At 36.2% G+C, this 60,948-nt stretch overlaps 1 protein-coding gene, 1 long non-coding RNA gene and 1 other non-coding gene across 4 annotated transcripts; 2 read left to right on the plus strand and 1 right to left on the minus strand.

Annotated features, from left to right (window-relative positions):
* The first annotated feature begins 15,566 nt into the window (after positions 1 to 15,566).
* LOC121410675 lies at positions 15,567 to 21,250 on the plus strand. 2 transcript variants are annotated; one of them, XR_005969366.1, is made up of 5 exons: positions 15,567 to 15,665; positions 17,402 to 17,763; positions 18,684 to 18,844; positions 19,219 to 19,295; positions 20,628 to 21,250. It is a non-coding gene; the product is annotated as an uncharacterized LOC121410675 (long non-coding RNA). The 2 variants fall into 2 exon arrangements; XR_005969369.1 differs by lacking the exon at positions 15,567 to 15,665 and adding an exon at positions 16,077 to 16,277.
* Positions 21,251 to 32,503: 11,253 nt separating this feature from the next.
* Positions 32,504 to 37,031, minus strand: LOC121406635 (glutenin, high molecular weight subunit PW212-like). The gene is made up of 2 exons (XM_041597642.1): positions 36,936 to 37,031; positions 32,504 to 33,430 (listed from the first exon to the last, which is right to left on the minus strand). The coding sequence occupies exons 1-2, from the start codon at positions 37,029 to 37,031 to the stop codon at positions 32,504 to 32,506; spliced, it is 1,023 nt and encodes a 340-aa protein (XP_041453576.1).
* A 3,824-nt stretch (positions 37,032 to 40,855) lies between these two features.
* On the plus strand, positions 40,856 to 40,931 carry TRNAA-AGC. Its single transcript has one exon. It is a non-coding gene; the product is annotated as a tRNA-Ala (tRNA).
* The last annotated feature ends 20,017 nt before the right edge of the window (positions 40,932 to 60,948 follow it).

Genomic DNA, 60,948 nt, shown 5'->3' on the forward strand with positions numbered 1-60,948 from the left:
ACCTCGAAATAAGGAAAGTATGTGAATAAAAATGGCGGCATGCTTTGCCGGGGACCGCGCTCGGGCTATTATGTTATCTTCGGACCGAGGTCAAGAAACAGATGTTTTGATACTTACTTGGGGCAGTAATTGATTGACAAAAACCATGGGATAGGTCCATGGAAAAACTGGTGCATAATGTTCTCAAACAGAGGTTTTCGTCATGTTTTTTTCCTTTTGAATTTTCCTTATTTTTTATCCTTTCCTCTCAACTAATTTCTTGTTTTCTTATTTTTTTTCTCTCTTCTTTCTTCTGCTCACCTTCCCTTCCCTTCCGCGTGCGACGGGCTTCTACAGAAGCCGACATTTGTTTGGCTTAATTCGATGAAGTTTTTCAGCTTTTTCGTAATTGTTATGTACTAAAACCTTTACCACTATTTCCTTTATAAACCTATTTCGATAATCAAATGAAACAAATATATACAGCTGCGTGGGGAAAAATCCCCAAAAGAGGAAATCATTTCAACTTTACCCGAATTTTTCTTTGGAGTCAGACGGGGAGGATAAATTTTGTGACGCGCACGTACGCGTGCGCATCTGACCAAATGCCTATCTTGAGTATGTGAAACAAAAATTAGCATTTTAGAACTATTATTTCATGAATTAGAGCCAACTTATGATTTTACGCATAAATTCGCATAATTAATGAGCAGTGAAATTTTTCGCAGGATTTGATATCACAGTCTTGTAGATAATGCTATGGGTAACGCGCATTCCAATTTTCGTCGCGATCGACAGCCGAAATCATAAGGGGGGCTGATTCAGCCCCCCCCCCCCTTCAGTCTTCTTAGGCGTCGAAATAGCCAAGTCTATTTAGGGTTAAGCCTTTTAGTATCCCTAAATTAGACCTCAAAATAGCCAATCTGGAATAAAATTATTGGAAATGGTTTTTCAACTGATTTGAGTAGGTATGGGTGTCAACATTTACCAAAAAAAAGTTAGGAGGAATACGGGTTGGGGAAAGTGGTTTTTTTCAAGGTCAAAGGTCAATGACCTTTTTATATATACCGTATAATGATATCTCTGAGATGGAAAGGCGCAGGTTGGTGATAATGGTGTCAAAATGCATAAATTTTTACCAGAATATCAAATAAAATAAAATTAAGTACCTAGCATGCACATTCACCAATGAAATTCAAGGTCAAAGCCTTTCAAAGGTCAATGACCTTTTTACATTATATACCATACTGTATAATGGTATCTCTGAGATGATAAGGTACAGGCTAGTGATCATGGTGTCAAAATGTACAGATTCTTACAAGAAGGTAAAATAGAATGAATGTGAGTACCTAGAATGGACATTCACCAATAAAATTCAAGGTCAAAGCTTTCAAAAGGTCAATGACCTTTTTACATTATATATATCATACTGTATAATGGTATCTCTGAGATGAAAAGGCACAGGTTGGTGATCATGGTATCAAAATGCACAGATTCTGATCAGAAGATCAAATAAAATAAAATTAAGGACATAGAATGCATATTCACCCATAAAATTTAAGGCCAAAGGTCAATGACCTTTTATACATTATATACCATATTATATACTGGTATCTTGAAGATAAAACGGCGCAGGTTGGTGTTCTTGGTGTCAGAATACACAGATTCTTACAGGAAGATCAAATAAAATGAAATTAAGTATCGACAATGCACATTCACCAATAAAATTCAAAGACAAAGGTCAATGTCCTTTTTGACATTAGATAATAATAATGGTATCTCTGAGATAAAACACCGCAGGTTAGTGATCTTGGTGCCAAAATGCAAAGATTTGTACAAGAATCTTCTGAAAATGGGTAGGATAGGTCTAACTCTCATGTCACAGCTAGCATCATCTGAGAGCATTTCCAAACAGCAGAGGGATGATGATGAAGTGAAGGCCATCATTAGAGCTGCATGTATATCAACTTCAACAAAGATGAATTCCCGTATTATTATTAATTACCTCTCATTGCGAGCTGCCAGAATCTCTTGAGATGCTAATGTTGCAGGACAAAACTTTATATCTGCTCTCTGCCGTACGTCACCATGGTCACCCATGATGCTATTTCTACTAGGTGTCAGTTTGTACAAGGATCATTATTTGGTCCAGAAGAACTGAGTGTTATCATGCACAAATTAGGCATATGATATGATAATGAAATTCAAAAGGAGATAATAGCTTAAAAGTACACATCCATTGACCTAACAAAACTCCTACAGCACCAAGTCCAGTTCTTGAGAATCAAGCTATGCAACATATCAGCAAAAAAATAGACCCTGGTCTGATATCCCTTGACAGAACGTTATTAGGCTTTCATTGAATGGGCCAGATCAAAGTCCTGAAAATGTCAGAAGGTTTTCAAAAGTTTAATTACTTTCTGCTGAAGTTGAGACACTTAACTTCATTTACTATGACAAAAGCTGCAGCTCTAATGATTGCCTTATTTTAATTCTTCATCATTGCCCCTGGCTATATGAAAATGTTCTTAAATGATGCATGCCATTAGGGTTAGGCCTATCCTTTCCATTTACAGATTAAGTTATAGTTTATAGTATTGATTGTAGCAATTGCGGTTAGTGACCTATTGCTACAGAAAAATTAGTACCTTGATTTAGATTTATAAAATGCATATGAAAATGCTGCTACTTTAGACTACTTCACCATTTTAGATTATATCATACATGATTTTTTTACACTTTTGGCAATGCATGACTACAATAAATCTTAAAAAGTGTTATTTGATATCGATTTCACCTCGAACTTGTATTTTGACGTCATCATTGGTCAAGTAATCAACTATTAAATTTGTGTTCATTTTCCATGCAAGTCAGTCTTTTTCCCATCTGAATCACTATATACAATGAAGTTATCGACCCATTTACTTATATTCCCTGACGTTATTGATATAGTTGATTGACTTCTAACCCTTAAATATATTTTCCATGGCCGCCATTATTTATCCTTATTTCAGAATGAATTAAACATCCAAGTTTTCATTACAAATAGGTATCTTTCTTTCTATAATTCACAAATAAAATGTGAATATGATAATTATGAATTACTATCTTTTTTTGGGGGGGGGGAATCATGCATGGATGTATAAATATTTATTAACTTTTGACCTTTGACTCTGGATATCAAAGGTGAAGGTTAATTCTTTATGATTTTTTTGTGTCTTTTCATCTTCTTGCAAAAATTGCTTTTTGACACCAAATCACCAACCTGCGACTTTTCATCTCAGAGATACCATTATACCGTATATAATGTAAAAAGGTCATTGACCTTTGAAAGACTTTGACCTTGAATTTCATTGGTAAATGAGCATTGTAGGTACCTTATTATTTGATTTTATTTGATCTTCTTGTAAGAATCTGTGAATTTTTGACACCAAGATCACCAACCTGCGCCTTTTCATCTCAGATACCATTGTACCGTATATGGTATATAATGTAAAAGGGTCATTGACCTTTGAAAGGCTTTGGCCTTGAATTTCATTGGTGAATAAGCATTGTGGGTACTTGATTTGATCTTCGTGTAAAAATCTGTGCATTTTGACACCAAGATCACCAACCTGTGCCTTTTCATCTCATCTCAGATATACCATTATACTGTATATGGTATATATTTTTAAAAAGGTCGATGACCTTTGAAAGGCTTTGACCTTGAATGTTTTTAGTTTAATGTGCATTCTGGGGACTTAATTTTATTTTATTTGATCTTCCTGTAAGAACCTCTGCATTTTGACACCAAGATCACCAACCTGTGCCTTTTCATCTCAGAGATACCACTATACCGTATATGGTATATAGTGTAAAAAAGGTCATTGACCTTTGAAAGGCTTTGACCTTGAATATCATCGGTGAATGAGCATTTTAGGTACTTGATTTGATTTTATTTGATCTTCTTGTAAGAATCTGTGCATTTTGACACCATGATCACCAACTTGTAGTATTTTATCTGGGAGATACCATGATACAGTATATTTAAAAAGGTCATTGACCTTTGACCTTGAAAAAAAGCACTTTCCCCAACCCGTATTCTTCCTAACTTTTTTTTGGTAAATGTTGACACCCATACCTACTCAAATCAGTCAAAAAACCATTTCCAATAATTTTATTCCAGATGGTTACTAATTATGGGATACTATTTTTATATTTTGAATACAAAGGCTTACAAAATGGAAAAAAAATGTTTACCGAAAAATTATTGTGGGAAAAGTGGACTTTTCCCACTTTCTAGGGAAATCCATCTTTGTGTACAAAGTTCTACAGTAAAAAAAGACTTGTCTAGGCTCCGTGAATGAAAATACAATGTGAAAATGATAAAAAATATCATCACAGAGTCCTCTACTACAGTGAGGACCATTGGCAGATATAAGGTGCCCCAAGATTGCACACATCCAATCTGCGCGATTCTGATAATAGAAGATACGCAACGACTCAAAGCAAAAAAAGTGAACTTTACACCTATAATAGCCTGCTGTACTTACTTACCTACTGCCTCCGGGCATGTAGGGCAACAGCGAAGGACCAACACTCCTGGCGGCCGGAGGTTCTGGGCATTCTTCTGGAAACTCCCTCGGGCAAGGTCATATTCACCGGCTTCATCCCCTTCTCAAGTGTGACACCAGGACAGGTAATTTTGGTTCTCCATCTCTTTCTGCTGAAATGTCATAAACAGATCTATTCATCAAAAATCTGACTAAAAATGATGGAAAATAATGAATTTAGTGCATTGGCAAGAGTTTCATATGCATCCCCACTGAAATTGAAAATAAGAACATGAAGAAGGATCAGAATAATATATCTAGCCTAATATAGAACATATATGATGGGAAAGTGGAAATGCATATTAAAATATGGTTTATTCCGTCAAATTTCGAGCATGTATATAGTGTGTGTAATTGTCCATACACATCAGTTTATTTAGTCAGTAAAGGGTCGGAATCAAGGCTAGTCGAACTATCGGCTGATAGTCATTAAAATATCCCGTCCGGTATCAGTGCTGCTTCTCGCTAGCATAGCAGGAACAGGTGACGTGACTGCAGTTAAAACGAGGTGAGTTCAAGTCCCAACTAAGGTGCCTGCTTGTTTTCTTATCGAAATCTTCACATCGTGTGTAATTTAATAGGCCTGTGTAAAGTAAATGAGGGGGCAAACATCGCGCATCAGGCACTACCACTTATCAATCTGTTCAATCTGAAAATGACCATGACTGGCCGAGATTTTTTTCCAAGGACAAAGATTAAAAAGATCAATTATTGCTCTCGATTTTTTTGAGACTTTTTGCACACTTACTCTTAGTCATAAGAATAAGGAACATCATCAATTGAAAGATTTTGTAAAACAAAAAGGAATTCACGTTAAATCTTAACTCAAATCTTTAGGTGTGCAGACTTGGGGTTGGCGTTGGGGATCACCAGTCGGCCGCCAGTGCAGTGGTCAGCAGCAGCGAGCGGGTGCTCGGGCCGGGACGAGCACCCGGTATTGGGATTGCCACTGTAATGTCATTTTCATTGACGAAGCTAGCTGCAAGCCGCGGCATTTAACCAAATACGAAAAGAAAATCATAAAAAAATGGCTATCTAACTTACTGTTTAGCCTACTGCAAATGTCTTCAAAGTCGGTGTCCATATCTGATCCGTATTCTTTTAAAGAATCATTAACGGCCTTCTTCGTCGTACTTCTCGATCGCGCTCAATAAACTGCAACGCAACGGTATTCTTTTCAAATGTTGGCAGTACAATCTGTTGGTGTCTGGCAGTTGGTGTAACAATATTGGTCTAAAAAGTTGTGCGAAATTTGAAAAGTAAAAAGTCAGCAGCGACGCGGTCAAAAAATTTCGAGCGGCAGATTTATAGCGAAATAAGCCCCTCCTCTTTCTTCTTAGGGTTAAGAAATGTTGACATTAAACGGGTTAAAACTTTCGAAGGATAACTTGCTTGCAATTCCCACGCTATATAGCACAATGACATGAGCTTTAACTAGAGTAACGTACATATATGTAGGAAAACACAGAGAGAATTGGTGCACATGCATAGCTGATTGTGCTAGTACTAGATTCCAGGCTTATATACTTTATCGGTTTGGACGATCTAACATGTCTAATGTCAATGACAAGTTTAGAGTGTAATTTTGCGATGCCTAAACACGAATCTCACCTCAAAAATTTGCCAGATCTTTTGCCAAAATATCTATTCAATCTAACAGGTAGATCAGTGCCGGTTATAAAACTACTAAACATTAAGTATGAGAATAGTAATATATTATTACCGGCGATAGTGAAATTGAAAAAAATAATAAAATATAAGGCCTAACTTAACCACATTTACGGCCTATTACTATTGTAATATTTAAAGTATTTAAACAGATTGTCTTGCTAATTTGTGGAAGTTAAAAATCAAGATGATGATTAGATCTAGAATTATCTGATCTGAACATTAGACCATAACTAACCTAAAAATCCTACAGAGTTTTTCCAAATGCCTTATTTTGGCAGCCATACTCGAAAGGCTTTCTGCCTATTCGGAAAGCTATGCATTTGAAAAGTTTCATATTATTCTTGTTAAAAATACAAAAATTGAAGTGACATAAAGTAAACTGTAAACAGTTGCTGGATACTATTAGCATTGATATGTTCCTCACACTGACACTGCTGTCGCAGTTCCATGTAAAAATTGAACATTGACATTGCATGCACATTAATGAATGGCACATGCAAATATTTATTTGTAGGATCCTTAGGGTCACTACACCATATATTTTACGTCTACTGTGTATGTGCCATTTCGGTGATGTGTACTTGTAGACTTTGCAATATCTTGGCATGATTGCGGTTAACATTTTATTTTTTCTCTCTTTCTTTTCTTTTCAAGCCGCTTTAACAATTAGTGGTTTGCGACTGCTTACAATCGTTGTGATTCTGTGCAACATAAATTGTGATCAAATGATCGCAAACGATCGAACGAGAAATTGTGAAAGCCCTTTACGAAGCCCTGGTAGAAGCACCAACACCATCTTGATACAATCATCCAGACTCTCGTCAGCTGTATCACTATAGGGGGACTAAAAGAACAATATTCATGCTGATATAATGGTGAGTACAAATTTATCCCTTTTAGAAGGGAGTTTTATTATTATTGTGTTAAATAATTATAATTTTGTAACCACTCTCATAAAAAGCTTGTCTGATGCTCCTACAAGGTTCATGCTGTTGTCAATCCAAACATAATAGATAGGCATAAGTGAAACATCAACACCTTTACATGTGTATTTATGATCACATCAGAATTGATCTTCGTAGTTGGCATCTTATAATTTCTTATTCAAACTGATGTAATTATCTCATTACCATTTAAACACAATTGTAAAAAAGAGCATTCAATTAAAATCATGATTAAGTGATTTTTTTTTTAAACATATTTACTCTAAATGTCATTTCCTATACAGAGATTATTTGGAGGTGCAGATCTCCCCTCCTCCTCCCTCCCCGACTTGACTTTACATGTTAATATTTGAATTTTGAAGTATAAGATATCTAACAAACCCCCCTTTTTTATCATTTTTTTTTAACTTTGCAGAATTGATATTCAAACAATTTACATGTAGTTTCTAATGAATATTAAATAGTTGATGTACGAAAGGTTTTTATGTTCGTCTTCTTCTGTTATTTTTGCAGATGCTGTGGACATGGTGGAGGTTGAAATGGAAGATGTTCTGAATCTGCACCCAGTCATCGGGTTTTGTAACTCCTTTTATATCGATATTGGAACCTGCTCCCTACCAGTATGACATCGAACAAATCCTTTTATACTCCTACTTGCCACACAGCAGTCCGTGGTTTGGCGCAATCTAAACTGAAATATTGTAATGCTCTTCGTGCTTTAATTAGGGCAATCTGGACCAACTGCAGATTGTACAGAATGCTTCATCTATTGTGCCATTTTTCATACGCCCACTTCTCTGGATGAAAGTCAAGGAAAGGGTATACATGGACATCACTGTCCGTCTACTGATGTTCAAAGTCAATGACAGAAGTCCAAATTACACAAGAGGAATGCCTTGTGCGTCTTTTTCATTCTAGGCGCACTTGCCTACTTGATTTTGTGATAATTACTTGACCATGCACCTACAAATTAGCTACTGGTGATGCAACTTTCTCCACTACTGCTTCAAGTCCATGGAATAACCTCCGTCCTCTCTTCCAATTGACAAGAAGCTTGGATCATTTAAAGGTTCTATGACACCAATTCCATCTTAATCTAGATACATATTTATGACTAAGTAGTGTTACTTAAAAAATACGAATTTGCCATTGGTTCCTGGTTACGACTAACCGGTGTTCAATTATTCCATGTAAATGAACTTCAACAGGAACACCCGCTAAAATTTTCGAAAGAGGCGACCGATCGACCTGTCAATCATTGTGACGTCATCAAAGGAAGGTTTTTTTTTCCAGCTGTGCAGCCGGACCCTTAGTTATTTTACACGTTCCTCGTGTAGTTGCTGTTTGGACTGAGCTCATCTTCAACGGATTTTTAAAGATTGTTATGAGGTTTTGATCATGGCTGCAGCATCGTCATCAGCTGCGTCTGATTCTTCAGACTTGAAGATTCAGGCTCTGAATATTATTCCAGCAACTCAATATATATTTACTTTTAATCCACACGTGAAACCACAATAGGCACTTCACGCTCCAAACGTCAACAACACTCAGCAGTTTCCTTCCCTCACGTCATAATGGTCACGTAGTATGCGAAACCAAATCGGGCTGAATTTTTGTGGGCGGGGGTTGTTACACCCACAAATGTAATAATCGCCCGAAAATGTAATAACGCCCACTTTCTTTCATCCCGTTCAACCCGATTTCAATTTTTTTTCCGAAAATGCACTGTTCTTGCGTAATGACTATTGACGTGCGTTTCCCGATCCAAATCGAAATATTCATGAAAAAGCGGAGTTGTTCTCGCTCCAATTAGGAGGGGTGGTCATATAGCGTTGTATCAGACAAAATTATGTGCATACACTGTAAGAAAATTTATCCTAAATATATTACAAATTCCTTTAGCAGAGTTTCAAGAACACCTGTGATCTTACCAGATTGCGTAATCTTACAGGAAATTGCTATTTGGTGTATGGAATCTTTCAGTGCCGTCGGCAGCTATAGTTGCCCATAACCACGTCGTGCCATGTGCAGCTGTAGCTGCCCAAAGAACTTTTTTTACAGCCAAAATATCAACACCATATTTTGTGTTTCCATGTTGTTATACTGGCAAAGAATTCACAATTGATTTTATCATATAAAAAGATGCTCGCCCATTCTTCGTGAGCTATCAATCTTCTTTTTTTTTTGGCAGGCCAGTATGGTAGTATTCTTGTGTCAAGGCTTTGTTTTTGCCTGCAAATGTGCGCGGTGAAGGGGATAATTTATGGGGGGATGTGAGCGGGGGGGGGGGGGCGTTTCTGTTTTACACCCTGGCGAAGGCATTTTTCGCAGAAATAGCTAAAAAGCGACTCGTGAAGAGTCTACGATTGTTTTATCGTCAGCTGGGCGCGCGATGCAAAAGTCCGCACCGAAGAGAACATGTTCAAATCATATAAAGTTCTATGTTCAAATGCAGCTGTATTCAGGTTCAACATGAATTTTTTTTCTTGATCATTTGCCTTTTCCGAATTGCAGGTAACTTGCACCATGGACCCATTACAACGTAGTGGTATAGTTCAGTTGTTATTTGCCCCCTCACTATCATGGAAGAGATGATATTCACCGTTGTATGACACTGCATTCTATGAGTAGGATGTAAAATAGTTAAAGTTTATTTTTTGATAAAAGAAAAACAATCATTATATAGCCTATAGGGTATACGTAAAACAATGTTTGTTGATCATTGCATTATTAATGTTAGATTAAGATTCATACAAACTTGACGAATACAGTATGTTCTAACAATATTTATTCGTATTTTATCTATTCACTTGTTGGCAATAATTTTTTATGTTATTTGTTCTTTTTTTTTAACTTTGTAAAGTTACTTTGTACCTTAATTTGACGATGGTATTTGGGGCCGTGTACAGTATTAGTGATAAAATATATATAAAACTCAATAAATAAAGTAAAATTCGCAGAGCAAAATGCTGAAAATTTGATCAAAATCGGATAACAAATAACGAAGTTATTTGATTATAAAGAATTGCATCATTCCGGTGAAACAATTGTAGGCATGTCTTCATGAATATATACACAACAAAAAAATAAGTCCCCCCTTAAACAAACATCAATAATTTCCGAACCAATGCGAGTTTTTAGTATATTTTTACATGAGCGTGTAGGTAATTTTATAAGCTACTCTCTGAGTAAAAGTTGTGGGGGGGACTTATTTTGCGACATGCTTCAGTGAGCACCGTCAGAAGGCAAAAATGTCACTTTTCAAAAGTCACAAGCCAAATATCATGACTTTGATTCAATTTTACTGGAACTAATTCCACATTCTTATCATGAAAAATAGTCAGAAGGCTTTTAAAAGGTACTTTCTAAAGTACGATACAACTTTTTTGGCTAAATTTCACGGTTGAATAAACACAAGTCCAAATTTGCAATAATTGGATTTTTACCCATTTATATCAGTAAGAATGAAAGAATATGATGACAGTTATTTTTGGGAAGAGTATCTTCAACAGTATTCATCGTTTCACGGTTCAATGAACATTTATTCAAAACAAAAATACGATTTTCAAATATCATAGGCAAGTATTGTTTCATTTTGGTAACTGAAAATGATCTTTTCTCAACTTTTTCGTTATGTTCACGACCATTTAACATGCTTCAATGATTCAAAGGCGTTTAATTAAACATTCACGCTTGAATGAACATGTGGAATATGATGTTCTCTTTTTTACGTTATTGGAAAAAATGCAATTCGTAACTATGGATATCTGTTAAAAACCTCCTTGCATAGTTCATTTGATTTGATTTTTATGAAAATCCCGATGTTTAATGCATCAGTGAGCACACAATATTTGAATATTATGCAAATGAATAGAAAGTTCAAAGCCTTGGCCCCACTCTGTGCCGTGTTGAATGGTTATTTTGGTGTGCGCGCCTTTTGGATAGTGTTACTCTGAAGCCATGTGCGAGGTTTCATGAAACAACTGTTGGCAGAAGTAGCAAAAACCGTCCATGAAACAAACCCTCATTTCATATTTGTGAAAATTTTGACTTCTTCTCTCATAGACTTGTGCACATTATGGGTGCATATGTTTAAGAATAAGTAACCCCCTTATTCAATATGGTGGAACTTTTTTTCAAGGCTGTCTTTAGCAATGTCATTTGGCGGTAATGTTTATCAACCTATGGGCAGAATTCTGTGCAAAAATGAAATCGATATGTTTATTCATGGATGAATGAGCACGCATCGAAGTGGGAAAATTGGTATTTTCAATGTCACAGACTCATTTTAAAGGCTAATAAAGTGAGTATTGAGGGCAAATTCGGTTTCAAATGCTTTTGTTTTATCATCCATCATTTCTATCACCACACACTTTCCGAACTTAAAACATTTTCATGGTTGAGCGAGCACATTCGAAAACTTAGGAATGAATACTCTTTATACGGCATAAATGTATTCTTTTCGTAACAATTTCTCATGATCAGTTTAATTTATGGGAAAATTAGTGGTGGACCCAGAATTTTAAAATGGGGGAGGGGCCTATAATCGGGGGAGCCACCAACATTTTCATATTTTAACATGATGTAGCAAGTTGTAAAGGATACTACCATAACCCCCTATGATGATACGTCATAATACAGGGGCCGCAGAACGGTTTTCAAAGTTGGGGAGGGGGGGGGGGAGCTGAGCCAAAAGTGGGAGGGTGGGGGCTGACCATGCAAAAAATCACAATCGTATGGTCATTTTTACATTTTTGTACATGTTTTTTGAAAAAAGTGGGGAGGGGGGCTGAACCCCCTCCTCCGCTTCCGCAGCCCCTGCAATACAATGTGCTCACTCAACCATGAACATACGATATCAAAATTGTGTGTGGAGTGGCTAAATGATGGATAGTAAACCAGTATAACACCATAAAATTCACTTAAAAAACAACTTTTGTCCAACATTGTATTTGCACAATCTGAAACACGACTCTTGTGACTTTCAAAAATGGTCACTTTTAATTCAATCTTTGATTACTCATGCATGACTCAACCGATCAATCTCATATTTTCCCAGGAGTTGCCTAATGAGTGTTAAAAACCACCTACGAAATATCATATCTCAAAATAATTCCGTTCAAAAGTTACAACAATTTGATTTAGGGGGGACTTACTTTTTTTGTTGTGTATATTTATTAAATGGGCTGATGATGTCATATTTTGTATTTTATTTTATGACATTATGTTTATTCAATTGTTTTTTCTACCAAAAACCAAAACAATTGGATTGACAACTAATTAAGTGCATTATTTATTTATTGCAGCAACTTATTTCATCATAATGGAGACAAATCATTTACAGATTTATGAAAAAATGAAAAAAAATATAATTTCATGTATAATAACATAAGAAAAAGGAAAGTGGGGATGTGACATCATCAACCCATCTTGATGATGTGCATGCATTAAACTGTTTTCACAAAATATTAATAAACTTTTAAAACTTGTCCGATTCTGATAAAATTGTCAGCCTTTTGCTTTATGAATTTTACTCTATTTATTAAGATAGAAATATTTTCAGCCTGGACGATCCCATTAAGGGGAAACTAACTGGACAAATTATAAGTACAGTATTATCATATTTTTATCATGGTTAGTAGTAGTACAGTATCCTTTATTTTCATTAGCATCAGTTTGAAACTGTTATTACAAATTGCATAGTTTGATGTCAATATCGTCATCATTATTATCACTATCATTATCATCATTATCATTTTTATTATTGTTAGCGTCGTTGTTATGAACAGTATTATAGTAGTTACTAGTATACTGCTATTAATTATTTAAGTATTACCGTTCGTCTTCTTCTTGTTCTAGCTTCTCCTCCGGCACGCGTGGTGTAAATCCGTGTTAATGTGTTGGGGGTGACTGAAATGCTTTGGCATTTTTTTTTGCAATCATGCCTTTTTTAAATCACTGCATGAGTGAGCGCGCTCAGTTACCAGGTACACTGACCTAAAATTTTAAGGACAATGTCATTAAAGGGATATGCATCTCACTGATCATATAATGCGAGCGCGAAGCGCGAGCTTAATTTTTTTAAAACTTACACCTGAAAAGGGACATTATAAAATCTGTGTAATCATGATAGGTACCTATCTCACTAAACAGAAACAATGCGAGCGGGAAGCGCGAGCTGAAGTTTTCGTATATTTTGACCCCGAACAGCGATATTTTAAGGAATATATTTCAGGAATCCATTAAGAGTATGCATATCTCACCATAGTCATCTAATGCGAGTGCAAAGCGCTTGCAGATTTTATTACAATTACAGCTGAACATATGAAACACTTTTGTAGTCATTCCAATCATGATTATCATACCATCTCACTAATCAAATATTGCGAGCGCGAAGCGCGAGCTGAAAATCTAGATAATTCAGACCTGAAGTGGGGCATTCTAAGGTTTCTTTGTAGGAATTAACTAGGACCATACGTATTTCATTAACAAAATGATGCGAGCGCGAAACGCGAGCTGAACATTTTTTATGTTCAGATCAGAAGAAGGGACATTTTTAGGACTGATTTTAGGAATTCATGAAGAGCAGACATATCTCACCAATCCATTAATGCGAACGTAATCACGGACAGGAAATGTTTTATATGTTTTATATGTTTTTAAAGTGCCAGGAAATATATTTGGTTTATATTGACTTGACAACGATATGTTTTAGTACAACGGGATTATATATCTCGTAAACAGAAAATGCGAGCACCAGGAACAATGAAGACGTAGGCCCTGGGCAAATTATGTTTCATGAAGTTATGAAAAAAATGTTTCTTATTTAATGCAACATAACATAATTATAATATAATATAACATTATAATGAATAATATTTTCATTTTTTTCCCACTACATTTCTCTTCCTTTCTCCCTATTTCCTCCTTTCCGCAGTTTCCCCGGGTTTTTTTTTGGTCAGACGATTGGGGGGGACGTTCAAATATCCCTCCAACATTATTGTCTTTTTTAATCCATGATGGTTTAATGGTTTTATTAGAGATTATATAGAAAATTGACATTCCATCTTAACCCCTTCCCAAAGACCCCAACATTGATGAATGGGAAGAAACGGGGGTTTCTCTTCAATGTTATAATAAGGACATCAGTATTTCTTTTGGAAATGGTGAACTGGCTCTTTATTTGCATTGTATGATTCAATATAATTGTTTTATTTGTTAGGCGGTGTTTCAGGAAGAATTTTCACCAATAAAACAATTATCTCTTTGACTTTTTTTTTATTTCTTTCGTAAAAAGTGGGGGGATGATTGTACAGGCCATCCCCCCCCCTACCTCTAAAAGTGTGAGGGGATATATCCCCCCACCCCCGAGATTTACGGCCTTCTTATCAGTCTTCTTCTCGGCTCATTCTTCTTCTCATTCTCCTTCTTCTTCTCATTTTTCTTCTTCTTCTTCTCATTCTTCTTCTCAGTCGTTTTCTCATTCTTCTTCTTCTCAGTCTTCTTCTCTATAGTCTTCTTCTCATTCTTCTCCTTCTCAGTCTTCTTCTTCTTATTCTTCTGCATTCTTCTTATTCTCAGTCTCATTCTTCTTTTTCTCATTCTTCTTCTCATTCTTCTTCTCATTCTTCTCATCATTCTTCTCCTCAGTCTTCTTCTTCTCAGTCTTCTTCTTCTTCTTGTTTTCTTCTTTTTCTTCTGCTTTTTTTTCTTATCATCATCGTCACTATTATTATTATTATGTATTATTATTATTATCATCAGAAGTAGTAGTAATAGTAGTAGTAGTAGTAGTAGTAGTGGTGGTAGTAGTAGTAGTAGAAGTAGTAGTAGTAGTAGTAGCATAGTATCATTGTTGGAATTAGTCGTATAGTAGTAGTAGTAGCAGTAGCAGCAGCAGCAGTATAGTTGCAACAGTAGTAGTATCGCTGGTAACTGGTATATTTTATTTCATCATAACATATTAAAAAATAATTTTTAAACAATTATGAGTCGAAACAAGGCTGCACCTCTTTCTACATTCTATTTCGTTTGGTACTATTGTTCTTGTCTTATTATTCTGCTTACTAAATAAATTTTGGCTATATTGCCCCAATTCTAAGTTTCTCACCTCCCTGATGAGTACACAAACGGCACTGCAAGACACACCCACAGATAAAAGTGAGTCATGTGACTCATTTATGTATAATATTTGTGAGTCAGGCGAAACTTGACTCACTAACAAAATTAAATGAGTCTTAGTTGACTCATCTGTAATTAACAAGTGAGTCAATAACGAAATGACTCACTTGCAGAATGCTCCGACTGACTCACATAGTTGTAAAAAATGATTCAAGATCGGCGATTGACTCATTTACAAAAAAAAATGAGTCAAGAATAAAGCCGTGCGCGCATGCGCTACTTGCACGCTATGACGTCAACCATCGCGCGAACATTCCCGTTTGACGTCGCCATTGCTGAATTGGATCAAGAGAATACTGTGAGTAAAATCGTTTTAATCCTGCAGTTTTGAGAATAATTTTGTTCATTTCACCTGTAGGCCGCTGAGAAATTAATTTGCTGAAGAGAATGAGAGGAAATTTGGTGGACAAGAATAATTGATTCTCAATTTAGGTGATGATTTGTGGAACTTTGAGAGGATTACGTGCGGGATTTCGTGCACCAGACGGATGCGTGTATGTGTGTGTGCTATATGGCTGTACTTGTAGGGCTGTAGTGTAGCTCCGCTGCGCGTCTGTTTAATTGAGTGTAGATATGTATTGTTGTGTGTTCGGACAGGTTGGGTGTCAGGACTTTAGCAAGTCAAAGAAATTTACAGGCGAAGTTTCATCAATTTTTAGTACAAAATGTAGGAAATATTATAGAGAATTACAAAATAGAAGATGATTACAACTATTGAATTCATATTTTTAGGGTAAGCTAATCAAAAGACAAAAAAGAAGGCTTCAAAAATATAAAATGTCCGGACACCTGACCCTACATCCTACGAAACAGATTACCACATCTAACAGTTAGGCCTATAATCTGGATCTGGATGTGTACGATGCAGGGCCCTCCTGGGCATGAACGCATCGGATGAGCCTGAGATCGGGTGAGCTTGAGGGAGGGCGAAGGGATGATTAGAAGGTCTTTTCGATGGCATTCTTGAATGAGTTTGTCGATGGCGAGTTTATTCAATGTAAATCAGGTGGTTCCATATGATTGATGATGGTACCGGTACTGAGAAGAACAAGTTCCTGTATTTTTCAATTCTTGCTCTTATTGGATGATAGGTCTGGCACTTACTATTATTTGTCACTTGCCTATCGATATAATCTGAGTTCAAAATGACTCTCACATATCGATCCCTTTTTTTTTGTCAGGTAGATCAAATCTAGACCACTCATTCTATGAACAAGGTTATGATATAACCTTGTTCTCTGTTAGTGTTACTGCCCCCTGTGTGGTGAAATAAGGTTGGCAATGTTTGGCCTATTTTCTCCTTTTCTTTGGGACTAATGTTTAATTTTTTGACAATGTTAGGTTCCATTACAGCTATTTATCACATACATGTAACTTGTCTCTTAATTAAATTTGATTCTTTAAATTAATTTTTCTTAATTAAAAATAGAGATTGAAAAACTACAATTGTCTTGCCTTTATTTTTCCACTAATAGAGGGCGTACACAAAAATATGCCCAAAATTTAAGTTTTCAAGTGCTCTGGTGAATACGAAAATTACCCCCAAACTACTAACGAAAAATGAATTGCAACTGTACAGAAATTAGTATTATGGTCACAAAAGTGATATTTTAATGATTTTTTAAATTGTGTGCTGTGTACAGCATTGGCATTCCATATAGTCCTAGATTCCCCACAGGCAGGCATGTAATGAACCCTTGGGTGAGTCTGGACTACATGCATTTCCTTCTCACAGAAAAATGTAGAGGTGTACTGTAGGACCTATTCCTGGTCTACTGAGGTGTTTTTAATTTGATAAGTGCCCCTTTCCCAACAATAATTAAGATGAATATTTTTATTAGATAATGTTGAGATGTGAGCCCCCATCTTGAATGGATGTGGTGTTTGTTTTTATTAACTTGGAAATGCAGTCACTATCTGAAGCATATGTCACATTTATCCCATCAAAATAACATTAAGAATATTTCCAATTCATTTTTTTCTTTTTTGCACATTTTATTTGTTTTTTATAATTTTATTATTATTTTTTTACAGGGCTACTGGAAGAAGTCACTACGCAACAGATTCAGGAATTGCAGGAAATGTCATGAACGTGATAATCCATTAGGACAAATGGAAGCAAAGAAAGGGGACTACACCCAAACCAGACAAAGCTGCAGGCAAACACATGTATGGCATAAAGAAAGTACCTTCCTGCATCCCCAGAAAGTGAGGATGAAGAAACGATCAATGCTCACATCAAGATGCTTCAGAATGAATCCAGAAAAACAAGACAGGACAGCTTGATGATAGACAATCTACTAACTTATGCCCATAGGCGCAAGGGTATCATCAACAGCAACTGGACTGAATCCTACTTGAAGGATATGTACCCTTACCTTTTCCATGAAGATGAGGTAAGTTCAAATCACCGTTAATACAGATCAAGAAACTTCAAGAATCTATCATTAGATTTAGGTGTAACAACCTTGGGTCTATTCTTGCAATAAGCAAGTCCATGCTTAACCCTAAACAGGCCGGGGGGTTGAATCAACCCCGCCCCCCCCCCCGGCCACAGAACAGCCAAAAAAAAACCCGGCCTAGTTAGGGTTAACTAGAATTGGAGCTATAAGTTTTATAGAAATGGGTATGTTCACATTTCTAGGATCATGCAATCACATTCTGTATTTTAACCTAGTTTATTAGTATCCATCTTTGAAATAATCAAGAAATGGTGTGAAAACATAATATTTAGAAAGTTTGAAATTTTAATCTTTATCTGATCTCAATCATATCATGTCTGTTGATCGAGAAGAATCTAAAGGTCCTACCATTTCACACTCAATGCAGTAAGTAGCGTGTACAGGCTTAAAATTATGATAGTTAAAGGAGATCAAAATTTGCAAAGTACTAAAATTTACAAGAGCAAAATATTTACTCTTCGTTCTTAATTAATAGAATTTTTGTTCTTGCTGACAAGTAAGGGACAATTTCACTGAGCATCTCATATGCAAAAACTTATCTTTGTGAATGGGTTAAGTGATAGGCCCATTTCAAGAACTGTATGTAATTGTTCACCAATAAATTTCCATATGAATTCAATACATTGATTATTGTATATATAGAATGAAAGTGATTCCAACTCGTGGAGACAAAGAAAGACTGGAGTCAGTTGGGTCATTTTATCAAGAGTGTAGAGATTTGCACATAGTCTTCAAAGTTATTCTTGATTGAGCCATTTTTTACACACCTATTCTTTTTCTTTTTTTTCACGCAGAGAAACATAAGACTGCCCTGTTTAAATTCCCTCTTTATTCTTTTCATTTGATGTTGAAAGAGTTTGAGAGACTGTCAGAGGACCCAACTAAGCAGAAGTTGGAAGCAGGACATTTGAATATGCTGATCCATTACTAGAGATATGCAAGACTCCCAAGCAAGGTTTGGAGCTCAAAAACCTGATCTTGGCTGCAGCAGCAGAAAATGAAGACACCAGGAAAAGTATGTTATTGAGATGTTTGATAAGGAGTGGGTTTGCAATAATTTTATTCTTGGGAGGAAAACTTTGAAAATGGTTAAAGAGTTACTGTACTTGCCCCCCCCCCCCGAGTTTTACCAGCCCCAAATCCATATACCCCATTTTAATTTCAAGAGAGAGAAAGACAATAATTACATGGCTCCAAAGTGTACTCTCCTATTTATACCTGATGTGCAATTCAAATGGTTAAAGAAGGATGACCCAGGCCAGTTGGTCAAAATGTATATTGTATACTGTATATTTTTAATATTTCTGAATGGACAACCACAAAAATACTGATATTCTGGAGTTCGAGTTACATTGCTTGAGTTTAGTCTTCATTTTTTTTTCTTTGCAGTGATCAAATCATGTGGAGCACTTCTGTTGATTCCTACTATTTTTGGAGAGAAGGCATTGCTTTGTCAGCATAGCCAGGTAAGTTTGATGCTTAAAATTCATTTAAGGTTTATACAAATATCAGCAGAATTTTGAGTGAGTGAGTGAAGCTGTCGCAGGCATGTCCATTTAGATAGCTCAACTGACAGGCCATATGAGACCTGGCACCACATAACTCTTAAAAAGTCAGAAGAAATAGATATTGGATTTAATCTCTCTTTTAACACAGGAAATTCTAATAAGTTTTGAAATGATGTATTACTCACTATCACAGTGAGATCCTAACCTTCGAAAGATTAAGAAAAGAACATTGCCTACCATAGAATTCTACTTATGAGAATAAGGGATTAGATTTTGCCCATTTGATTAAGTATTTTGATTGCTAACTTTTGTTTAGCATCAATGTAAAGAAGATTACACATCAGTATAATTTTCGTGATAATTGATTTATTGAATCTCAAATTATCTCCAGAGTTGATTCATAAATTGAGAACATCCTCCTGAAGCCTATAAACCAATATCACACCAGGGTTTAATTCATAGGGGTTTAAAGTGAAGAGTAGGTCCTATATCTTAATTTTCACCCCCCCCCCCAAAAAAAAAAAAAAATGAATAAAATATTAATTCATTGCTAATATTATTCTAATTGAAAGTTACAATAATAGTACTTCAGATTTAAAAGGCACTTAGAAATTTTTGAAGTGGCTTAAGAAAAGTATAGGTGAATTCGACTTCACCTCACTGTAACTTGTGGCGGCCATAACTGGGGGGCTTCCAAAAAACAACAAAAGCACTTTCAATGGAGTATGTCATGAGCCAGGTGTGTTGCCATGTCAGTGTTTTTGTTGGGGTGGACTTGTCCTTTAATGAACTTTGACCATCAAAGTCAGCACTGCTGCTATATTGAACTGAGTAATGCAGGCGAGACTGCCAGAGGCGTTCCACTTGTATATAAATGATTTGATGGCTATACAAACTGTTCAACTTGATGTTTTGGTGTTTCCAAGAAAGTAGTACATTTCTCAACTCTGAGTCCAATTTATTATTCATTTCCATCCATGTAATTTGATAGAGCTTGGATGATAATTCATAGTGAACACTTACTCAACCATGGCTAAGAAACTCTTTATTACAGTTACAATTTTGTAAGTCTTGCGGTTCTTTAGGCTACAATTTGTAAAGTATCAAAGTAAATACTATGGTGTTTCATTTAATATCATACTAGTACATCTTGGACTACAGTACAGTTAGCAGTATATGTATTAGCATAACCTTGAAATTATCATTTTCACTAGGATCAACCAATTTGCCTTGTGTACATTACCAGAAATAAACTAATCAGCATTTCTCACTTATGTTTCCCTTTTTTAGGATAAAAAACGGACCAATCGCCAAAATCATCTACAAAAGTAAGCCCGACAGTGCAGGTCTGACTCTGAGCAGTGATCATGAAAAATTCACGGAAATTCTGCAATCATCCTATATTACAGCAGAGAATGAAGTCATCTGCGAGAAAACCACCTACCTCATGTCAGCAGTCTCTCTGCTTATGTCGGCCCATTATGTATTCAACTGATCATACACCCCCAAGATGGGTAACACCCTCACATTCATTCAGAAGATTCTGATGAACATAGATTCCACATCTCATCCAAGGTCGTAAGAAGCCTGTATGACTTAAATGCTGTCCGAAATGCTGATGCCAGTAGTTCTTCAGTTTAATAGAAATTAATTACTTGGGTGATGCTACTGCAACTCAGCTGATCACACTTTCTCTACGTGCAATCACCTTAGGTGTTGTATCTGTCTTTTATGTGCAAAATAGATTGAAATAGATACGACAGGTTGACCGTGAATTTAGACATCAAGTATGTGCATTATTTCGCTTTGCTTCAGTACAATTTCAGTGGCCCTTGAATTGGAAATCTTTTCATATCCCAAGAATTACGTATAAATGCTTAATGAAATTTTTGTCACAGATAAAATAGGATTTTGCACACACAAAAAAGAAAAGATATTTGGACCCAAAATTTTTACAGATCAGATGGTCAACAATTTTTTTTTTTTGGGGGGGGGAATTGAAGACTAAGCTATTAATATTCTACTTTTTGATTTTTGTACACATTTTGTTACTGTACATGTAAATAAGTTTAACACCACAAATTTGAAGAATTACAACATTTTAAAGGTTCTCTATGGAATTTTAGTTAGTTTGTAAGTTTCAAGCAACTTGGTGTTTAATTCCAAGAATTATACAAAGGCACTTTTCAAGATTATGGCTTCCAACATCAGTACATGATGGAAACAATTCTCAATGTTTACATTTATTGAGATGGTAAGCACATGCAACTGATTTGAAACTAATTTTATAAATTTGACAAAGCACTGCCATTAATTTTAAGCCAATCTGCACACTTCCAAGCATGTCAAAGGTATTGCTTAATAGCCCAATCACCACAATTATCATTGCCTTTAAAAAAAATTGCACAAATATATTTAAATAGAAAAGGTCAGTATCTGCTTGAAGATACAGCTGCTATAGGAGGCAGATTTTGCGGAAAATACCAGGGCTTCACAGTGAGAGAAATGGTATTAAGAATGGGGGATTCTGCGAAGTGCTTTAAAAATTAATTGAGAATCCAAATTGCACATTTTGAAATTGTCTTTTGTACTATTAGTAGTAAAATATTTTTGTGGGTTTTCCTACAGCAAAAATTGACATTTGGGGAATTCCCGTGTCATGCATGGGGATTCTTAAATTTAAATTGTGTTTGTACGTATGCTTAAGTTTGAAAAATTGACGTTTTGTGACAGCTTTATCTTTGTTTAGTCGGTTAAACCATGTTGCCAATCAGTTATAAAATCTATCACTCTCTCTTGATAGTTTTATTTTTTATTTGATGAGAGGTAGCAGTGCACTTATTTACATGTTTGGTGACTGGATTCTATGCTTGAGAATAGATTTTATTATAGAAAGAAATGCACAGCAACCATAATTATTTTTCAAGTAAACTCTTAAACATTTATCCCATGAAACACATTTCTGTCTGTTGTGGTTACATCACGGATGCATAATGGTCACTTTTGTTTTGGTAATATTGATGGTGACTCCGGAGATTTATTGTTGAGAGGAAATAAATCAGATGGCATGTACAATGCATTTATACATTCTAGTTCTTTTGCTTTAACTGATTGTGATGTGTCTGTTAAGTTAGCATTAGGCTATTGATCTGTTGGTTGTAGGTCCATCATAATCGGCACATCTAAAGCATGCAATGAGACTTCCTGATCCATTCAATTTTGCTGATGATCATGTTTACTTGGAAAATGTTATTAATCATTTTTGGGAAAGCCCCTATGATGACAACAGACCATTTATTTTATTTGGCATCATTTTACACCCTTTTCTTTTGGTTTAATTATCACATATGTATTTGACTCATTTTCAGTTAAGTCGCCTTGACTCACTTCTTCATACATGAAGTGAGTCAAGAGGCTTGATCTACGAACAGAAGTAATGACTCATTTAAGTAAAACCATCTGAGTCATGTGACTCACCTAGGCAAAAAGTGAGTCACCCTGACTCATCATTGATGAGTCACTGGTTTGTCCGTATAACGACACACTAGAAGGATCACATGAGTCACCGTGACTCATTCCAAACGAGTCTGAGTCTTACTGACTCACTTCAAACGAGTCAATGTGACTCATTTAAAGTGAGTCTTGCGATTATATGAGTCACCACGACTCATTAAAAATGAGTCTGCGTCTTAATGACTCACTTTAAATGAGTCAGGTGACTCATTTGAAGTGAGTCTTTAGATTATGTGAGTCACCATGACTCATTACAAATGAGTCTGCAAGGCAAAGATGAGTCACTATGATGCATTAAAAATGAGTCTTCTATGATCAGACTCATCTTTAATGAGTCATGGTGACTCACATATTCGTAAAAGTGTTTCGCTATACGGACAAACTGGTGACTCGCCAAAGTGAGTCAAGGTGACTCACTTTTTTTTGTGGGTGCATGTTTGGATTTAAAGCTCTGTGTATGTGGCCGTGTAGCCACTGAACTCTGTGCTATCAGTGGCTGTGTAGATTGCATGCGGTTGTGTGTGGAGGAGAAACTCGCCAGTGTCGGACTCTCAATAACCAGCGACGTGTGTAGACTCTTCACTAGTCGCTTTTTAGCTATTTTTGCGGAGAATGCCTTCGCCAGGGTGTAAAACGGAAACGCGCGAGCGGGGGAGAGGTCCTTTACTTTCCTTAAAGCATTCTCACAATCTTGTTCTCGTATTTGAGTAAAAAAAAAAGGGTGTAATTTCTTGTCGCACTGCAATCGCCACACTCATCAGGTAAATAAGATCAGGTAAATAACGGTTCATATTCGTTTGTCTTCTTATAACCGAAAATATTATTTTTTAAAAATGATTGACATCGTTAAGCTTGTCAATATCATCTTCAAACTTCTCACAAAAATATGAATCGTTCAATGTTCTCCTCGAATAAAATAGGAAGAACCAAAAAAGTCATAATTAAAACGGCCTACATAAACGCCGTATTCGTCTCAAGATTTTTCTTTTTAAGGTTGATGTTTTTCCTTTGCTAATTCCAACCATTCGTCTTAGAAATGTAAACGGAGTATATACAGTAATAACAGATGTTTTGATGAAAAGAAAAAAAATGGAAAGGGCGGGCCGCGTCTTTTTTTTCCCCTACCGTGACTGCGTAAAATTGCAGAACTTCACTCAGGAAGCGACTAGTGCGAGAGGCTGTTATCGCTATAGAGAATATGATTTACGCAGTACACCCGCACTACGCATGCGCGTGGACTTAATTCGTTGATCGCGTCGGCTTGCAATGCATGTGATATGGGCTAGCTGCGTACACATAATGTAAGCTAGACGCAAAGTTCCCGGAACGCCGAAGGGGCCCGCACTCGTCGAAAACTCTATCGGTGGCGTGCGCCTGTAATCCAAGCTGTGGGGAAGTTACAAATTGATGCAGAGGTTCGAAGTTCGAGCTCTGGTCACGTCTTTCGGATGGTGACGTTAAAGGTCGGTCCCAGACGTAAATAATCATATCTGATTGTTACACGTCTGACAAAACTCAAATACACACACACAAACTCCGAAAGCTTTCATAAGAAAATATAAGGTTGCGATTTGGCTTGATGACGTAAGCCACTTTCCCGAGTGCGATTTTTGGCGAGTTCTAGCCTAAATAATATTTCTTCAAAGCCACAAAAAATGGGCGTGATTTGATGACGTCAGTGGTTTGTATAAAGCAACTTATAAGCCTTTGACTTTTTATAAATCATTATTCTATGTGCGATTTGGAGACCTAGTCCATAGTCGGATGGGACAAGGGCAGGTTGAGAGACAGGGCCATCTTTCATTGCTAGGTTGAATACTAGTGCCGACGGATTGAATACTAGTGCCAAAAACCGTTGCCGTATAATTCGATCGCCCGCGCACACAGTCGACTGAAGAAAAAAATAATGGAAAAAGAATAACCAGCATTTGCTCTTGGAAATAAGACGGGTCTGAAATTCAGGTGAATTCTACATTTCTATATATTTGAGGAAACTCTCCACACGGGTTGAATACTAGTGCCCTTACGGTACTGGGCAATAACTGTGCAGTCCCTCACGCATGCATGCATGCAAACTAGTTTTAGGTTTTCGCAAAAATCAAAGAGAAGTGAGAAATGAAAGTAATCTGGTGTGTTTGTAAGTAAACTGATTTTTTTTTAATTATAAATTTGTAAATAATTGTTAACGATGTAGCACAAACATTACAAAATCAACGGCGATTTCGTACTCGCTGGCACCTGTACACCTCTATGCTAGCAAAGAAATATTCGGGAAAAAGCAACCATGGCATCGGGACACTGACTTCAACCATGCCCGGTGATCCAACAGGGAAGTACACCTGTATGCCGCGCCGTTACAGGAAAAATTGGCATGCAAATTTTTTTTTTAATATTACAAATAAAATTTGAATAAAATAAGAATAATGTAACAACTTATCACTTAGACATAACCCGAATAGTTGCAAAGTTATGTCAATAATATATTCAGAATTTATTGAAGAAATTTTATATGTCCTTTACGCTTTAAAAGGCTTTATAAAAATAATATTCATCGATGTAATGTAACTATTGGCATGAATGACACTCCGAAATCTCCATCATTTCAAATCATGCACATGAATGTTCGGATCTCCTTCTCTGTAGTGCTTAGTGTCTGTGCCATCGATAGACCACCTCCATCGGCAAACACCGATGCTATTTTTTTTAATGGAATTCCAGGACAAGCAAATAATTTTTTGTTCTTCAATTTGCACATTGAAGTCAATAGGTGAGAGGGTGCATTCCCCTTAGGTAATGCATCCTCTCACCTCCAAACAACCAGGAACATAGTCATCCCCTGATATTGCTAGAAAGTGAAAGGTCATAATATATCTCTTGTGGAGATAAGTTTAATATAATCACATTTTTGATGTTCGAATGTCTCTGTAAAATGGAGTTCTTAATTTTGTGGGTTACAAATTTATCTCCATGTACTCATTATTAGTGTACACTGATCTTCAGAATTGTAATTAATAAGCTTTCATATTTTTTTACGCTACACTCAGTTTTATGCTAACACCTTTCTGCCGGGAACATTTACCTATAAAGTTAAAGCCTCTCTGCAGGGCAATTGACGAACTGTACACGTGTCATGTAAAGTGCTAATTCAGTTTTCTTATATACACAACATAAAAAATGACACCATCTACGAACAAGACAAAACAGATTTCTAATTGGCATTTGATTAAACTTATCTCCACAAGAGATATATTATGACCTTTCACTTTCTAGCAATATCAGGATGGAACTTCACTAATGCAATTCAACTGTCTATACATGTACCTTTGGCCCAATAATCATTCTCAGGAAATTTCAGTCATTTCAATGCCCATTCATCTCAAAATTGTTGTGTTACAATATTGAGCAAGAACCAAGACACAAACTAATGTGGTGGACTCAAAGCACTATATCGGAAACTTCAAAGAATATCTTCTTATCAGTCCACCAATCTACTCTCTGCTATACCATTACCCAACCCTGGTTCCGACACCTCTGGATGAGTACAGTGCATGCAGTGGCAGTATAATAGTATCCATGGTACGTGGTGTGGTCGAAATACGAAGTACAAATTACTCAGCTCAGCTCAGCTCAGCGCGTGAGTATGATACTACGACGTACATGTAGTTAGTAACCTATCATGTCTATAGGTAGCTAAAGTTAGACGCGGATTTGAAGAAAAATAACTATATCAAAAGTCACTCATACTTTGTGGTAGAGAATTATGAGAGGTTTATATAGTTTTGGATGGAATTGTTCATGTATTGAAGTGCAGCTGACACCGCGATAGTTGGTTGATGGACGCCCGAACATGTCGAAGCTTCGGGCGAAAAGCAGTACCAGTAATTAACCCTAATAAGCCCAAGGGCAATTAGGAGGGGGGCACAGTTTGCCCCCACTACCATAAATCTGTTCGCCACTGGTAGAGTTTTCGTCCGATTCCATCCAAATTTGGTGACTTTTCCTAAAATCTTATTGCAGATAATATCCAAACATAATTTTGTGTTTTAGGACAATCCCGGTTTTTTTTTTTTAAGTTTTTCTTCATAATACAGGCATAAAATGCAACCAAATAATTCTCTTTTTTCAGATTTAAGATGGAAATAAGCATTCTGTATGCTTCTGTCATAATATTTTTGTGGAAAAAAAAAGTTCTTTTGTTTTTCTTTGTTTCTATACCAATGTTTGGCAAAAATCACAAAATATGGACAAATTATTTAACTCCCCAAATTGCAGTTAAAAAGTAACTCTCAATAAATTTGAAGATCATTGCAACATGACCAATTCATTTTCACGCGCATGCGTAGTGCGGGTGTACTGCGTATATCATATTCTCTATAGCAATAATAGCCTCTCGCACTAGTCGCTTCCTGAGTGAAGTTCTGCAATTTTACGCAGTAACGGTAGGGGAAAAAAGACGCGGGCGGGCGTGACAGCTGCCAATTAACAAAACCGATCAGACCGACCTGTTGATTACTGCATGATTGACATCACTATCAAGGGGATTTTAAAACGACTTTAGAGAGTAGAAATAACAATGATAACGACGATAACGGGTTGAATGTTATATTTCTTTATTTCACGCTTATTATTGCACATTACGTTATCTGAACAATGAACAAATTATTTTTTTTTTACCACGGGTAGTGGTACGAGCTGGGGAGCTAGGCCCTGGGTGGATGCAGGATTTTTCTGTTGGGGTGTAAATTGTTTTATCTGTGGGGGGGTGCATCTTTTTTTTTACCAGGGTCACCCATTGAAAAAAAAAATGTAAAAAGAAATAGATATTGGAACCTTTGAAAGCATTCAATAGTCTAATCGAAATATGTGCGCGAGCGGAAGCGGGAGGGGGTGGGAGACAGGTCCCCCCTAAATGTGAGGGTTTTTTCTTGAGAACCTTCCTCTTTTTTGGGGTTAATTTTTTTCCTGTGTCCCCCTAAAATTCAGATGGTTCCCGGAATCTGTTGTGGTCCCCCCCCCTAATATTTAGCTTGGTAACCTTTTTTTCCTTCCTCCTTTTTTTTTCGCTTGTCAACAAATGTTGGTGGTCCCTGATTGATGGCTATTCAAATTTTGTTCCTGTCTCCATCCCATAATTTTAGGTGGGACCTGTTACACCTACAAATGTAATAATCGCCCACAAATGTAATAGCGCCCACAAATGTAATAACACTTTTTTGGATAGAACTTGGCCGTCGTAGCGTGTCCGTTTAGTGAGCTCTCGCAGAAAACCACACTTTTTAATGGATTAGTAGCTGTTTCATCCGGAAATATCAATCTTTTTCATCTTGGCAATTTACTATAGATATTGACATTCATTTTGGGGTAATCTTTTCTGGCATTTTCTCGTTTTTCATGTCCAAAACATACAATTTGAGAAGTAAAGGCTTGTTTGCCGAAAGCATGGATTCAACGAACCAACGCCCATGTTCTTCGCACGACCGGAGTATATGCAACAGATCGTGGGCAGCGGTGAGAAACCGCCCGAGGTTTCGAACCTCACTCTCGTTGACCTGCACAAGACACTCACCGAGTTCTCAACAATAGTGTGTCAGAAACTGGACGATATTCAGACTAATATTGCTGCAATCACGAAAAAGTAAACGACTTAGAAAAAGCAGCAGAAGACAGCAACGCTCACATACTGAATCTAGAGAAGAAAACAATTCCCGAACTCGAACAGAAGATGCAGAAAGAAATGAAGGAAATTAATGACAAAATGATGCTGGTAGAGATTTACCAACGAAAGAGTAATCTGCTGTTCTACGAAGTCAAACAGAAAAAAAAGAAAATGTGTACGAAGTCTTAAAGGAAACGCTTGTCTACATTGGATTAACGAGAGAAGAGGCGGATTCGGTAGCTTTCGTAAATGCCCACCGCTTGCCCCAGAGGAGACAGCTAGACGGAGGGCATTCCCCAACCAATAATTGCCAAGATGGTATACATGCACCAACGCAACAGAATTCTGCCAACCTTCGAATCCAGACGTCCCCCTAGAGTAGAGGGACAAGAAGCTAGAAGGATCTCTGTTCGTACAGACTTGCCCTCAGTCCTGAAAGATCGTCGCAACATCCTCGCGAAAACTGCGTACAACTTGAAGAAACACAAGAAATTGCCAACAAAGATTGTCGTAGAGGGGATTAAAGTCGTTCTTTACTGCAAGGAAAAGGAGTCCAGGGTGTGGCAAGTATACACTGATTGATATGTCTGAGAGCAGTGAGGAGATTGAGAGGTCTTAACAGCTTTATATTTTGTCGACATGTATCAAAATCATTAATCTTTTATAAGTGACCAACTTGTATGTCCATCGAACAAACAATAAAATATACTACATGTTAGTCTACATACTCATATTATGTTTCTTTTTATAAGCAATGCCGTTGATACTGAAGAGAAGTAATGATTTGAAAAAAATATAAACCCAAGTGTTTCTCATCGTTGACACGCGTGTGCAAGAAATTACCTCAACGGCCAAAGGAGAGAGAGAATAATTCATGTTATTAAAAACACCAAAATGTGTTTACTGCTTTCATCTCTGTTTCGCTTCATGTTGTTTTAAACATCAACAGATTTGTCTCAGGAAAAGATCTTTTTGAGTCTAGAAAATTTCTATGACGAGATGAATGAAAAATGCAATGTACTTTCTTATCTCTGCATTTGTTTTGCGACAACCACAAGTATCATGTCATCGTGAAAGAGAAGGAAATGTTTAATGAATGGAATATTGAAAGAAACTAATCTACGAGCTCATAGAAAACATCTGTATTTCAATGAAAACGTATCCTGAAGAGAGCGAATGACTTTTATGTGAATGAAATATACGCCTTTTTTAGTAACGTTTTTAAATGGAAAATCACTAATGTGTCACGCCATTTGAGAATGATGGATTTCATGAAAGATAAACAAGGGAAAGTGGGGGAAAGGAACTGAGTTTAGAGTAGAAACCTTTCTTCTTTGTTTTTCTTAAATTAATCATACAAAGAACGTGAAGAAGAAGGATGAACAACTTTCATGTCACTGAAATTCTAATTTTCTATTTGCTTTCTTATCTTTTAAAATGAGAGATTCGAATGAATTAAAAAAAATGAGAATAATTATCATTTTTACGCAAGGAGCTAGACATCGAATTGACAGGATTAAAGATATCTCAAAATGAACGTTAAGTACAAGTTCCCTTTCCCGGCTTTTTTTCACAAAGCACATATATAGATGTTTAGCATCGACCTTTTCAAACAAAAGAGGAAAAATATAAATAATTATTTTGATTGTAATCTAGATGCAGAAGTAAGACGAAAAGGAAAATGGAAAAACTGAATTTTATTTGTATCTAATTAAAGTTCCTGTTTTTTCAGTTTTATAGAACCTAAAAAGTGCAAGGAATGTCGACAAATTTATAGAAAGTACAATTCTTTCCTTCTTATTTCTTGCTTGATATGATCCTCTTAACTTTTGCCGTGTTAATTATATGGAAAATAAGAAAGAAAGGGTGAAAAGTAAACCCTCTTTCATATGTCTTGCTCTAATACTGCATTTCTCTGATACACACAGAGAAATGTTTACTTAATATTTCATTATGTAAACTTTCTTTTGTAAAATTTTGCTTAATATATGTAAAAATCGTTGCAAATTAATTTCATTAGGTAAAATTTAACAAGTATTTGTAAAAATTACATTTCACATGTCTTGTAAAATGTAAAATTTTAATGTTTACTTAATATTTCATTATGTAAACTTCCTTTTGCGAATGTTTTGCTTAATAAATATGTAACAAGTGTTACAATGTAATTTCATTAGGTAATATTTAAGAAATATTTGTAAAAATTACATTTCACATGTCTTGTAAAATGTAAAATTTTAAAGTTTACTTAATATTTCATTATGTAAACTTCCTTTTGTAAATGTTTTGCTTAAAAAATATGTAACAAGTGTCACAATGTAATTTCATTAGGTAATATTTAGAAAAATTTGTAAAAATTACATTTCACATGTCTTGTAAAATGTAAATCATAATGTTTACTTAATATTTTATTATGTAAACTTCTTTTTGTGAATGTTTTGCTTAATAAATATGTAACAAATGTTACAATGCAATTTCATTAAGTAATATTTAAGAAATATTTGTAAAAATTACATTTCACATGTCTTGTAAAAAAAAGTATATTTCAGTATGCTTCCTTTTGTAAATGTTTTAGTTGTTTCAATGTAATTTCATTATGTAATAACGGTAAGAATTACATTCTTCATGCCTTGCCAAAATGTAAAATTCTGATGTTTACTGAATATTTCATTATTTAAACTTCCTTTTGCAAGGTTTTTGGTTAAGTGTTGCACATAATTATATAAAATTTAATTATGTAGGCCTAATATCAATGAATAATAACATTTATTTTGGGGGCAGCCAGTGTAGCCACTTCAATAAACTATTAGTGAGCCATAACATAGACTGGCAGAAGGTCCCATTTATTTTTTGTAATATTTCTTTATGCACTTCTCAGTTTTTGTATTTTTTGGCTATTATGTAAAAAATTATGAAAGGCCTAATTCTTCTGTAAGGATTACATATTTGCATTCTGTAATCTAAATTTCGTTAAGCACAACGAACTTCAGTTGTCAAATCATCAAATTGCAAAATGTTGTAAGTCCATGTGTAAATCACTTGACATTTTAGACTATATTATGCTTCACGGTGCATCGAGGTGGATAGGCCCTAAATTTATGTGTGCTTATTAATCAAATCATAAAAACAACAGGGGAAAAAGGTGTTAGCTTTCCCAACCCCCCCCCCCCCTAAACAAAAGTAACGCGATGTTTTACCCCGGTGTTTCACATTTTCTTTTTACATTTCTTTCTACCGTTTGAAAAATGGCGACGGTCATCATGCGATTGAGCACATGTACTGACGGTACATGTGCAGAGACCACACAGTGCAGCGCGCGTGGCCACGTACGTGCAATACGTACGAGAGCTAGCTACCCATAGAGATGTCTATGTAGCTACCGTTTACCGGCGGCCGGCGCGCGGCGGGGGCCAGCGCCACGTTTCGGTACCCAGACTAGACCCAGCGCTCGCAAGATCTTGAAGTTAAGAGTGACTGACCAGAATCAGAATGGCGACCTGGCAAATCTTACTAAAAGAATGGGACCATGAAGTCCTCATTGAAACTTTCGAAGGTGAGTTTCGTTTTTTTTCTTTGTAGCGTTTTACCTTGGTCTTTATAAATGTTAAACTTGAATGGCTGAAAATCAATTGGCCGACTCACAATCTACCGTTGTTCGTAGATTGTAGCCTAGGCCTACGACGTCATTGAAGTTAACGGTACCGTTCGCCCGTGACAACCTGCCCTGCGCTGCCGGCACCGAGGGCCAACCTTTCCTTAGCCAGGCAGCTTTCGGGCCTAGGGCTATAGGCGCATGCCATTGATGACCAGGGGGGGGGGGGGGGGGGGGGAATTGGGCGGATAACCAATAATGTCAATACAAATTGGTATGTCTAAAACTAAATTAGCCATCACCATTTATGCACTTCATACAGTTTGATTCTAGGATTCTACTAGATCTAGATTATAGATCTAGGCCTAGGTCATTTGGGTCAATAAACATAAAATATGTTGATATTTTTTAAATGTTATAACTAAAACAATATATGGACCATGCTGTGGCTGTTGTGAGGATTGACCAGGCTGGGGCTGTTGTGAGGATTGACCAGGCTGAGGCTGCTGTGAGGATTGACCAGGCTGGGGCTGCTGTGAGGATTGACCAGGCTCTGGCTCTTGTGAGGATTGACCAGGCTGTGGCTGCTGTGAGGATTGACCAGGCTGTGGCTGCTGTGTGGATTGGACAGGCTGGTTCCTGTAAGGATTGACCAGGCTGGGGCTGTTGTGGTTGGCAAGGCAGGGTATTCTTTTGGGATGGGCAAAACCGGGGCTCCGGTAAGGATTGGCAAGGCTGTGGCTGTTGTGAGGATTGACCAGGCGTTGTCTGTTTTGAGGATTGACCACGCTGGGGCTGCTGTGAGGACGAGCCATGCTGTGGCTGTTCTGAGGATTGACCAGGCTGGGGCTGTTGTGAGGATTGACCACGCTGTGGCTGTTGTGAGGATCGACCAGGCTGGGGCCGTTGTGAGGATTGACCAGGCTGAGGCTGCTGTGAGGATCGACCAGGCTGGGGCCGTTGTGAGGATTGACCAGGCTGAGGCTGCTGTGAGGATTGACCAGGCTGGGGCTGCTGTGAGGATTGACCAGGCTGTGGCTGCTGTGAGGATTGACCAGGCTCTGGCTCTTGTGAGGATTGACCAGGCTGTGGCTCTTGTGAGGATTGACCAGGCTGTGGGTGCTGTGTGGATTGGACAGGCTGGGGTTCCTGTAAGGATGGGCCAGCCTGTGGCTGTTGTGGTTGGCAAGGCAGGGTATTCTTTGGGGATGGGCAAAACCAGGGCTCCGGTAAGGATTGGCAAGGCTGGGGCTGTTTTGAGGAGTGGCAAGGCTGGCACTCCTTTGAGGATGTGCAAGGCTGTGGCTGCTGCGAGGATTTGCCATGCTGGGGCTCCTGTAAGGGACAGAATACATGACATAAAATACAAATAAATACATGTATTGCATGAGTGAAATTTTCATAATTTCCAAATATGACATAATTATGATCGTGTGTCATGAGTTGGGGGCAAAATGCGTTACATGTTAAAAAAGTTGGAGAAATACGCATTGTCACAATCAAATGTCTCTAGTTGTTTTATAGTAAATCAGACCTGTATAAAAATATATATATATATTGAAAGCTTATATTGTAAGGAAGATGATTAACATTCTTTTTACCCGTACAGGGTGTGTAATAAAAGCTATACACAGTGTTGCAAGGAAAAATGGTTTAAAAAGTGCCACCATTTCTATGGTCAGTAATTTATTATTCCTTTCACCAATTGAAATGAATCAACTTAGATTGTGTTAATAAGACCCTATGCTTTAAAAAATTATAAACTTGTAACACAAAATAATTTTGTCCAACCGAGCTACAAGGTGTCCAAAAAAGGAAAAAAAATCTGGTGAAAAAACATCTAAAAATTAATTGATAGATTAATTAATCCATTAATTAATCAATTTTTTTTATATAAGAATTGTTTAATACTAAAGAAAAAATGTGTCCTTTCATTTGAGATTACCGCAAACCAGTATTAAGATACATCTTTATGGGATATTTTGTTGCATGAAGTATGTTTTAATTAATTAATTAATAAAAATTAATTAACTGAATTTTGAACAATCTGCTTCTTGTTTATTTCAAGCCCTTTAAATTCTGAAAAGAATGATATATCAACCAACATATAAGACTGATTGTATGCATAAATATAATGCAAGAAAGAATAAGAAAGGAACAAAAATGCAAAATCCCTATGCTTTAACACATGCCTCCACCGTAGGCTCCTCCGCCCCCTACCCTACTCGATTCCAATTATTTTTGTACTAAAACTATTAGCAGGACAAAGATGGAACTTCAGACATGTAGCCTAATAAATTATCTACAATATGAAACATTGCACAGCTCACGACTGTACACGGTTTTCATGCTATGTCAAAAAATATGGCATTTTTTCCTGAAAAATGTAACGCCTCCGCCCTTTTACTATACGGGTCAATCCATCTGGATTCACCCAGTGGTTGCACCCGACCGTCTCAGAATTCGTTGTAATTTGGTATACATAAAACTCACCATGGCCCAAGCACAAAACAAAAAAAAATTAGTCCAATCGGTCCGTCGGTTCTCGCGCTACTGCCCGCCCTTTTCTCCTTGTTTTGACAACAAGTGGAATGCCTCTGGCCGTCTCACCTGCACCACGCAGTTCAATATAGCAGCAGTGCTGACTTTGAATACTACTCTAACTCGCACAATATGTTCAGTGATACATGGTTACTCTAATGTCCACTTTTTATGAACTAGACCAATAAACTTACAGAGATATGATGGTTATTCAACAAAAAAACCCAACATGGCCAAAGTTCATTGACCTTACATGACCTGTGACCTTGATCATGTGACCTGAAACTCGCACAGGATGTTCAGTGATACTTGATTACTCTTATGTACAAGTTTCATGAATCAGATCCATAAACTTTCAAAGTTATGATGGTAATTCAACAGATACACCCAGTTCGGCCAAAGTTCATTGACCTTTGACCTTGGTCATGTGACCTGAAACGTGCACAGGATGTTCAGAGATACTTGATTACTATAATATCCAAGTTTAATGAACTAGACCAATAAACTTTCACAGTTATGATGGTAATTCAACAGATACCCCCAATTCGGCCAAAGTTCATTGACCCTAAATGACCTTTGACCTTAATCATGAGACCTGAAACTTGCACAAAATGCTCAGTGATGCTTGATTACTATTATGTCCAAGTTTCATGAATCAGATCCATAAACTTTCAAAGTTATGATGTGAATTCAACAGATATCCGCAATTCGGCCAAAGTTCATTGACCCTAAATGACCTTTGACCTTGGTCATGTGACGTGAAACTCGTGCAGGATGTTCAGTGATACTTGATCAACCTTATGTCCAAGTTTCATGAACTAGGTCCATATATTTTCCAAGTTATGATGACATTTCAAAAACTTAACCTCAGGTTAAGATTTCGATGTTGATCCCTCCAACATGGTCTAAGTTCATTGACCCTAAATGACCTTTGACCTTGGTCATGTGACATGAAACTCTAATAGGATGTTCAGTAATACTTGATTAACCTTATGGCCAAGTTTTATTAACTAGGTCCATATACTTTCTAAGTTATGACGTCATTTCAAAAACTTAACCTCAGGTTAAGATTTGATGTTGACGCCGCCGCCGCTGTCAGAAAAGCGGCGCCTATAGTCTCACTCTGCTTCGCAGGTGAGACAAAAATGGGCGTGACCTTCAACTTTCAATGGCCACTGCGTCGTTACGTGTTGACCAATTTTCATGAAACTGGTACCATTTGATAGGAAATTCAGAGAGGAATCCAAAACATGCATCGAATAATGTAATGGAACAATTTATAAGGTTATGACCTTTGAACTTAACTTTGACCTTGCTCCACTACATTATTCCATGCATGTTTTGGATTCCTCTCTGAATTTCCTATCAAATGGTACCAGTTTCATGAAAATTGGTCAACACGTAACAACGCAGTGGTCATTGAAAGTTGAAGGTCACGCCCATTTTTGTCAAAACAAGGAGAAAAGGGCGGGCCGTAGCGCGAGAACCGACGGTCCGATTGGACTAATTTTTTTTTGCTTTGTGCTTGGGCCATGGTGAATTTTATGTATACAAAATTACAACGAATTCTGAGACGGTCGGGTGTAAATTGCACATTCATTGGGTGAATTGGCATGGAATGACCCATACCCCAATATGTGACACACGACCTTATGCTTTCTGGCATAATTTTGATCTTCCTAGCATCTACCATTTATTTACTGACAATATGAGAAAATTTAGCATGTTTTTATTGAACCTAGGCATAATTTTGCAATGGTCAAATGATTTCAATGATGATAAAATAGCCATTGTTTCATAATTTCTTCCAGCTTTTATTGTCTTTTTTTTTTGCTTTTTGATTGTCATTGGGCTAAATATAATGTACAACCTCCATTTTATTTTTCTTCTCAGAAAATTTTGCATGATCTGGCATAATTTTTTGGACCCCTCTGGCAAAATTCAAAAGATTTTATTTGGCAACAATGGTATAATAAAACATAATGCCTGAATTTTCTCACAATAAAGGCAGTTCTGGCCCATACTCATGTTTACAATCATCTAGGTATACCAAATACAGGTAGCTGGAAATGTCACTAATTTAATGAAACATTTTACATATTCTCTAGAAAATTGAAACAAAAATACATTTTAATTCCATATTGTTTACATGTGTTTGAAATAAGATGAAATGATAGGATATGAAGAGTCAAATGGCTTAAGTCAACTTTAACATGCTACTTGAATTGAGTTCAGATCATGCTACACAAATGAAGTACACTATAGGCCAATGACAAATTTATACAGTAAAGCTAGGTACCTGCTTCCATGGCTCTTCTCCCTTCTTGATTCCATAATCATATAGGAGCTCAGTACCAGATAGAATATTCCTGTTAAGAGAATACCAAATAAACATACAACTTTACCTGGCTGCTTACTTGCTTTTTTCACAAACCTTATGTTAAGTATAACGTTTTTTTTTTTAATAAAATTTTTCTTGAATTTAACATGAATCTCGTATGTTTGACACTAGATGAATATGACCGTGTCGCAAATATGCCTCTGATTAATTAAATAAATATCTACATGTACAGGTAAAAATAATCCAATATACTTTACACTGTGCAGTTGAAATCTCTTTAGTGTTTCTCAAATTATTGCAGTAATAAGATTTTCATATTTTTACAGGATATTTTTTACTCTTGTTGACCAATGACACACAACAATCTAAAAAGTTTATCTTTGCACATTCATTCACACTTCAGCCGCTTTTGGTTGAAATCCCTCTAGTAGTTCTCAAGTTATCGCAGTAACAAAGATTTTCCCTTCACTTTATACAGGATTTTTAATCTTTATTGACCTATGACGTTTGACCTATTTCCCCCACAATCTAATCAGTTCAGCTCTGCATGCTTATACATGTACATACTTGAGCCAAGTTTGCATTGGTTTAAATCCCTATAGCGGTTTGATTCGTATTAAACCATGCAACGGCTATTATACAAATCGAACCTGCTGCCTCAGTCATTGGCTCTGTGGTCTAGTGGTAAGACACCTGTCTAGTTATCACGAGGTCGTGGTCGTATATACCTGTGATTTTTTTTCATAGCATCTCAGACACGCACTGTCAATCAGTGTTTATCCATGTTGGGATAATGGCAAGAATTTATTAAACTGTACTTATCTACCCAACACAAGAATCATTTAATTGATATGATGACAGATAAGAGTTTGGTTTCAGTCCTGAAACTGATCTGGTTTACTATGTGTATGACAAGCTATGTACCTAATAAATCTTGCCTAATTCCTAATGATAGTTTTTAAAATATATGCTTAATGATATTATTAAGGTAACAAATGGAAAAGCCAAAAATCATTTTCAGAATAAAGAAGTTGCCAACATTTGGAAACTGAACCTGATTTAAATAAAAACTAAAATATAATTTAGTGGTGTCACTTATTTATGTATTCTGATGAAATATTCTAACTTAAAAGAGCGAAAAGGGCCGGTGACATGTTCGGCGCATCTAATATTAACCCCACTTTTCCTTCCTGCCCCTCCTCCTTGGTGCAGGTATGCAGTCAATATGAATTGATAACAACGGGGAAATATAGTAGCCATTACTCCCCATATACAAAACAAAAATAAATTTATCTGCAATTTATAGCATTAATGATTCTGTAAAGTCTTTATTTTACTGATATTGGTATTTAGTCTTTTTCTATTAGAAAATGTAATTAAATGACTTATTCACCAAGCGTGTACTAAATAGGCACAGGTGGGGTTTATTACTGAATGCAATTAATTTCATTCTGCAGTTCCTTTCAGATTCACTGTAACCATGGTTGAACAGCCTCCCGAGACTTCTGGTAGTTGGTTCATCTGTGGCATCCACACTAAGAAAGATTGAAAAAAGTGCGTCAGAAATGCAATTGAGAAGTGAAACCAATTACTATTTACTTTTTTATCGGTGTAAGATGTGACCTCTCATCCTTGACTTTTGGTCTATTTAAAGTCCTGAAAAATCAGTTTCTCTTGCATCACAACATATACTCATATTATGTTTACACAAAATTAGCCTGTCAGTTCTTTAGATATGCTATCCTCATCAGATAACAAGAGATCATAGGTACAACTTAACTTAGATACTTTTTTAGGACTACCAGTTATCGTCTTGAAAAAACAACATATTGTAAAAAGAGAGAAACCCGTCACATCCCCCCCCCCCCTCCCCCGATTCAATCATCCAGCAAGGGGATGATGTTGATGTAATGCGCCTGTCAGTTGTTTCCCTGGCCCCCAGGTATTCGGGTCATTCTTATTCACTGAGGTGTCATAAGGCAAAAACATTACCCATAAACGAGTATTAATTTCATATTCCAATGAAAAGAAATCTCTTCTAAAATATCATTTGGAATTTGAGGTATCGTGAAGTGAAATTTTTGGAAGCCCTGCTTCATATTGTTGTCATTCACTCATGCGTGAAGCTTATGTCATATTTTAGTATAGGATGAAAGAAGAGGATCGAAGCTTCAGTATTCACAATTGTGATAAAATTTTTGTAATCCCTCGCTACATCTTGTTTTTTTTCCTGGGAAACACTGTATAGTCAAATGAATCATTGCAAAAATGGCGATTTTTATATTCATACAACACACAGAAAACAAATTATGTGACACCTCCATGAAAGCTCCGAAGCCGGCCAGAACTCGTCAAGAACGGTAGTTTCTCCCAATATTTCTAAAAAGTTCTCCCCTGGTATGGGGGCCGGGACCTAATCCAGGATTTGACCAATTCCCCCGTGGTATGGGGGCCGGGACCTCGTCCATGATTGAAAATTTCCCAAGCGGTATGGGGACCTGGACCTCGTCCACGATTGAAAAGTTCTTCGGTGGTATGGGGGCCAGGACTTCGTCGGTGACTCGCCGCCGAAGATGCCCTGCCCAGTGGGGAAGTTGGCGGGGATTTGTCAGCTCAGAGGTGGTGAAGTCCCGGCTAAGGCCCGGGTACCAAGGAGCCGGGGAAACAATTGACAGGCGCATAACTTTGTTTCGAATACCATTAAGTTATAGTGGGGGAAAAGGATGGAGTGAATCAATGGCTGGAAGATGGATCACGAAACATATTGTAAAATGAAAGCAGTATTACCACACTTTTGTTTAAGATGGATAGCTGGGTAACGGCTAATAACATTCACAGTGAATTTTTAATCACTTCAATGGTTTTCACACTTTTTGAACTAAGATAGATATTGATTAATGACGAAATTTTCAAATTGAAAATTGGTGGGAAACACATGTGAAATTGTTGACCTGTTCCCATTTATTATTTTCAATCACGAAAGTATACAGCTAGAATAATACAATACTTACCAAAGATTTTTTCCTCTCCAAGAGAAAGTGTACCGAAATACACTTTCTGCCTGCTCTTCCATATTTTCTAGTTCAGTTTCACTGATTAGTTCTCCTTGATATTCTGCTAGAAATTGACCTTGTGTTATGTCCTTTGCAGCAACAACACCTCGACCTTCAAATAACAAAAGAGCACACAATTATACTTCTGGTTTAAAAAAAAATTGAATAAAGATATTTGTCTTCTAATAGAAAGGATCTAAAGTATTGGAATATTTTGTACATTAGGTTTAGTAGAGTGTTATCAGTGCAAAAGAATATTCTGAAAAGAAAGGAAAAATCAATTATAGTGTAAGCAAAAAGCAGAGTATTAAGGACTGCTTTTTTAAAACCCCTATTGCCTTAAAGTGAACCTCTACCCCAGAAAAAATGATCTGATGTGTGAAAGAGGGTTCATCAGTAAACCCCCATCACCCCTTAAAACAAGAACAGAAATCACGAAGAAGTAAGATATTGCAAAAGTGCTCTCTTCACAATACAACTTTTTAGGGTCTGCATTTACAGACTACTGATTCATTGTGCTATTGCTCTATTGTTCTATTGTGTGCCACCTATTCCAAGCACAGTTGCACAGTTGATAAAGCATTTTTGCAATATCTTCCTATGTAATACTTTTCTTTGCTCAATTTTATCTGTATCCAAACATATTCTGTGGTTTCTCTCTTTCATGAAATAATTTATTTAATTAAAAAGCTGCATCACTTCACCGTGATCTCTCGCATTTACTACCAGGTTGTTTTCAACCCCGAGTTCATGCCAGGTTTCTATAGCTTCTGACCATTCGAGCATTGAAAGTTAAGGGGTTTCTGAGGACGAACACCACACAAGGGCTTGCTATAGCTCAGGTGGTAAGAGCGCTGGTCTAGCAATCCAGAGGTCTCGGGTTCGAATCCCGATGGAGCCCCATTTTCTTTGCTCAATTTTATCTGTATTTAATAATTTATTACATACAGAAACCTTGGCAATTGACTTTTCTTTTCACATTTCAAATAATCTGTATATGGTGAAGATTCCCTTTAAAGCTCAAAAGGGCTCCTGTAACTTACGATATGAAATTTTACCAAATGCTTTATTGGTTCCTGTATTAATTAGTCCAGTTAAAATTGCAAATTTTAGGGGGTAACCCCAAACAAAGTGCAAAAGAATTTATTCCTCTGCAGTGCACTTGGGAGTAATCCTCTTTAACAATGTACTAAAAGTTTAGGAAAATCTTTAGAGTGGAAAGTACATTAATTTGCATACGATGCATAATTAGCTATTGTCATATTTTACCTGTATGTGCACTGAAGACAGTGAAGTAACAAATCTAAAGGTTTTCAGTGCTCAAAGTGATGTTTTTTTAGGTCACTAAACACAATGACAGCATTTCAGACTGGCTGTGAAATAGAATTCTTTTTTTATTTTCATAATTTGGCATTTAAGTAGCTGACTTGGAAAATGTCCCACGTTAACTTTTTAATGTTAATAAACATTGTTGGCACATTTTGATATCCAAATTTTAAAAATAATTTGTATTACATGCTAAGTAATAAGCATGGGTCATGCAGAAATTAAAATTTATATTTTCCCTACATATTTCCATCTAAGTAAGTACATATCAAGTGTTCAAATCAATGATTTTAAGGCCAGATCTAGTCCTAGGACTAATTTCATGAAGAGAAGTCTCGGCAGCACTCAACACGGCAATGCAATGAAGGCTTAACGTTAGGCTAGCCAAACTTGCCCAAAGAAAATTTCAATGTGTGCTCAACTTTTAAAAGAAAAGAGGAAAAATACGGCAGACAAAATCAGAAATACAAATCATGACTGATAACGTGAGTCCAGATCAATAGTTTTGTGTTATATGCACAGTGGTCACTTACCGTTAAGTTGCTAGAAATCTATCAAAAAGTTTCAGGAAACTTTCCTCACGGCGTCATGTTCGGTCGGCTGCACTGGTTTAGGCGCTTGACCGACGCGACGCGGACGACCGACCGTATATACCCCAGGGCCGGCCCAGTCTGGGACCCGGGCCCGGGCGCGACGCCGCAGGGAAAAGAGCTTTCTGGGGCGCGCGCATATGCATAACTGTGTTTAGTGCGCTTGCGCAGTTCGTCACAGGATATACAAAAGTGTATATCTCGGAAACTTCGGAAAATAGGGGTGGGCTTTTCACAAAATCTTGTTCGTTTTCAATAGGGACAATCTTTTGTTATGAAACTTAGGGATGACATAGGTATTTGATAGAACAAATGTATATTGGGTAGATAATGAATATATATACCTATTACTGAAGAAAAAAACAAGATATATACAAATTCGCCGTAACGAACAGTTTTCCCCCCTTTTCGGGTATGTAGGATATACGCGTCAGTTGTTTCAACATTACAGAGCGCAAGATCGATATACGTCGAAACGATCAAAACTTTGTAGTACGGTTGACAAACACATGCCCTCTATCGTTGTAATAGCGAAAAGTCCATTATACCTTGGTAAAATGGAAAATTGAGCGTATGAAACGTTAAGGCGAATCGTAAAATTCCCCTTTACACCAAATTCCCCCATCAGTTGATTATTTTGCACAGAAATTCGCCTTAAGTAAGAAATAAGTACATCTATATATATATATATATATATATATATATATATATATATATATATACATGTATATATATATATATATATATATATATCCATGAGTTGAAAGTGTCGGGCTGTTTAATCATTAAATGTGGAAAAACGTGTAGTTTATTGAAATTTCTGGAGGTATGCACCCAACAGATCATGATCACAAGCGAAGAAAATATGCCAGAGGGAACTAATTGGGGCTCCATAAAATATCTGACCAATCAGAGCACACTTCCGGTTTCGCCATTCTGTCTATTGCATTAAGATGTATACTAATTAGGCTAGAGTGCGGAGTCGCCATAGGTGCGCGTACTTAACGTCTGTGATTGCGCGGAGCGTGGTCGGCCATTGCTTGATAGGTCTAGATTTGCAAAAGTACGCGGATGTACACATAGCTCGTACGTTGTAACGATGTGAAAAAAGGATGCCATCTCCGGCCTTAATCTTCAAGAAAAGAACACAGCCTCATTACAATCGAAAAATATGAATGACTAACTGCATCTCAATGAACTACTAGAGTGATTACATGGGGATTATGCTATTAATTTGTAATTTTTACCCTATTTCTCGGGATGAATTGCATTTACCTGTCCATTCATAGGCATATTAACACTAGATAACAATATTGATAATATCACATAAATAGATAGATAAAAATAAAACATACGACTTACATTAATAGACAGTTTGACAATCAATTAAAAAGACAGTGAATTAGCCCATCTTTTCTGGATTTCCCTACCTTTAACTGCATCGTCCTTTTCCCACATTAATTTTCCTTCATTCACGTCCTTTGATTCCATGTTCTCTTGACCAATTTGTTTATGTTAGATATGATTTTGTAATGTCCATGTAGGCCTACTTATATAACTTGCTTTGAATTTTATGAAATATATAATTTTAAATGTACAATAATTAGTATAAGTTTTTTATCTTTAATTACTAGGCCTATATGCCTTATTGTAATTTTTTTGGCAAGTATAAAGGGCATTTCATCATTTTTCTTGGTGAGCCTCACGTTACACCATCTATGTTAAAACTTAACATTTGGTGTACGTGTTGAAGTTTTCTTCAGGAAAATAATAAATTCCAAAACCTGCAGGCTTATAATATTATGGCACTGAAAATGAAATATTCATTCAAAAATGTCAAGAATGACTTTTTATTGTTCCAACTTTTTGCTTTTTAATTCCCTTATACACTTTAAGTTAGTTTTTTTATTCGCTTTTTAGGGGTGTGTGTAATTAAAATGACATAAGCAAATTCACTGTAACATTACTGATCAAAAATAATACAGGGGAGCAACCGGACCCCTCCCTGAAGTGAAAATGAAAATTACATAATAATTGTGATTTTATGAACTACCCATCAATTTCGAAGCGGTTCCGTGGCCACATTATATTATATAGATTTTTTTTTAATTTGAACTTTAATCCAGGGCAATATTTACAATTTTGCTTTTCAAATTGCTTTCAGCTCTATTTTTTCATCGTTTTGTTCCGGTTCTATGCTAATCCATGTACAAGCCCCATAGTTACTGTACGCGCTTGGCAGGCTGCGAAGACCTATCGAGTAATGGCGGCCGTTCTCCGCGTAATCACTGCCATTTGACGAAGTACGCCCTCTAGCGTTATTAGTATATATCTCTATGGTCTATTGATAACTCTGGACACAGGTAAAAATTTGACAAGCAGATCAACCAAGATTTAAGAGGGTTGACCTAATTTTTTTTTACAATAAAAAGAAAAGCTTATCAACCAAAATTAGGGGGGGACAAACATATTTTAAGGGGGTCTACCTCAATTTAGGGGGCGTAGAAAATAATTGACAAGCAAAAAAAAAGTTTCTCTACTAAAAATTTAGGGGGAACCGTCCCCACCTCAAATTTAGGGGGAAAATGTTCCCTCTCTTCCCGCTTCCGCAGCCTAAGTAATTAATAACCACATTATTTCGACATAGCGATATATTCTATTTTGTCAAGTCGATATGTCCATATGGCGAAATATGAAATATATATCGCCATGTATCATAGACCTTTGACCTCTTGATGACATTGGATTTCACTATATCCTGATCATAATTTTACACACACCGAGGACTATCGGACCCGCGGACTATCGGACCCGCGGTCTAACGGACCCGCGGTCTATCCAGCTGTAACCGAAATATATCTTTGCAATGTTTTATCAATATTATTAAAAATCATGGTGAAAATATATTTAGAATGTTTTTTATGTTGCTGCTAAACATTAGTAAAATGTTTATAGCAATGAGATAACCATACATTTTCAAATGATTTTAACATCCTTGAAACATTTTTATGATGTTTGATCAAATATTGTCATGACATTTTGTCAATGCATTTTGTGTCAGTCAGACTGCAGGTCCTAAGAAAGTGGCTTCTTTCATCCAAGTGGTGGGAAAAGTGTGATCTTGTCCCGATCAATAGGGGTTACATTTCGTAATTCCGAAGGTTCTTTATTCCGAAGGTTCGTAATTCCGAATCACGTAAATTGCCTATACCTCGATGTTCGTTAATCCGAAAACGAAAAAGGGTTAGTTAATCCGAACATTTGTGGTGTTATTCCGAAAACGAAATAAGGTTCGTTGTTCCGAAGGTTCGTTAATCTGTAAACTATATAAGGTTCGTTATTCCGAAGGTTGTTTAATTCGAAAACGAAATAAGGTTCTTAATTCCGAAGGTTCGTTAATCCGAAAACAAAATAAAGTTCGTTAATCCGAAAATCAAATAAGGTTCGTATTTCCGGAAATGAAATCAATTCATTTTGGTAACAAGAACGGTGTTGTCCTTGCAAGATAACATGATATTATGCAATGATAAAATAACGAACGGTGATACATGTGTGTGTCATGGCCAATGCATGCTTTGATTTAAGAATAGCCGCCCGGATGAAGTATACGATTAATTTCGATTTTATCTGAGCAATTGCGGCTGCCCAAGCAAATGGTTTAAAGATGCAGGGGATTAATTGTGTTGATAACGCGCGAGTAACCTCCAGATAATAGGATTGGTATTGGAGGGGATGTCATTTTTGTCTCACCTGCATAGCAGAGTGAGACTATAGGCGCCGCTTTTCCGACGGCGACGGCGGCGGCGTCAACATCAAATCTTAACCTGAGGTTAAGTTTTTGAAATGACATCATAACTTAGAAAGTATATGGACCTAGTTCATGAAACTTGGCCATAAGATTAATCAAGTATTACTGAACATCCTAGTGGAGTTTCATGTCACATGACAAAGGTCATTTAGGGTCAATGAACTTAGACCATGTTGGGGGAATCAACATCAAAATCTTAACCTGAGGTTAAGTTTTTGAAATTTCATCATAACTTAGGCAATATATAGACCTAGGTCATTAAACTTGGACATAAGGTTGATCAAGTATCACCAAACATCCTGCATGAGTTTCACGTCACATGACTAAGGTCAAAGGTCATTTAGGGTCAATGAACTTTGGCCGATTGGGGTATCTACTAAATTACAATCAAAACTTTGAAAGTTTTTGGATCTGATTCATGAAACTTGGACATAATAGTAATCAAGTATCACTCAACATCCTGTGCAAGTTTCAGGTCACATGACCAAGGTCAAAGGTAAATGAACTTTGGCCATAATGGGGGTATCTGTTGAATTACCATCATAACTTTGCAAGTTTATTGATCTGACTTTTGAAACTTGGTCATTAGAGTAATCAAGTATCACTGAATATCCTGTGCAAGTTTCAGGTCACATGATCAAGGTCAAAGGTCATGTGAGGTCAATGAATTTTGGCAACATTGGGGACAATTGTTGAATTATCATCCTATCTCTGTAAGTGTATTGGTCTAGTTCATAAAACGTGGAAATAAAGCCCCTTTTACACCTTCACGGAAGCAACACGGATCATCCCGGATTGTCAATCTGGGGTCATCCGTGTACAGTCCGGGACTACCGTGTACACTCCGGCTACTCATCCGGCGCCATCCTTGATGTACCGGCATGTCCGGGAGAAAAATCGATGTTCAATTTTTCATCCCGGAGTACACGGACTGATAATCATCCTTGTTCTTCCTTGTAGCCTCCTTGTACATCCGTGTAGCTACCGAATGCAACCGGGAGGCTCCTTGTAAGAACCGGGTGATCCTTGTTGATACCGGCTTTATCCGGGGTCAAATGTTTGTATTGTTTGCGTACATGAACAATAGTCCGTATTCATAACCAAGCACGAGCATGCTCCAGATGCTGCAAAAAGGGACGAAAATGTGAGCAACCGTGAAGGTCCGTGTAAAGACCCAGTAACATCCGTGATCATCCGGGTATTCCGTGTTGGCTCCGGGAGCATACCAAACAGGATCCCTATTGCTACCTTGCCTATCCTTGTAGACTCCGTACTTTTCCGTACATATCCGTTTAAATAACCAGTGAACTCCGTACTCACTCCGGGAATGCTAGGAAAATACAAATTTGGCACCCCGGATCACCACGGACTGAGATCGGTGATGATCCGTGTTGCATCCGTGAAGGTGTAAAAGGAGCTTTACAGTAACCAAGTATCACTGAACATCTTATGCGAGTTATAGTAGTTTTCAAAGTCAGCACTGCTGCTATGTTGAATCGCGTGATGCAGGTGAGACGGCCAGAGGCATTCCACTTGTTAATGACAGTATCTCCTGAAAATTAATCTAAAATATATACTTTGAAAAGAGTACTTATTTTGAAAAAGGGAATTTCCCATTTTGGAAAAATAGCATTTCCCTGTTATTTATTTTGGGGTACAAGTGCCACCTGCTATCCCCCCCCCCCAGGCAGATATGACTTTCGCCAATATGGGGGCGAAATTTTTTCACCCATAATTTCCCCGATGGGCAACTTATAGTTGATTTTTGTTTTTGTTTTTTGGAAGGGTAGTCCTAATGGCCAATAATTAGCTTTATTCTTATGAAATAAAGTAAATATGTAATAATAACATAAGCCCTTTTTAATTTTTTGGTTGAAAATATGATGGGTAATATGTTTGTGATCTTCAAAACAAGATAGCTATGTAACTAGATAACGGCTGGGAGCAAGAAGCGCGAGCAGAAATTTTAATTATAAGCTCTGACCTCATCTAAAAGGGACATGTTATGGGACTTTTGCAGTTAACCATGGACACGATAAATGTTTCAACCAAGGGCGGTGTCAGAACGTATTTTCCTTTGGAGAGGGGGGAGGCAAAAAAGGAGCACTTATATGCCCAAACGGGCATTTTGGTGCAAACGGATATTTTCACCATGAGATTTTCATCTGTGTAAAGTTGTATGTTTTGTAATAATTAACTTGAGCAAAGTTTTTTTATTGATTTTTTATTGGTGAGATATATATTTAGGTTTTATTTTTGCGAGCAAGTGGTTTGGTTAATGATTGTTCTTAGTATTATTTCTATTCTTATTACCAACAGAAGCTCTTACTAAAAATGATATCCCCTCCAATACAAATCCTATTTATCTGGAGGTTAGTCGCACGTGACCATCTTTAAACCATTTGCTTGGGCAGCATTTGCTCAGATAAAATCGAAATTAATCGTATGCTTGATCCGGGCGGCTATTACATGCTTTGGCCACGACACACACATGTATCACCGTTCGTTATTTTATCATTGCGTAATATCCTGCTATCTTGTAAGAACAACACCGTTCTTGTTACCAAAATGAATAAATTTAATTTTCGGAAATATGAACCTTACTTAATTTTCGGATTAACGAACCTCATTTCGTTTTCGGATTAACGAACCTTCGGAATCACGAACATGACTTCGTTTTCGGACTAACGAACCTTCGGAATAACGAAGCTTCGGAATTACGAATGTATGCGATTAAAAGGTGCCGCATATCAAGAGTGGCATTGTGAGAAAGTACAGAAGTTCAGCTTCATGGTGATATAGACATCATTGTGGCTCAAATTAAAAAAATTTGCACAATTTGCAAAAGAAAACAGACGAAGAAAATTCAGTTTTGAGGCACATTTTCAGGCCAGAAATTTACTTATTTAACAAAATATTATATACAAAATATATGACCAATATAAAAGAGTAACTTTTACTCTATCTGATGGTGCAATAATGTTTAATTTAACCTGAGGTTAAAACAGGTAAATTCTTAGAGAAAAAAATCTCACGAATCACGAGATTTTGCATGGAGGAGGATTCAGCCAGGAGATGATTTGGATGAATCTGGCCTTTTTGCTCATTAGCAGAGGTACCTGCGGTCTGAATTGTGTTAGCTGGGATATATATTATATTTAGACAATTATCAGTGATGGATTTCGTTTTATCTGAATAATAATGAAAATGTTTTGTTGGTTGTATTATGATATATGTTTTTGTGGTTGGGAGAGAAATAACACATTCCTTAAGTAAATGAATATCATTATAGCAATAATATTAAATATTTTAAGTAATACCTGGGTAAAATGTATTTTCGAGCTATGTTACTGTTAGCTCTAGTACTTGTGACATTAATTATTTCCGCTACAGGGCAAGGTTCAGCAATGAAGAAACTAAAGTTCATCACCGTCCTTTGTTCGACGCTGACTGTCATATTGATTATCCAAGGACGCGAAAAGCAAAGGCTTTCGAGATTCCATCATCAGATTCTCCGAGAGAGGTATGAACAAACTTGACAAACGTTTTAATCTATATGGGATCAGGATTTATATATATAAACGTATAGATAGTATATAGATAGAGAGATAGATAGACATATTATAAGATTCTTAAAACAATGAAAATACGATCTTGTTACATCTCGCAAATAAATGACAAAACTTATAAAAAAAGATATGACATTTCTCGAAAGTACCATTTCAGATTTTTATTTCTATGTTCCTTTGATTACCTCTCAATACAAAATGAGAAAGGAAAAATGTAAAAATTAGAAGAGATTTATTGCACAACTTCTTTCAATGCAATCGCTCAGGCTGAATACCTAAATTCCTTCCTATTTATACAGTTTATAGTGGAATACTGCGCGAATGGTCATTTAATTTGTCTTAAGTATCCAAAATGACTCCTTATAGGCCAAAACTGACGGAATAAAATTACATGAGGCACATTTTGAAAATAAATGTGGATCTCTAAAGACGTCAATTCGTAGTTCTGATCACTAATAGTAACAAAAAAAACCACGAAAACTTTAATATTTTTGTTAAAAGATATCCACAATGACCACTTATATTGTGATTTGGCAAATGAAAACACTGTAATTGGACTCAGGGTTCATTTTTTCTTCGGATAAGTCCTCGCACTTGCATTATTTATTTGTGGATAATGAGATACTATACAAGAACCTGCTCTTGTTTGTGTTAGAATAAGGCTAAGTACTAAACACTCTCTGCTTTGGAATGTTTCATTTGTGGGGATATTAGCAAAAAGTCAACCGATAAAAGAAACAGAGTGCTAGGGCAGGATTTCGGAAAACTTTGATATCTATTTTTCTCATTTTCTATTTTTGTGTAACTATTTTTATGCTTGAGTTGTCTGTGTGTGGTTTTTTTTTGGGGGGGTAATACTATTAATTTCATTTCATTATGATTTTGCCTCCTATAAGCTACGCTCTGTTAGCAGCCTCCTCCATTTCTTTCCTGCTGTGATAAGCAGAAATGTATTTTTAAAGGTAGTGAATGAACTTATGTTTCATTGTTTATATATGTATTATTGTAAGAGGAAAGACGAAATGTTTAGAAAATAGGAATGAATAAATTGAAATAAAATCAATCCTGTTTTTCCTTTGCACTGTTTGAAAAGATTGTAAGGAATCACATTGCAAAGGTGTTATTAGTATGAATATATTTACACAGTCAATCATGTCTTCACCCATACCACATCTTGAACACAATGTATTTTTCAACTAAGTGTTTTTTCAAGGATTGTTTCAAACCTACTAAAATCACCTCTTTCACAACATCACCTTTTCAATCTTAGTGCTAGTATAATATACCAAACATTCTTATTTTCCTCTTTTGTTTCCTAAGGTTTGCAACCTCTGATTCCCAACCGATTTCACAATGCGAAGCCGTGACTCGAATTGTTTACATCAAGACGCATAAGACGGGATCTACCACGTTAGAATCTCTTTTCAACCGGTTTGGATTCTTTCGCAATTCTTCATTCATTATTAATAGGGATAACCCTTTTGGTCATTTCGAGTGAGTTAAGAGAAATTATATCATGCATTGCGTAGAAAAAAATACAAGTCGAGATTTAAAAAAAATCTTCGTCTTTTATTTGTGTTTCCCATTTGATCATCTTTAACCCTAAATAGACTGGGCTATTTCGACGCCTCATGATCTCGGCCGTCGATTTCGCGATGAAAATCGGCACGCGCGTTACCCATGGCATTATCTATAAATTATGATATCAAATTCTCATTGCTTATTAATTATGCTAATTTATGCGTAAAATCATAAGTTTGCTGTAATCAATACCTTTAAAATGGTAATTTTTGTTTTACAAACTCTAGATAGGCATTTGATCATACTTTTTTTTCAAAAATTTCAACATCACTTTTATTTTATTATGTATTCGATTGTTTTATGATTTTGTCATGTTTTTCTTTGATTTTCGATATTCGTTTTTTTTTTTTTTTTTTTTAAATTGTCGGGAACTTTATTTTTACCATAAACAAGATAAAATTAATTGATTTTAAGTGGTAAAACAAAAAATAATGATACATTTTATGAATTTTGGCTAAGAACCCTATTATTAACATTGGTTTTGTACACAAGTTCATGTTTTTTGGGGGGCTGCATGCACTTACGAAATGTTGCGTAATTTGGGAACCGCGTACCCGGGGGTCACAACCAAACTTGAAAGTAAAAAGTCTGCGAGCGGTGCGGTCAAAAAATTTCGAGCGGCGGACTTAACGCGAAAAATGTCGAAGGTCCCAGTCTTGTTAGGGTAAATATGATATGAAGAGCTCATTTGCAAAGGGGGTTAGATCAACTTTTTATCAAACTTCATTTTTATGTCTCAACGTATAGATTTTTAGTAGCTCTATAAGATAATATTGCAGAGCGGATAAGCCAAACAGTTGTGCAAGTTATGACTAAAGCTTGAAACTTTCACAAGTACTAGTATATGCCGTAAGATTTACTTTTAAAGTGGGAGGCAAATTTATAAGTGGCCTTTTCAGCCGTTGCCATGGCAACGGATTAATTTATCAAAAATAATATACATTCCAACGTTAATAGTAAAAAAACATGATATAGATGATCAAAATGATAATTTTCAGGCCTTTAATTGAATACATATAAAATCTAGAAATATTAAAGATCACCAAGATAGTTCCATTGGTCCACCTCCATGGCAACGGCTTGTTTTTCCAGAGAAAAATAAAAATTTTGTTTAAGAAAACGTTGTAGAATATGATTTATCTGTAACATCCCCTAATTTTGCAGTACTGAAAAAGATATTTTGTTTGCTAAAAATGAAAATTACATCTGAAGCTATTTCCATGGCAACCAAATAACTTCTGATTTACAAAGATAACATGGTTGACAAGACAATGGACAGGTCGAATTGACTTGATCTGTATGTTTAAGTTTGACCCCCTCATTTGAAAAAAAAACAGAAAGTGTTCTGCAGGAGTTCTTAATAAAGGAAAAAAGTTATGTTGCCTTGGTAATGCTTGAATTTAATTCTTTATAAATATATTGCAAAGGGCCCGCTGCCATGGCAACAGTAGTCCAGTTTGGAGCTTGTTGTTTGGAAGTGCCCTTTCCCCAAAGCTAACATAGAGGGCACATGTTTCCCAATCTCTAATCAGCGCCAAACCACTCATCTTCTCTGAGTGGTTTGGCACTGATTAGAGATTGGGAGACATGTGCCCTCTATGTTAGCTTTGGGGAAAGGGCACTTCCAAACACCAAGGTCCAAACTGGACTAGGGCACCTGGCAGGGTGACCAGATTTCACTAAATGAAATACGGGACAATCGACAAAAAAAGATCAACAAAGAAGGCTACACAGTGTTAGACTTGAAAAAAATATATAAAAAGAATTGGGAGGGTGAACGAAAGAATGAAGAAGATAAAGAAAAGACAAAATAAAAGAGATGAATTGAGAAGAAAGAGAGAACAAATGAAAAATAAAAAAAATAGAATAACAGAATGTTATGATAAAAGAAGGATGAAAGAAAGAATAAAGAGAGATAAAAGGTTTCCGTCATATTTTTATTTGAATATATAAAGAGAGAGGAAGAAAGGAAGGGAAGATGAATAAAAGTGTGAAATATGAAATAAAGTGGAGAAAGAAAAACAAAGTAAGAAAAAAGGAGGAGGAAAGAAAAATGTTTCCTTCATTCTTTGAAAGATAGAAACAAAGAAAGAAGAAAACCAGGAAGGGAGGAAGAATTAGGGAAGGAAGGGAAAGAAAGTATAAGGGAAACTATTAGAAAGAAAAACAAAGAAAAAAGAATGATAGAAAGGAGGAAAGAATGAAAAATGGAAGGAGAGAAGGAACGAAAAGAAATGGAGAGGAAGGAAGAAAATAAAAGTTAAATGAGAGAAAGAATGGAGGAAATAAAACAAAAATAATAAAGAAGGCAGGTATATAAGAGAAAGGCGGAAAAAGACAAATGAACAAAGAGACTGACAGAAATGATCGGAAAGAAAGATAGATAAAACAAAAAAGGGAAACTCCACGGAAGGATCGAAATGTGAAGAAGGAAGGATAGAAAAGAAAGAAAGAGGGAAAAAGTTCAAACTTCAAGCAAACAAAAACAATCCAATCATCTAACAAAAATCATGACATTTGGATTTTTTAATCTTAAGAAGCTAAAATGTTTTAGAAATGAAAAAAAATTAAAAGTTATTCATTGTCAACTGTAACCCTTAAAAAATAGATGAAACATCGCGGCATCATACACAACAAGACTCAAAACAAAAACTGAGGAACAACTAGATCTATATGACCCGAGTTATGAAAACCCAATAACTTGTTCCTACGATTTCATCTCAAAATCAGTAATCTCAGAATCCATGATATAATTACACGAATTTCCTACCAATTTTGTGATTATTTTTGTGGAAAACTGTTAATCATTTCATTTTTAGCACCATTGAGAATCTTTTCCGATCGTATATAGCTATAGTAGCCTGCCACACACAGGAACGGGAGGCCAGGGGCCCGTTGCATAAAACTTTTCACCTGAGAAAACTCAGGTTGTTTTTATCTGAGTTTTTGCCCTGTGCTAAAGTCAATGGCGGAAATCAGACTAACCTGAGTTTTCAGTTTTTACCAGAGTTTTCTCAGGTAAAAAGTTTTATGCAACACGCTTCAGTTCGTTTGCAAACTTCGGTTAGCAAGAAAATCATTTAGTTATCGATTTTATTGTTGTCTCTGCTTCGTCATCTTTGGTTATTTGATGAAAACTCATCACTTTTAAACTACATTTTGTTCAATATTCTGAAATACGGGACAATTAGGCGTCCCGGGAAGGGTTTGTCGGGACGCCGGGACAAAGGAGCAAAATACGGGACAATCCCGGGAAATACAGGACGTCTGGTCACCCTGGCGCCTGGCGCCCGTGCTTTTGCAATATGCAGGGGTACAGGGGCAAAAACAAACACGTCATCATTCATGTTACATATGATAAAAAACCCTATCTTCGTTTTAATCAGTTTCAACTTTATTAATTTCAAGTCAGTGATATATAAGTTAAACCATTGAGTGTTGTATCCATGTATTTCCCCCAAAGAATGAAATATGCCAACATAAATAACGAGCGTTATTTAGTGACGACAAAGATTCTGCTTACGAAAGGTAATGAAATATTCCGAAAAAGCTTAAGAGGTGAAGAGCGCCGCACACGGTGTTCCAGGAACAGAGCGTCAAGTGGGGAGAACCTAATGTCAGTACAAAATGTAGACACACAATTTGAAAGTATGAAGGGGCTGCATGATTGTGAGGCATTGCAGTGTAACAATTTATGATATTCCTGTGAGACATTACATTAAGGTTGAAAGTCTAGACAAAATTACGACAGTAGGCCAGCTTGGTGGGGAGGTTGGGAGAGACATTGACTTTTGAGCCTTTTTTATGGAATTATGGAAAATCTGTGAAAGTTTGTGCATCACGAGTTATGATATTCATTAGAGACATAACATTATGGTTGGGAGGGTCGGCAGAATTACGACAGTAGATCAACATCGTTGGGAGGTTTGGAGCGACATTGAGTTTTTAGTCTCTTTGATGGAATTAGGAGCATGGAAAATAATTAGAAAATGTTGTGTTTCACGCTTTATGATATCCTTGTAAGATTTTACATTATGGTTGGGAGGCTGGGCAGAATTACGGTAGTACATCAGAATGGTTGGGAGAGACTTTGAGTCCTTGAGCTCTAAGATGCAATTAAGGAGTATGGAAATGTTTAGGAAAGTTTGTGTACCACGATTTATGATGGTCCTGCGAGACATTACATTATGGTTGCGAGGTTGGGAGAGACATTGAGTCCTTGAGTTGTATGATGCAAATCAGGAGCATGGAAAATGTTTAGGAAATTTTGTGTATCACGTTTTATGACCCTTATAAAAAAATTGAATGGTATACTATTGACTACCATTTATCATACACCATTGATATACCATTGAAATACCATTTGCACAGCACCCACCATACACCAATGGTATACCATTCAAGCCTCAATGGTATACCATTCAAACTAATTTAAATAATTCGGACGTTACTATTACCATATTCATGAGCACCATTTACCATTCATATACCATTGATCAAACACCATTCACCATTGATCTACCATATGGCCATTATAAACAGGTTTACCATTGACCACCATTCACCATTCAGCCACCATTCACTGGCCTACCATTTACCATTCAGCAACCATTCGCTGGACACCATTGGCCTACCAATTACCTTACACCATTCACCATACACCATTCGCCTACCATTCAACATACACCATTCGTGTACCATTCACCATATACCATTCGTGTACCATTCACCATTCGCGTACCATTCACCGTACACCATTCGCCGTACACCATTCGTGTACCATTCACCGCTCACCATACACCATTCAACTACCATTCGTCGTACACCATTCGCGTACCATTCATCGTACACCATTCGCGAACCATTCACCGTACACCATTCGTGTACCATTCACCGCTCACCATACACCATTCAACTACCATTCGTCGTACACCACACACCGATCACCATTGACTGACCATTCACTTTACACCATTCTACCATACACCGTATACCATTGACCTACCATTTACAGTACACCATTGGCCTACCATACACCATTGAACTACTATTCACCGTACACCATAGGCTTACCATACACCATTGGCTTACCATACACCGTACACCATTGACCTACCATTTACCATACAACACTGTCATACACACTATACTATTAGTCAACCATTCAAATAACACCATTGGTCATACACTATAGACCATTAGTGAAAATTCAATGGTAGACCAATGGTTTACACTAAATGGTAGACAGTAGAACAACGATGTACAATGTATAGTAGGCCAATAAAGTACAGTGAATGGTAGACCAATGGTGAACAGCATATCTCTGGGGTTAATGGTAGGCTTAATAATGGAATAAGTATACACAAGAAAAAAAATGAAAACAGTTACTTATTTCAAGAACGTCAATAAAATGTTTTTACTAAAAGAAGTTTAAGTACAGCATAAATGGCACAGAGTATTCACAAGTATAGACTTTATAATTAAAGGACGTAAGTTATTAATATATATGACTTAGCTACTTGTTGATATCTATACTCTGCCAATCTTGTTATCTAAAGATAAACATGCATCAAGACAGAGTTTGATTGAAAAACAAAACAAATGAAGACTAACATTTCCAAGAATAAACCTGCTCTCTCATATTGCGTTTTACATGGATTGAGTACTTGGCAAAACCACTGTTCTGCATACATGCAAACCTGATACTTGTAATACAATAAACTTGATGTTAAATCTGTTGTGTGTAATTGGTTTCAACGACATTAATAAACATTTTTTTACTAATGAGTTCAAGTACAAAAGAGTATTGACAGGTAAGGCATAAAAGCAACATATTATGAATACATGTGACTGTGCGACTCCACAAGAGATCAATGATTGCACTCCACATAAATATTATGTTAATCTTCCTATAAACAAATTTACATGTAAGACAGAGTTTGGACAACAAACTAATGAACACCAAATTTCGAAGATTAAACTCAGAATGTGTGATATCCTTCACATGGCCAAATGAATAAAGGGTACACACCTAGAAGAAATGAAATATCCCCAAAAGGGGGGAAAATAGTACCCCCAAATTGGTCTCTTTTTTCTTTTCACCTAAAAAGATATATCAACGGCATGTTTCTACATAGAATTGTTAAAAGGTATTACCCGCCAAAGTATCCAGAATCCCGGATAAATTTCCTGTACAAACAGTCGCGATGCGGTTTATTGATAAATTGCATCGCGCAAAATACGGTTTCTCATAACAATCTCTCTGAGAGGTGATTATTGCAATATTAATCCGTTTAAATTTTCTGTAAAAACAAGGGGCAAAATAGCATACGTGTCTGGCTTAAGTGCTTGAACCAAGAAGTGCGATCTCACAGTATACATATATTCTGGCCGTTTTTTATCTCGCCAGCTGATCGCGAAACATGTGTACCTGTTACAATGAGTGAGATCTACCATGAATTTTGAAAATTTTCCTAACAAGCAATTTTTGACATACCAAAATGCAATGTGAGGTTATAGGTTGAATTTTCCGATTTCCACCGTATTTGCGACGTGAAATGCAAGTTAATCAGATTATTCAGTCTGTAGAAACAGGTTGGTTTAAGAACGATAAGGTTATTCGAGTCCGGAAAAGATAAACTGTTTTTAATGATTTACTGTAGAAACACGCCAAAAGTTTATCATAAATACAATAATGATACATTAAGAAATAAATAATATATCACACATAGAAAAAATGAAAATAAGGAAAGAAAATTATTCAATTTGGAACACTAAAAAAACAGAAGAAAAATAAAGACCTTTTTTGCAAAATATATAGAAAATAATATATACAAGATACCCACTTATTTCTTATCTATTTTTGTTGTGTTAAATCAGATGAATAACTCAACTATGTGTGAGAAAGATTATTGTCTTACACAGTAAATCAGTAGTCAATCGTAATTTTTTACAACCGAGCTTGGACAAAATTTAAATTCATATAATACAAAAAATATATAAATTGTGATCTTGTATATTCATGAGGACTTGCAGAGAACAGTTTTAGCAAAAAATAACAACTTTAATTCGTCAAAACTTTGTTAATCCTCAACAAATTTTGATGAAATTTTCAGTGTTTTTTGTTTGTCTGATGTACACTTTGAATTATATCACATAGCTTTCAGTCTCGAGTACCTCTAGCCCTTCAATCAAATTGGTTGGACGACCGGTTACATTTTACATATAACATAGTTATAAGGAGAATGAAGGGGACCATAGAAAGAAAGCATGAGAAAAGGGGAGATTTTGGTAGGGAGAGAATGAATCAGAAAAGGATCATGCTGAAAATTTCATTAAAATCTGATAATAACAAAGTTATTGAATTTGAAATTTAACAACATTTTGGTAAAAAATTAACCCAATGTACACATGATCGTCAGGAATATTTGTTAGGCTTATTCTATAAAATGAAATAATTATTTCATATTTTCATACATGTGTGTATGATATGTCCCAAGTATCATATCATTATTTCCAGCAATGCATATCTTCACATTAAAGGTCAAGTCCACCACAGAAAAGGTTGTTTTGAATCAACAGAGAAAATCAGGCAAGCATCATGCAAAATATTTCATCTAAATCGGATGCAAAATAAGACCCTCACTTTTTGTTTTGGTTTTCATTGTTTGAATTGTACAATATTTCAATTTTTACAGATTTGACAATAAAAAAATAAAAATAAAACTTTATTTCATAGGACAATGAGGAGAAAATTATAATATTTCATATTTAAAAAACAAAGAAAAGTGAATGAGTGATGTCATCAGTTCCCTCATTTGCATACCGACCTGGATGTGCATGTAACTATTAAGTGAAATTGAGCGAAACTTAAAAATGTCATACCTTTCTTATTTTTCATCCGATTTTTATGCTTGATTTTTCTCTTTTTAATCGAATCAACATTTTTGTTAGGGTGGACATGTCTTTGAAATAAATTTTCACTCCATTTTTTATAGTTCTCGGAGGACAAAATGTAAATTAGCGCGACTTCTTGTAATAAAATACAAAAGAACAAGTGGGGATATGACATCAGCTGGGAACGTCGTGGTCTAGTGGTTCTGACTCTCACCTTTCAAACAGAGGGTCGTGAATTTGAGTCCTAGCCATGGTGTGTTTTCCTTCAGCCCGAAATTCATCCACACTGTGCATCACTAGACCCAGATGAAGTGAATGGGTACCCGGCAGGATTAATTCCTTGAAGCTGTAATAAGAAATATTGGATGAAAACAATGCAAAGGACAGTATATTAGCTAAGGGTTCAAAATATGAATGCTTGTCATGTGTGTAAGCTTTCTTTAGAAGTTCATATATTTTTTTATATATCGAGAAATTTGCAGTATACTCTACCATTCAATTGAATGATACCAATTAACAAATATCAACAAAACATTTTGTAAAATATGATAAATAAATTTATGTTTAACCATAGATGGGTAGACAATAACCTATTATATAATGGGAGGTTGCCCCAATGATGACAAATACCACAACAAATGAATACCTGGGGACAAAGTGTCCACCCTTCCCCCCTCAGCCAACATACTGATTTTTTTCTGGGGGGGTGTTGCACCCACAAATGTAATAACGCCCACAAATGTAATAACACTTTACCCACAAATGTAATAATTTCACCCACAAATGTAATAATGCACTTTACCCACAAATGTAATAGTTTTTGATCGCCCACAAATGTAATAATGACTTTACCCACAAATGTAATAAATTTGAAGGGATTTTTGGCAAATCCGTTCTGAACTAGAATCGTATAGTAATGCGTTCATATAGCACAAAAGTGCAAAGTCTCTTTTCCTGACCCGGTTAATTAACAAATTATAATATAAATCCAAAGTCTTTATTCCAGACCCGGTTGTTTAAAAAATTATAATATAAATCCAAAGTCTTTTTCCAGACCCTGTTGTTTCAAAAATTATAATATAAATCCAAAGTCTTTTTCCAGACCCTGTTGTTTCAAAAATTATAATATAAATCCAAAGTCTTTATTCCAGACCCGGTTGTTTCAAAAATTATAATATAAGTCCAAAGTCTTTATTCCAGACCCGGTTGTTTCAAAAATTATAATATAAATCCAAAGTCTTTTTCCAGACCCTGTTGTTTCAAGAATTATAATATAAATCCAAAGTTTTTGTTCCAGACCCGGTTGTTTAAAAAATAATAATATAAATCCAAAGTTTTTATTTTTAAAATAATAATATAAGTCCAAAGTTTTTATTCCAGACCCGATTGTTTCAAATATTATGATATAAGTCCAAACTAAGATACAATAATGATTTTCCGGTGGAATAAAAATGAGAATCGAGCCTAGTCTTCTCTCCAGACCCAGTTAATTAAAACTGGTGGAATCAAAGTCTTTGTTGTTGTTTTAAATTATACTGAACGTATTGTGAATATACGCGCAATGAGTAAATTGAGAATCAAGCATAGTCTTTTCTCCAGACCCGGTTATTTAAAACTAAAAACTAAAACCCTATAGTAATGCCTTCATATAGCACAAAAGTCCAGTCTTTTTCCAGACGCAGTAGTTTCAAAAATTATAATGTAAGTCCAAATTTTTTTTTCCAGACCCAGTTATTTCAAAAATTATAATATAAGTCCAAACTAAGATACCATAATGATATTCCAGTGAAAAAAAAATAAAATCGAGCTTAGCCTTTTCTCCAAACCCTGTTATTCAAAAATTGTAAATAACAGTACAACAACAACAAAAACCGTATAAAGACCCCATAATCTTATTAATGCTGGATAACATGGACATATAGCGTAGTCTTTCAGCCAGACCCAGTCATTTGTTTTTCAAAATAAGGCTAAGAGTAAAAATATAAATAACTCCAAATCTAATACCAAGTAATCCTTGAACCTAAGAACATGTTTTTAAAATGAGGTTTAAAATGTTGTCTTTATTCCAGACCTAATCATTACAAAAATTACAAAAAAAAATCTTCTAACATAAGACCCTATCATATTCTCTTGGAATAACATGAGTTG

The sequence above is a fragment of the Lytechinus variegatus genome, chromosome 1, assembly GCF_018143015.1.
Source record: "Lytechinus variegatus isolate NC3 chromosome 1, Lvar_3.0, whole genome shotgun sequence".
NCBI classification, from domain to species: domain Eukaryota; kingdom Metazoa; phylum Echinodermata; class Echinoidea; order Temnopleuroida; family Toxopneustidae; genus Lytechinus; species Lytechinus variegatus.

Bases quoted from the DNA above. Each gene is read 5' to 3' on its own strand.
- LOC121406635 (XM_041597642.1), bottom strand. From the start codon at position 37,031: ATGTTTATTTGGTATTCTCTTAACAGGAATATTCTATCTGGTACTGAG. The intron at 33,431-36,935 runs GTACCTAGCTTT...TGTCCCTTACAG, and splicing joins GAGAAGAGCCATGGAAGCAG to GAGCCCCAGCATGGCAAATC.